We start from the raw sequence: 72089 nt of genomic DNA on the forward strand, positions 1-72089 counted from the left end.
ACCTGGGAGAGCAGATGGGGCCTCGGTTTAACATCTCATCTGAAAGACGGCACCTCCAACAGTGCAGCACTCCCTCAGCACTACACTGGAGTGTCAGCCTAGATTTATGTACTCGAGTCCCCAGAGAGGGATGAGGTAGGATTGTTTTTTTCCTAATTAAATTTGTTTTTCAAATGTTAAGTCTTTTTGTCCTGTAGGTGCACTGGGCATGGAGACCCCGTTTGGACATTGCACAAATGACCACTCTTCATGTCGGAGACTAGGCAACTTGACCATAGGAGTATGGGATTGATGGGAGAGAGGGAATTCAATTCTTACACAACATTTGCACATGTAGGTGTCACTGGATAGTGATCAAGAATAGGATCCCTTGCTGAGTTTTCTCCTTCTTAGCCACAAAACACTGAGGTCAATTATGCCACCCAACTGTTGCACCAGCTCAGACCAGCACAGACATGTGATCAAACCCGGGCCAAAGTTCTGTTTTGTTTCCAAATCATTTATTTTCTTTCCATTTCTACCGTCCCTCGGCTTGAAGGCACTGATTGTTGCTCAGGTGTAATTGCACAGGCACAGCTGTCCTTCAGGCCCTCTCCCTGGTACTTGGATAGGGAGTTTGAGGAAGCTATTGAATCCTCAGCACAAATTCTCTTCTCCCCCATCATTCACTCATGCACACAATCCAGCCTGAGTCAATGGACAGCAATTCCCACTACTATCCTGGATGACAGCATCTAACTTAAAGACAGACGGGGAATCAAACCTGAGGCTTTCTGGCCTGTATGGATCAGTCATTTACTTCTTTTACCAAATGAACCATTAGATTAAAAAAAATATAAACTGTTTGCTGTACTGAAATAGTGAGCAAAGGTCAGTGGGTGTTATTATTCACATCCATTTTTGAAAGGTTCTGTTCGCCTTAACGCCTTATACCCACAGATCAGAGCTCCAGCTCGTATCAATTTGGTTCAGTTGTTAGCCGCTGAATCAGAAGGTTGTGGGTTCAAGTCCCAGGCCAGGACTTGAGCACATAGGCCCAGAAATTCTGGCCTCCCCGGGTCCGTACGGAGTGTTTAGGGACCCGGGGAGGCATTGCAAAAGCCGGTTTTCAGCACACAATGCACATGCACTGAAAAATAGCTTTTCCGATCTCATCCGCATATTGGGAGAGGACATTTGCAAGGGCAAGATTGCGGTATTTACCCATATCTTACCCAGCAAATGTCCTCAAAACTCGCGCCTGATAAAAGCAGGTGCATAGCCTACTTTTACAGGCGTAAGAGTTTTAAAACACACTTAAAACATAAAAAATAAAATTAAAAAAACACAATGGCCCAGAAATTCCCACGTTCCGGGTCCGTACGAAGTTTCTACGGACCCAGGAGGGCATCGGAGAAACCGGTTTTCAGTGCGCAATACGCATGCATTGAAAACCGGCTTTTACGATCTGTCAAGCTAGACAGATCGGGATCAAGGACATTTGTACAGACAAGATTGCGAGATTTATGCGCAAATGTCCTCAAAACTCTTGTGCCTGATAAAAGCAGGCGCTTAGTCTACTTTTACAGGCATAAGAGTTTTAAAACACACTTACAACATAAAAAATTAAATTTTAAAAGCATATTATTTTAAAAACCCTGCCCAATACATTACATTTATTTTTAACCAGAATTAAAACATTTTTAAAAATGGGTAAATTTTTTTTCTTTCAAAAAAAATGTATAAAAACTTTAATTTCTATTAGTGTATTTATGTGAGGTGTTTTAAAAAAAAATGTTTTATGTAGTGTTTGTATGTTTTGGAGTGTTTCTCATTCATAGTGACATGAGTTTCAGACTTGCGAATCTCCTATTACTATGAATGAGAAAATACTTACCTGTGATTGGGTGTCCAGGCCCACATGACTCCTGCGCACGTCCCGACGTGAACGTACTGAGACGCACAGTCACGAGAGGCCTCCGGACCGGGATCTCGAGCGGGCTTAGCAACTTCAGGTAAGTGGGCATTTTCTGTCCATTCTTTAGTGCTTTGCCCGCGGGAAGATGTTGATTTCTGGGCCATTATATTTTTAAAAACCCTGCCCACTATGTTAAATTTATTTTAAACCATAATTAAAATAACTTTTTAAAAACTCTGAAAAAAATGTTTTCTCTAAGATATTTATTAACTTTAATTTCAATTAATTTTAATTATGTGAGATGTGTTTTTTATTTTTTATTTGGTGTTATTGTGCTTGTTTTTTTTTCTCAATTAATAGCAATGAGAACTCGTAGATACGGAGTTCCCATTGTTATTAATTGAGAATACTGTACCTGATTGGTTGAGCAATCACATGTGACTGCACCTTCTGCATGGGAACCTCGAGGACGGGAGCACACTTTGCAGCGAGGGAAGAGAAGGCTTCCCCACCGGAATCCGGGGCACCTCCGGGACCACCAGGTACTTTCGTAAAAATTCTCCGGTCAGAGGCAATTGCCCGCGGGAAGCCTCCGACCAGAATTTCAGGACCATAATCTAGGCTGACAATCCAGTTCCTTACGAAGCATATGCTGCATTGGAGCTCTGCAATTTTTTTTTCCTTCAGGTACTTACCAATTCCCTTTTGAAAGCCACAATTGAATCTGCCTCCACCACCCTTTCAGGCAGTGCATTCCAGATTCTAACCACTCGCTGTGTAAAAAGGTTTATCCTCATGTCGCCTTTGGTTCTTTTGCCAATCACCTTAATACTGTGTCCTCTGGTTCTCGACCCTTCCGCCAATGGGAACAGTTTCTCTCTATCTACTCTGTCTTGATCCCTCATGATTTTGAACATCTCTATCAAATCTCCTCTTAACCTTCTCTGCTCTAAGGAGAACAACCCCAGCTTCTCCAGTCTATCCACGTAAGTGAAATCCCTCATAAGAACATAAGAAATAGGAGCAGAGGTGGGCCATCTGGCCCCTCGAGCCTGCTCCGCCATTCAATAAGATCGTGGCTGATCCGATCCTAGGCTCAACTCCAACTATCTCCAACTTAAATATATTCAATGACCCAGCTTCCACAGCTCTCTGGGATAGATAATTCCAAAGGTTCACGACCCTCTGAGAGAAGAAATTCCTCCTCCTTTCCATTTTAAATGGGCGACCCCTTATTCTGAAACTATGCCCCCTAGTTCTAGATGCCCTGACGAGAGGAAACATCTTCTCTACATCTACCCTGTCAAACCTCCTCAGAATCTTATACGTTTCAATAAGACCTCTCAGTTTTCTAAACTCCAAGGAGCATAGGCCCAACCTGCTCAACTTTTCTTCATATGACAGCCCCTTCATCTCAGGAATCAACCTCGTGAACCTTCTCTGAACTGTCTCCAATGCAAGTAGATCCTTCCTTAAATAAGGTACACAATACTCCAGGTGTGGTCTCACCAATACCCTGTACAGTTGTAGCAGGACTTCCTTACTTTTATTCTCCATCCCCTTTGCAATAAAGGCCATTTGCTTTCCTAATTATTTGCTGTTCCGGCATGCTAACTTTTTGAGTTTCATGTACAAGGACCCCCTGTTCCCTCTGTACCACAACATTTTGTAATCTCTCCCCATTTAAACAATAATTTGCTTTTTTATTTCTCCTACCAAATTGCATAACCTCACATTTTCCCACATTATACTCCATTTGCCAAACTTTTGCCCACTCACTTAGCCTATCTATATCCCTTTGCAGATTCTTTGCATCCTCTTCACAATTTGCTTTCCCACCTATCTTTGTATCATCAGCAAACTTGGCTACATTACACTTGGTCCCTTCATCCAAGTCATTAATACAGATTTTAAATAGTTGAGGCCCCAGTACTGATCCCTGTGGCATCCCACTAGTTTGCCAACCCGAAAATGACCCATTTATCCCAACTCTGTTTTCTGTTAGTCTGCCAATCCTCTATCCACGCCAATATATTACCCTCAACTCCGTGAGCTCTCATCTTGCACAGTAACTTTTTATGTGGCATCTTATCGAGTGCCTTCTGGAAATCCAAATAGATGACATCTACTGGTTCCCCTTTATCCACCCTGCTCATTACATCCTCAAAGCACTCCAGCAAATTTGTCAAACATGATTTCCCCTTCATAAAACCATGGTGACTCGTCGCGATTGTATTATGATTTTCTAAATGTTCTGATACTACTCATCCCTGGAACCATTCTTTTAAATCTTTTCTGCACCTTCTCTAAGGCCTTCACTTCGGAAAGTGCGGTGCCCAGAATTGGACACAATACTCCAGTTGAGGCCGAACCAGTGTTTTATAAAAGTTCATCATAATGTCCTGGCTTTTGTACTCTCCTCCTCTATTTATAAAGCCCAGGATCCTGTAACCTGCCCTGCCACCTTCAAGGATTTGTGCACATATACCCCCAGGTCTCTCTGTTCCTGCACCACATTAGGATTCAGTTTATATTGTCTCTCCTCGTTCTTCCTATCAAAATGTGTTAAATTTCATCTGCCACGTGCCCGCCCATTCCACCAGGCTGTCTGTGTCCACTTGAAGTCTATCACCACCCTCCTCACTGTTCACTATACTTTCAATAATAAACCATCCTGAGGCGCTTCACCAGAGTGTTATAAAAAAAAGCTACATTTGACACCGAGCCACATGAGGAAATATTAGGGCAGATGACCAAAAGCTTGGTCAAAGAGGTAGGCTTTAAGACGTGTCTTAAAAGTAGTACTACAAAAAATATGTGAATAAAATGGAAAAGGAGCAGAAGGAAATTGAAAAAGAAAGTGAGGGGAACAGCAGGGAGCTTAACAGAAAAGAGAAAAACATAAATCATATTTCAAAAGCAGACATGAAAAAGGAAGCGAAAAAAGATGGAAAGACCCTTGATTGGGAAAACTCGAACACAGCAGGCGAAATAAAAGTAAAATGGGGACAAAAACTTAAGAAGTTGGAACATTGAAAGCACAGATTGCAAAATATAAACAGAGTAAAAGGCTTTTGAAGAAACAGATTTTCCACTGGATATCTGAAATCAAAATAGTTCAAGGGCAATCAGAACTTTAAATTCTACAGCATGGATTTCAAATAGGGGATTACCATGGGAGTATAGTCAAAGCATGCATTGTATGTGTCCTTGCCAACTCCTCCACACTCCCTCAAAAAGAGCGCAACCGAGCTGAGGTCAGCAAGAGGTCACGGCATGTCTCACTGTATTCTGAAACCAAACACTGTTGTGTTCCCACTCTTTTTCATTTTCAGACACTAATGGGATTTACTGAATGTTTATTTATTGCCTTATTTTTCTTTTCTTCTAAAGGTTGGTCAGTTGCCAGATCTGAAAGTGAGCACTTCCAAGTGGTCCTCTCATAGTCCTGCCTGACTTCGCTTTATGAATGCAGAGACGAGTGAGTGTGGCCACAATTTACATGGAAACAATTTTCAGATTGCAATACATACCGCACCACATGGACTGCTGAAGCACACAAGTTGAGGCACGTTATAGAGACAAGGAAGAGCTGTGCTACTTTTATAGTATAGCATACTCAGCATGATATCCGAATGTAGCTGTACTTAGCCCGAGAATCATAGAATGATACGGCACAGAAGGAGGCCATTCAGCCCATCATGCTTGTGCCCTGTCCCCTGTTTGGGAGAAGGTCTGTTCAAACTACTGCTGACAATGATGGCAGGAATAATCATTCAAATAAAAATGTTACCTCTTTCCTGAATTTTAAGATCTGTTTGCAAATCTATTAAATGATCTGGCTGCCATTTTGTAATAGTAGTGAGAGTTTCTGTGTCCACAACCTCGTCCTATTGTTCACTCCCAAACTTTCTGTTTCGGTCAGTTCTATAAAGGGTCCCTCCTTCTCCTGACCATGACAGTCTCCTGATGTAGAGACAATAACATGGGTGCCAATTTCTGCAGCGTTCTCCCAATCTCCCGCTGTAATTCAGAAGGAGGCCATTCGGCCCATCGTACATTGGCTGGCGCTTTGAAAGACCTGCCCAAGTAGTCTCACTCCCCTCCTCATCCCCCATGGCACTGCAAAGCTTTCCTTCGGCAGGTAATGAGGTAATGAGAGAGGGTTAATTAGCAATCTCATTGTGCGAGGCCCCTTGGGGAAGAGTGACCATAATATGATGGAATTCTGCATTAGGATGGAGAATGAAACAGTAAATTCAGAGACCATGGAGCAGAACTTAAAGAAGGGTAACTTTGAAGGTATGAGGCGTGAATTGGCTAGGATAGATTGGCGAATGATACTTAGGGGGTTGACTGTGGATGGGCAATGGCAGACATTTAGAGACCGCATGGATGAATTACAACAATTGTACATTCCTGTCTGGCGTAAAAATAAAAAAGGGAAGGTGGCTCAACCGTGGCTATCTAGGGAAATCAGGGATAGTATTAAAGCCAAGGAAGTGGCATACAAATTGGCCAGAAATAGCAGCGAACCTGGGGACTGGGAGAAATTTAGAACTCAGCAGAGGAGGACAAAGGGTTTGATTAGGGCAGGGAAAATGGAGTACGAGAAGAAGCTTGCAGGGAACATTAAGGTGGATTGCAAAAGTTTCTGTAGATATGTAAAGAGAAAAAGGTTAGTAAAGACAAACGTAGGTCCCCTGCAGTCAGAATCAGGGGAAGTCATAACGGGGAACAAAGAAATGGCAGACCAATTGAACAAGTACTTTGGTTCGGTATTCACTAAGGAGGATACAAACAACCTTCCGGACATAAAGGGGGTCAGAGGGTCTAGTAAGGAGGGGGAACTGAGGGAAATCTTTATTAGTCGGGAAATTGTGTTGGGGAAATTGATGGGATTGAAGGCCGATAAATCCCTAGGGCCTGATGGACTGCATCCCAGAGTACTTAAGGAGGTGGCCTTGGAAATAGCGGATGCATTGACAGTCATTTTCCAACATTCCATTGACTCTGGATCAGTTCCTATGGAGTGGAGGGTAGCCAATGTAACCCCACTTTTTAAAAAAGGAGGGAGAGAGAAAACAGGGAATTATAGACCGGTCAGCCTGACCTCAGTAGTGGGTAAAATGATGGAATCAATTATTAAGGATGTCATAGCAGTGCATCTGGAAAATGGTGACATGATAGGTCCAAGTCAGCATGGATTTGTGAAAGGGAAATCATGCTTGACAAATCTTCTGGAATTTTTTGAGGATGTTTCCAGTAAAGTGGACAAAGGAGAACCAGTTGATGTGGTATATTTGGACTTTCAGAAGGCTTTCGACAAGGTCCCACACAAGAGATTAATGTGTAAAGTTAAAGCACATGGGATTGGGGGTAGTGTGCTGACGTGGATTGAGAACTGGTTGTCAGACAGGAAGCAAAGAGTAGGAGTAAACGGGTACTTTTCAGAATGGCAGGCAGTGACTAGTGGGGTGCCGCAAGGTTCTGTGCTGGGGCCCCAGCTGTTTACATTGTACATTAATGATTTAGACGAGGGGATTAAATGCAGTATCTCCAAATTTGCGGATGACACTAAGTTGGGTGGCAGTGTGAGCTGCGAGGAGGATGCTATGAGGCTGCAGAGTGACTTGGATCGGTTAGGTGAGTGGGCAAATGCATGGCAGATGAAGTATAATGTGGATAAATGTGAGGTTATCCACTTTGGTGGTAAAAACAGAGAGACAGACTATTATCTGAATGGTGACAGATTAGGAAAAAGGAAGGTGCAACGAGACCTGGGTGTCATGGTACATCAGTCATTGAAGGTTAGCATGCAGGTACAGCAGGCGGTTAAGAAAGCAAATGGCATGTTGGCCTTCATAGCGAGGGGATTTGAATACAGGGGCAGGGAGGTGTTGCTACAGTTGTACAGGGCCTTGGTGAGGCCACACCTGGAGTATTGTGTACAGTTTTGGTCTCCTAACTTGAGGAAGGACATTCTTGCTATTGAGGGAGTGCAGCGAAGATTCACCAGACTGATTCCCGGGATGGCGGGACTGACCTATCAAGAAAGACTGGATCAACTGGGCTTGTATTCACTGGAGTTCAGAAGAATGAGAGGGGACCTCATAGAAACGTTTAATTTCTGACGGGTTTAGACAGGTTAGATGCAGGAAGAATGTTCCCAATGTTGGGGAAGTCCAGAACCAGGGATCATAGTCTAAGGATAAGGGGTAAGCCATTTAGGACTGAGATGAGGAGAAACTTCTTCATCCAGAGAGTGGTGAACCTGTGGAATTCTCTACCACAGAAAGTAGTTGAGGCCAATTCACTAAATATATTCAAAAGGGAGTTAGATGAAGTCCTTACTACTCGGGGGATCAAGGGTTATGGCGAGAAAGCAAGAAGGGGGTACTGAAGTTGAATGTTCAGCCATGAACTCATTGAATGGCGGTGCAGGCTAGAAGGGCTGAATGGCCTGCTCCTGCACCTATTTTCTATGTTTCTATGTTTCTATGAAACCCTGCAGAAACGACCGCCAACACCGTCTCTCTGGGGTTTTATGTCGAGATTCTGGTGAGGTCCCGGCAGAGCTCCTGCAGAAATTCCAGGCGAATGTCTTTTCACACTCAGATGCTAATGGTTCCGTTGTGTATTTCCAGCATTTTGGGGGCGAAATTGCCCCATTTTGAGAGGCCCATTACCGCCTCCGGGGGGGGGGGGGCGCTGACACTTTTCGCACGGGGAGGCGCTACTGGCTCCCAGGAAATTTCCTGGCTGTTTGCGGAAACAATGTGACAGCAGCGCAGCATCCCGGGCTGCCGCGCAACCGGTGATGACATCATCGCCGTGCGCGGTAACCCCTTTGCACCTCGCGGGAGAAATTGCCCCGCAGCCCACGAGGCTGGTGCGAGCGGGTGCCAATGTCAGCTTCGCGAGTCGCAAGGCTGGCCGACATCTGCTCGCGGGACGGAAGTTAAAGGCCAGATCTTCATCACCCCGCACCGCCATCTTACATTTTTTTGCCGACTCTTGGATCGGCTCACTTAACCTCTTTTTTTTGCGTGGTTCGGGCCGCCATTGTGCAGTCTGGCACTCCTTTAAGCGAAGAGGAGGTACATTGAAGCACAACGGGAATGCTCCGTGTAGCGCTCCTGGTCCCGCCCGTAAAGGAAGTGACGTGCGCGAGATTGCGCTCCACTCCCTTTGAGGGGCCGTAAGCCCAATTCAGCGGCCGGGGCGGTACCTCCGTGCCAGGCGCAGAAAGTCCTGCCCCGAGCAGGTCACCACCCCCAATCAAGGCGCAGGGCAATTTCGCTTCCGTTTGTGTTTTTTTTATTCCCAATTTGCATTTTTTCTTCCAAATAAAGATAAAATTGTGAAGTGACAGGACATCTTTCACACCCATGCGACAAAAGTCTTAAAGATTAAAATTAAACAAAAATATACCAGCTTTGTTTTCCTATCCCTTTGGAGTACCTGTTTGCTTAGCAACGTGGCATTTACGCTTCCTGAAGTAGCAGTCTGATGCATTAAACAAAGCCTTCTATTTGACTAAGACTAAAGGAGAATAAAAGAAAACTGGATTCCACTGGAACAACAAGGAAGTTTATTAAAAAATCTAGGACTGTGAATTTCTTCAGAGCTTCTCCGGCTCCACCAGCGTAACTTTGGCTGTTGTTCGGCACAAATGCCGTTTACTGCGTACTGGAATACTGCATACAGTTTTGGTTTCCATATTTACGAAAGGATATACTTGCTTTGCAGGCAGTTCAGAGAAGGTTCACTCGGTTGATTCTGGAGATGAGGGGGTTGACTTATGAGGAAAGGTGGAGTAGGTTGGGCCTCTACACATTGGAATTCAGAAGAATGAGGTGTGATCTTATCGAAACATATAAGATTATGAGGGGGCTTGACAAGGTGGATGCAGAGAGGATGTTTCCACTGATAGGGGAGACTAGAACTAGAGGGCATAATCTTAGAATAAGGGACTGCCCATTTAAAACTGAGATGAAGAGGAATTTCTTCTCTCAGAGGGTTGTAAATTTTGTGCAATTCGCTGCCTCAGAGGCCGGAACATTGAATAAATTTAAGACAGAGATAGACAGTTTCTTAACCGCTAAGGGAATAAGGGGTTATGGAGAGCGGGTGGGGAAGTGGACCTGACTCCATGATCATATTAAATGACAGAGCAGGCTCGAGGGGCCGTATGGCCAACTCCTGCTCCTATATCTTATGTTCTTATGTTCTTACACCTGTAAAAGGGTTCCCATTGAAGTTCCAACGGAGCGGGAGCAACTCCGAGGAAAGTCAACCCCCACCGGATTAATCTAAGCAGCATCAAGAACCTTTTTACATTGAATACCTTTTGCCCGCTGTGCGCGAGATGGCAGGAGGGAACAGCGTATTTGTGAGGTGTGGACACACACCCGTGGCCACCACCGCACTACCCCCCCCTCCCCCCACTCAGTCACCGAGGCCTGACCATACTGCGGGGGTTCACCAAGGAGGGCTTGGCCGCTTCCCCACAAGAAGCAAGACCAAATTGGACCCAGAGCGACCCCTTTCACAACGGGCCTCATAGCTTTGTACGTTTTCAGCTCATCTCATGTGCCACTGATGTCATAGATTGGCCAGCAGACAGCTCAGAGGGGCATGGGTGAATGGCTGGTTATAGTTTCACCGAAAGGCTCTTTAGTTGATGTATAACGTGTTGAAACCAGGCCAGGTGAGAAAAACAGATGAAGGTCTGCTCTTGCATTTCAAACAGACAGCAGTTCTCCCCTACATCTTCCTACAACAGTCAAAAATCAGTCAGAAAAAGAATTCAAGAATATTTTTCTCAAGAGAAAAAAACCTTAGTATACCAGTTTCCTCAGCCTGGTGTGCGCTCCCCCTTATTCTCTCACTCTCATTCTGGAACATTAGAAATAGGAGCAGGAGTAGGCCATTCAGCCCCTCGAGCCTGCTCCGCCATTTAATAAGATGATGGCTGATCTTCGACCTCAACTTCACCTTCCCGCCCTATCCCCATATCCCCTAATTCCCTTAGTTCCCAAAAATTTATCGACCTCTGTCTTGAATATACTCAACGACTCAGCATCCACAGATCTCTGGGGTAGAGAATTCCAGAGATTCACAACACTTTGAGTGAAAAAATGTCTCCTCATCTCAGTCCTAAATGGCCGACCCCTTAGTCTGTGACCTTGTGTTCGAGATTCCCCAGCCAGGGGAAACATTTTCTCAGCATTAACCTGGCCAAACCCCTTAAGAATTTTATATTCTCTCCCTTATTCTCTCCCTCTCATACACTCCCTTTCATTCTCTCCCTCTCTCATTCTCCCTCTCTCACATTCATTCTCTCTCTCTCATTCCCTCCATCTCCCGCTCTAAATGTACAGGTACTTGCAATGAAGTGTGTTTGCCCACCAGAAGCACTCTCCTGTTTTAACATTTGAAAACATGTCCAGTGGGAACCCAACTTTGAAATTTGCCCCACCTCCAAAATGGAGCGTGGGATTCAGGAGAACCAGGAAATAAGATATGAAAAGGATTTTAATATCAGGCAGAAAAAAAACAGAAAATGCTGGAAACGCTCAGCAGGTCAGGCAGCGTCGAAGAGTTAACATTTCAAGTCGATGACCTTTCGCTAGAATATCAGGCCTTTAGAGAAATTGAGTACAGGAAAGATAGAATTGGTAGGAAAGAGAGATTTCAGTAGCTTTAGTATTGCAGTTCCAGGACTTGTATCATTGTCAGAGTGCATGAGATGAAGACAGTCATTTCCCTGGAGCTGCCAGTAATCTAAAGGTTCAAGGCTTAGTAATAAACTAAGCAAAACACTACGATGGGGCACATTTCTGATGTGCAAAACAGAAATCCAAGTTCATAAACAAAACAACTGACTTGAAGTTGCTAATGGTGACGCAGGCAGGAATGCACCCATCTGTTTAGAATATGTCTTAAAAAAAGCTTTTGCTGTCTTTCGTAACTGTGACCTCTGTGTATAGTTTGTACAGGGCAAGGGCACTTTGAAAACCACAGTACTCAGAGTTGTCATCTGCTAGAATGCAACTTGTGCTCAACCAGGGCAAAATAATTGGGCATGGTCAATGCCAGAATGGCGTGGGTGAGCATGGTATATTAGTGCTCAGCTTGACATATCCAAAGTCAACTACCAGAGGGAGAAATTTGGCTCTTTAGCGACACCATTAGCGCCAGAGAGGGGCGCTAAGGGGCTGCTAAACGCCTACCGCGCTGACAGCTCCGGCCGCGAACTTCAGTGAAGGTTTAGCGGCGCTGTTGACAGTTTGCATTGCGCTCGCTAGCGCCTCCCACTCGGTGACGACACCGTGTGTGCAACGCCCTCGTAGTCCCGCATTTGCTCTTTCGCCTGCCGTAGCGCCTGGCGCTGACACTGGCAGGGGAAAGCAGTCGGTCCAGCATCGATCCCGGGGCGACATTGTCCGCAGTGCAAGGTAAATGCTGAAATTTCAGTTTTGTAACTTCTATTTATTTGTTGCAGTAGTGGGGAAGTGTGGGTGAGGATTATTGTAATTTCCACCAGGATTTTTTTCATGTTCCGGCATGAGGATGCCGGCATCCTAGCGCCAAAACATTGAGTAGGCCTGCTGCACTATCGCTCCATTAGTCCCCTAGGAGGAATATGGAATGCTTCTCTTAGTGCTCCACTCTCCTCTTGGGGGCGATACAACTGAATATCCCACTTTGAGGCGGTAGGCATCGCCCGGCGCTAAAGATAGTGCCCCGGCGGTGTCACCGCCTTAAAGCAGGTGGTACCTAATTTCTATTCCCCAGACTTTACTGTTTTGTTCATAAATGACCCTGTTATGTTGACAGGAATCTTAATGCGCCTTCCTGAGAGTTTTCAATTGGTCCTTAAGCACACGAATAAAATATCATTGACTTCATTTTTTTTTTAAATGAATCCTGATTATTTTTTTATAAATGGGTGCACCAGCAAGTGCAATCTACTTTTATGTTCCTTAAATAAAAAACATAATTTAACGGACTGTCAGTTTCACGCAGATACTAACATAATTCACAAATGTCCCAATTACAGGGGCCTCCAGCTCACTGGTGGAGGAGGTCATCCACTCACAATCAATTGATCACCATTTATTGTTCATTGCGATATCTAGGAAGGACCCCAGCCAGATAGTCATATTAATGGGTGCACTGATTTATATTGACTCTTTTAAAGAGAAGGGTAACTCTCGGGGTTACGTATGAACATAATTACTCTTGGGGCAGGAGGTGGGGAGAAGTAATTCTATGGGTAAATATTATGAGCAGTAATTGCTTAGAGGGGAGATAATTCTGGCAGTAAATAGTACGAACAGTAAATACTCAAATAGGGTAATTAAGAGTATGAATAGTAAGCATTCAGAGCACAAGTAATTCTAGAAGTAATTATTCTGAAGAGCAAGTACTATGCATAGTAAGTATTCAAAGGGCAGAGTAATTGTAGAGATACAATGAACAGGAAGTACTGAGTGGCAGTAACTTCAGGGCTTGGTGTTATGAATGTATCATCAGCCAATAGCCTTTCCTTCATAAAAATGGGCATAAATGTGTTCAGCCATCTTGATATTTTTCCTCAGTCTGTTATTAAAACATGTGCATTGAGAATTTGGTTGAAAAATGCTTTGAGATATAATCTGAATATCTACTTTGTCAGGGCTTCTGGTAACCTCTTATTTACTATTGTGCGTACACGAATAAAACTACACACGTAAAGGATGCAACGATCAAATGTGTGTGAGAATGGCCATCTATCAAATAGCAATAATATCTTAATTCAAATTGAGCTTCATAACTTTAAGCCAGTGAATTATAAGCAGCCTCATAATTTGCAAAGTAAAAGAACTCAAGGAAGGGAAGTACAATTTGAAAATGACAATCTTTATTTACAGCATTCTATTTACAGAAAAAAATAAAAATATATTTTTGTTATGCTCATTGGAAATTCATAATATACATGGTAGTAAATAATTCCGTACTTCACTGCAACAAGTAGGAAATAAAACTTGTAATATCCCGGTATCAATCGTGTGGCGGGACATGATGCCCTTGACTAATAAATGTATTAAAAAGCATACTTTACTGTCACTCTGCAGCGTCTCTTGAAGCCAGGAAGTTGCAGGGCCTAATTCTGCCTCTCCCCAACAACGCCCCCTCCCCCACCCCGCCCCCGCCACTCACATCAACCTCAGTCTAATTTGGGTCTGTTCAAAGCAACTTTCAGCCAAGGTGCAGCAGTTAATAGAAGATTTGGCCCTGCAACGCTCAATGTAAAATGCCTCAACCCACTGGTAGACAATTTTATCACAGCAACAAGGTGAAGGGGGAGACATAAGGAAGTTGGAGCCAATTCCCATAGCATTCCTGCAGAACAGTCTGTTACAAATGTAAAATGCATACACATAGAAGAGGCCCTGACACCAACAAAACGGTCTATCTGCACAAAATGTATTTTAAAACATATTTCGCAACCAAATTCCACCCCATCAGGGCAAGGGTCAAAGAGAACAGCAATTTGCAAGCCCCTTTAAATAATTGGAGGTATAGACAACTTACAATTTGGGCCCTCCACCTGGGAAATGGATGCCAAGGCAGTTAATGTTTCCTCCGTTCCATTTAAGTAACATTTTACACATGCTCTTGTTGGGAGACGGACAAACAGAGCGCAATTGGCACATAAACTTGCACTTTGCAATATACATGATCATTTTAATATTATTTCTGCAAAATCAGACCCTAGAAATTTTTTCAAAAATATAAATTCACATTTGTGCATATTATGAAACAAAATCAATAGCTAGGAGGGAGTTAAATAATTATTGTTCAAATGTTTAGCTCAGAGGCTGAATGCCGATTGCTTTGTACAAACACGCATATGGAAAAATAAAGTTCTGCTACATATTTTCTGTTTCTTTGTTCATGCTCGTTTGCTCCCCTCCCTTTCCTTTTTGGATCCTGGCAAGGTATGGTGACACACGTACCTTGTAGCTTACATAAGTGGCCGATATTCACATTTGAAGTGTTACCAGACTACTTGACTTGGGGGGGGGGTGGAGGGTGGCATCATAGCCAAGCTGGAATCTTCCCTCGCCCAGTGTCTATGTATGTGCAGTGCCAACAGGGGTCGCTGGATAACGATTAGGACCTTGGACCTGGCCAATTTCCCCTCATATCAAGGGTCAGAAAGGCAGGTTTAGTGCTGATATTGCCACCGAGATCAAGTAACCAGGCACGGATAGTGGATCAAACCTGGGACTTTCCGAATGGGTCACCATTCACTTCTTAAGCCATTGGGGGAAGAAGTTCTTGTTACATGCTTTACCAGTCCAATTCAGAGGCTATTTTATTTTGTTTTGAGATTGGAAAATGTTGGAGACGGAGGAAGATAAAGGAGCAGCTTAAAGAAGTGAGTGTAAAATACGAAGTCATTCTGGGGGAAATCAGTGCTGAAAAACTTTAGGTAGCTGTGATTAGAAAGGAGAGGAGCAGCATTATAATCATTTCAGTACACTACAGTCATTCCTAATGATTAATGGTGATGAAGTTTAGGTACTTTTTTGGAGAGAAAGAGCACCTTCATGATGTCAATATTATTATTGAGCAAGTACAGCTGAAGTATAGGTACTTTTTAGAGCGGGTGTGAGTGCCAGCCTTATGATCCCAGTGCTATATAGTCATTGGATCGGGTTGGACTGAAGCCACATTTCAGCAGATTCAACAGCAAAACTACAGGTAGTTTAAAAACACTCGGGTGCATAGAACCTAACTAAGAACACATTGGGTGATTCGATCACGCTGTAGCGGTTTTGACTTTGCAGCATGGGAGAAAGATTTAATCGAGCTGCTCAACCTGCATTTAGCTATAGATAGCGCATCCATCCTGCCTGTAAACTGGCTGTGCTGTGGGTCTCATTATTCAGCACTGTGGCTGGCTATGACAGTTTGACCAGTGCACACTGGTGACATACTGATGTCATGACAACTGCATGGTGTGCACTGTTGTTGCCAGAGTCGTGTGTTTACTGGTCCCTGGTTGATCAGAACACCTAATAACAATGGATCGTCCAAGCTGCTAGTCTTGGAATCAGGCCATTTAATACCAACTACGCAAAGACCATGCATTGGGAACGTGGACACAAGAACAACACAGAAGCAGCTTATCTCTCTTCCCACATACAAACACAAAGCTATACAGAATGGGTAACTATACATGAGCCATGTAAAACTCGTGTCTCCTGGTGGCTGTACATTGGACTCTTCAATTGCAACTAATGTTCAATGTTCTATCTCCTTTACAATGTTCGAAGCAATAATTCCCAAAATGTGTCTCATACATCATTATTGATCCGATTATCAGAGTGCACAGACACAAGAACCTTATACTAGTGCAAGCATTACTGGGAGCATGCAGCAATATTTAAATTGGATTTAGGGTTTGCCAAGTTTAGCGACTCACCGAACCTCAGGTACTTGATGACATCTCTTTAATTCTTTCCAGAACAGACCAGACCAGAAGTGAGTTTGGTTTGTGCTTTTGATTTTAAGGACCATTGGCTTAACCAAATGGTGGATCTAGTTATTGGGTGCTTTTATCTGATGGTTTAAGGGTTGGGATATAATTTCTGACTGACACCGTTCAGGTGCCATAAATATAAGATAATCACTAATAAATCCAATAAGTGGTGAGAATGTGGAACTCACTACCACAGGAGGTGAATAGCACAGATGCATTTAAGTGGAGCTAGGTAAGTGCATGAGAGAGAAAGGAATAGAAGGATATGTTGATAGGGTGAGATGAAGTAAGGTTGGAGGAGGCCCATGTGGAGCATAAATGCTGGCATAGACCTGTTGTGCTAAGTAGCCTGTTCCTGTGCTGTAAATTCTATGTAATACTGTGCTTAATGCATTCATACTAAATGCCTGTGTCTTTTTTGTAGCAGAAGCATTACTAGGCATGTTAAAAACATGCACAAAGGAACATAGTCCAAGTGTATTTCGTGTTCATACAGGGAGAGGAACAGCACTGGTCAGAACATCTACAGCGATACTTTCACGGCATCCTCAATTTAATTCTTTAAATCTATAAAATTAGAGTGAAAATGAACTTAATCCAGCAACAATACCCATCATTGATGAAATTGATATCCAATTAATGTCAGTATGTTAATTATCATAATATTTCAATCCGAGAGTTTCAGAGTAGCTATCATCAATCAATTTAGGAACTGAGGAAAAGGCTTTACAGAATTTAAATGACAGATTTTCTGTGAGGCGATGTACAATGGGGTCTAGTAACAGCACATGAGTTGCGGGAGGAGTGGCACAAAAAAGACTCCAGTGCAGAATTTGTTGTGGAGTTCCTAACAGTTACTGTCTGAACTACCAACAGTTCCTTTGCCAAAACATTTTTTTGTTCCTTGATTTCAGCAGCTAACTTACTTTCTTATTATTTTTACTGCGGCCTTCAGGGGCTCACGAGCAAAATAAATTAAATTTGAAGTATACTCGTGATGGTCTTGGCAGGTGAAACAGAACAGACAAGTTTATCCTGTTTGGTTAAGTAGGCTATGCTCAGTGGGTGATTCACAAACCAGTCTGGTACTAAGGAAGATACCAGTTTGGATACCTGCATGGTGCTGGGGTGGTCAGAGTTGGCCTCATAAGTCAGCTGTGGCTCAGTGGGTAGCATCCTCCCCTCTGAATCAGAAGGTTGTGGGTTCATAGTCCCACTCCAGGGACTTGAGCACAAAAATTGAGGCTGACAATTCAGTACAGTCCTGAGGGAGTGCTGCGCTGTCTGAGTTGCCATCTTTCAGATTTGACGTTAAACCTCCCAGTTGGACATAAAAGATCCCATGGCACTATTTCGAAGAAGAGCTGGGGAGTTCTGTTCTGGTCAATATTTATCCTTCAACCACAATCACTAAACATTAAAATATTGCTGTTTTGGGAGCTTGCTGTGCACAAATAGGTTGCTGCATTTCCTACATTACAACAGTGACTACACTCCAAAATTATTTCATTTGCTGTAAAGCACTTTGGAACGTCGTGGAAGGTGCTATATAAATGCAAGTCTTTCTTTTCAAGTCAAATATCTCTACAGAAATATGCTAGTTTGAGTTCAACTCAAGCTGTATTTCTGCTATCACAGCTAGCGTCTGTAGCCATTGTCGAATATTACAAGGTAACTGAAAGTTACTGTACAATCTGAAATATAAGCAACAGTACGCGGACGACACCTGCGTCTGTGCACATACAGAGGCTGAACTCCAGGACATAGTCGACGTATTTACTGAGGCATATGAAAGCATGGGCCTTACGCTAAACATCCATAAGACAAAGGTCCTCCACCAGCCTGTCCTCACCGCACAGCACTGCCCCCCAGTCATCAAGATCCACAGCGCGGCCCTGGACACCGTGGACTACTTCTCATATCTTGGGAGCCTCCTATCAACAAGAGCAGGCATCGACGACGAGATCCAACACCGCCTCCAGTGCATCAGTGCAACCTTCGGCCGCCTGAGGAAAAGACTGTTTGAAGACCAGGCCCTCAAAACTGCCACCAAGCTGTAGTAATACCTGCCCTCCTGTATGGCTCAGAGACATGGACTATGTACAGCAGACATCTAGAGACATGGACTATGTACAGCAGACATCTCAAGTCGCTGGAGAAATATCACCAACGATGTCTCTGCAAGATCCTACAAATCCCTTGGGAGGACAGGCGCACCAACATCAGCGTCCTCGTCCAGGCCAACATCCCCAGCACTGAAGCACTGACCACACTCAATCAGCTCCGCTGGGCAGGCCACATAGTTCGCATGCCAGACACGATACTTCCAAAGCAAGTGCTCTACTCGGAGCTCCTTCATGGCAAACAAGCCAAAGGTGGGCAGTGGAAACGTTACAAAGACACCCTTAAAGCCTCCCTGATAAAGTGCGACATCCCCACTGACACCTGGGAGTCCCTGGCCCAAGACCGCCCTAAGTGGAAGAAGTGCATCCGAGAGGGCGCTGAGCACCTCGAGCCTCAATGCCGAGAGCATGCAGAAATCAAGCGCAGAGAGCGGAAAGAGCTTGCGGCAAACCAGTGCCACCCACCCCTTCCCTTAGCGACTATCTCTCCCACCTGTGACAGAGTCTGTGGTTCTCGTATTGGACTGTTCAGCCACCAAAGAACTCTTCCTCGATTCGAGGGACTGCCTACGATGATGATGATAAGCTTACTGGTTTAAGGATGCAACTTACACAATACAGCCTCTAGGGTTTTTTTTTAAAAAAACAATCAAAATGGGGGGGGGGGGGCAACTTATGCGCGGGTGCAATTTATAAACTAGATTTATGGTAATTTTTTGAATCTATTAAAATAAATCCAAGCAACTCCCTCTTAGATATCCATTATTCTGTAGATAATAAATATTTCTTACATAGTAAGTGTCATGGCAGTAATGAACAGTATTGTATATGTTCAGTGCCTTTTTTTATAAACTCCTATGGATCACAAATTGGGTTTTCACAGTAAACAATAAACTTGTATAAAATTATATGATTATTTTACAAAATGCAATATTGTTACAAAAAAATATTAACTGCAGTGTAAAGCGGCATTCATCCAACGAAAATGATTGGAGATTCGGAGTCCTTTAGCAACGTTACTGACAGCTAGCAAAGAGCACTTATCTGTTAATGACAACAACTTACACAAGAGTCTTTAGATCGCTGAAGCATGGAGATTTTTTTGTTTGTGACTATTTTCAGCTTATTTGCTGGTTTTCGCTGAAGGCAGGTCTCGGGTAGCTGTAATTGTTCACACAAAGTTCGTGAAGAATCCCGGACAATTTGTCCTCCGCTGTTTCATTGGAAATCTTCTGAAGGTGGATGTTGTTCTGGTAATTCTTTGACTGAAGTACTGATTGCAAAATCTGGTTTATTTTCACCTGCTCAATCTGTAAAATGAAGAGGGGGGGGAAAAAAGAGAATCCATTTTTATTTTGCAAAAACCAAATAAATAATCATACATTGTTAAACATGTTTTGAGATGCACGTTGCATCACACGGTGCAGAAATCTGTCTGCCCACCGCCCCCCCACCCCCCCAATGCTATTCATTTCTTTACCTCCACTATAATTAATTTTTTGTTGATAGGCTTCATGTCAGGAAACTCCTCTCCAAAGCATATAATCACTTTGTTTTCCGGGAAGCCACACTGGGGGTTCTCTGTGTAAAGTTGCAAAGCTGCAAGAAAAGTAGAATATTTTAAGATCACACACCATTGTCACTGCCATACTTCAAATTTAAGCCTAATTGCTTTTTGACTCTTTTGCACAATCGGTTGGATTTATATTCGCTTAAGAAAGGATTCTCCATCCTTCCTAAATGCACACAATTCCAATGTACACTGAAGATCACCAAACCAGGGGATCTTCCTCAGGTGACAATTATTTCGCTTTTTATCTAGCTGCTCAGACAAAAGTAGTTGCCCTCAGTCCAGCTACTTTTTAAGGCTTTATAGACGAGCACATCCGTCATTTCTGGCGCTACCTGTTGGTCTTCTATAGGCGTCTGTACTGGTCGTTTTCCTGGTTGTTTTATTTGATGTGAATCATTTGGCTTATCTCAAAGTTGATAGGACCTCAATAGGTGGCCATTGATAAAGAAGATATGGATTGTGAAGTACTTTTGCTTTAAGCACTGAATTTGGCTCTTGGAATTAATTTAAGAATGAGGAGGAATTCATTTCCAATTTGAATCACAATTGTGACAATCTTTAGGAACCCAATACACTCCTGCTGGGCCAGCTAGGCCTGAAATGAATAACTTCATCCTTTATTGATCCAGTTGGGCAGCACCGTGGTATTCCAACACTGTGCCATGAAATACTTGGCCATTATTTATCTCCTCCCATCCAATTCCTCACAAAGATACTTCCCAATCTTGGCCTTGGGAGATGCAAAGTGTGGTACTTCGAGAGGAAGGGGAGGGAAATCAGACAGCGTGTCACCCTAAGCAATTCTCATGCAGCCTCAAGAACAACACTGGCAGAGACCAGTGAGCAGGTCAACTGTCCACCCTCTGAGCCCAGGTGCATAGACTGGAGACATCGAGAGAAAGGGGAGAAAATTAAAATCTATAGGAGGGAATGTGTGTAATATATATATATACATACATCTATTAAAATTGTTAATAGTAAACTATCAACAATGCATTTGATGCTAGAGAGCAGTATACATAGGAATGAAGGTACTTGAAATAACCAATAATGAAATTCTTCCTAAATACACAATCACAGAAACCACACCATTGGGTTCATCAAAACTTTGCCAGTGTTTTTCTCCATATGCCTAATCCCATCCTCTTTCGCAGTCCCGAAGACCTCTACGAGTTCACCATTTACAACCTTCTCGGCTCTTCAGAAAAAGCCTAATTTTTGAGATTTTCTTCATAACTAGAACCCGTTATCTTGGTGAATCTACACTGCAATTTTTTCATTGCTTTTATATTCTTACTATATTGGGTGCCCAAAACTACCAATATTTGTTTTCAATTATTTTACTGACGCTTTTTCAGTCGACTACTGTTCTATATGTCACCTTTCTCGCTGCCACACTAATGTTTGTTGCGGTTTCTAAAAGTGAGATTTCATACTCAGGAGAATCTGTACATAGGGCTAGAAATTCACCCGAGATCGCTGGCGCCGGATCCTTAGCAGAATCCCGGCAGTTGCGTCTTTTGAACCGCCGGTGCGCGCTCCCACGGTTTTCGGTTCTTCAATCTCGGCGGTGGCAAAGCGTTGCGATAGCGGACGCCAGCGGAGGCCTAAAACTCAGCGATCTGCTTGCCTTACTAAAGGCTCACAGCACCACCGCAAAAACGGGCGGTTTGGCTTCACTGCGCCTTGCCTGGTCATGTTTTGGAGGCTGTTTCTTTGGCCAGCCAGATTGAGACAGTCCTCTAATAAGCATTTCATGGACACTTCCAATATCTGCTCCCGTTCTTTCTCCTTGTTTTATCTGGAGAATATTTAAATTTGAGTTCTATGTGAAATGAGCCAGCGCAGCTCCGGCAGGTGAGTGCGAGTAAAGACTTCACGGAACGTTGCTATGTAATATTATGGTTCAAAGGAGCCGGTAATGGTTGTGTACGAGGGGATTTGGGACAGGGACGAGGGACGGGAGGGGGTATTGTTGGGGGGGTGGGTCTGCTTTGGAGCCGGACTGTTAAAAATAACGAAGCCCAGAGCTAAAGGAATGAGGGAAGCAAGTGCAGAGCAAAGTAAAGGTCCCGAGGGATTAGAAGGGCAGGCGTATGAGATTACAACATGCTTCAGCTATGCGCCTGTCCCAGACAGTTTGTATATTTTGGGGGAAAATTTTCAAGTTTTCCACAGACACTTCCCTGCACGACTGGCTGATTACATTGTGGCTTGAGTTCTGCCATATTTGGGTCAATATGAGGTTTTTTATTGTAAAATTTTAATTTATTTTTTATTTTATTTTATCACCAAGTAAATATGGCATTATTGCAGACTGATCGGCAGTTAGCTTTTACTTATGTCTAACAGATATGGAGGTTTTGTTGATTATCAACGATCTTCCGGGCCGCTGTAAATACCTTCAATGCTAAAACAAAATGGAGGGAGGCATAACGCTGGGCCCAAGTCAGGTAAGTACATAAAAAAAATGGGTGCTTTTGATCGGAGCGATAACTGGCGGTAAAAAAATATTTTTGTGCAAATTATTGCTGGGGGGGGGGGGGGATTTTACTGCAACACTGGCGGTAATCCTAGGCTGAAATTACCTCCGGCAATAATCGGGAGATGAAATGGGCGGTACAGGGTGGTAATTTACATTTTTGCCCAAAACAGTCGGTAACTGGGCATTAAATGGGCGATCCCAGGGGAAATTCTAGCCCATGGAGCTTTGCAAGGCATGAACACCCTCGATGCATGGTGCCTCACAGAGGTTAATGGTCAGTGCTCTTCATGCACAGGCAAGCACAGCAAAAGGTGAGGAGTGCCTTTTAATGCATTCCCCCCAACTCCAACTATGTACAATATAAAGATGGCGGCTACCGATCTTCCCTTCTTCTTAAATGACGGGCAGCGTGTCAGAATGAGTCGAGCCTGCAGGTCAAACAGGCAGGCTGTTCACAAAAAGTGACACAGTTCATTTCTGACAGTGTGAAGTAGAAAAATAGAAGTTATTGTCCGACATAAAATGTTTAGGATATAGTTTTATACAAATATGGGCCTAGGCTGGAGTTACTGCAGCAGAATGAGCCAGAGACACCGTTGAGAGTTTCTGTGCCGGTTCCCCACCCGTCCCAGCAGAAGTGGCGTTGTGTCTGTGTATCCTTTTGCTAACAGGAATTGGCATATTATAATTACACAGGACGGGAGCGCATCACAGGGTGGATTCCCCTACCATTTGCGCCTTAGCAACTCTGAGCACAAACAGCTGGGCGGTTTCTTTGTGGCATCCAGCAGCGCTACACATGCCATTTAAATTTTTAAAAGAGCCAAATTTTCTCCACGATCAGTTGCAGGACAAAATGGACTGCAGAGCCTAAGGTGTTTTTTCCAACAAAAACAAAACGGAAATGAAAACAAATGTGCCCTTTGCACTCAGTTGCAGGTGGCAGATGCCCACGCCCGGTCACAGCTATTCCCTGGCACTCCCAGGCGGACTCCCAGAATGATCCGAATTACCCCGTCCCGGAAGTTCGACCAGTACATCCTCATGAAAGGCGGAACTCCAACCCTGGCTTAACAACAGTGTGGAAAATCGAGGCCATTTTATAAAACAAATATGAAATGCCCATGCCGCATGCTTTATTTCTGAACCCCAGAACAATCAGAAAAAAAATGTTGCACGAATGATAGCTCTAACCAGCAAAGGATCTCGTATTCTTGCTCGTTTTAAAGAGCCTCCGAGATCTCTGCGCTTCTCCAATTCTGGCCTCAAGCGCAGCCCCGATTCTCATCGCTCCACCACTGGCAGCCGTGCCTTCAGCTGCCTCGGTCCTAAGCTCTGGAATTTCTACCTTAAACCTCTCTAACTCGCCACCTCCTTCAAGACGCTTCTTAAAACCTACCTCTTTGACCAAGCCTGTCCTACTATCTGCTTTCATGCCTCGGTGTCAAATTTTGTTTGGTAACGGTCCTGTGAAGCGCCTTGGGACGTTTGACGACGTTAAAAGCGCTATATAAATGCAACTGGTTGTTGTTACAGTAACAGCTGTAGTACAAACCTTGCAAGTACTGCTTCGTGTCAAAAAGCTTCACGATCGCATCTCTCTCCAGCTTGTTCGGCCGGTCAGCAAAAAGTGCACAGGGGCCGCTCCAGAAGACCCTGCCTTGGCACAGCCTTTTGATGTAGATGCCCTCGTTGTTGCTTAGCAGCAGCACCCCACGTTCAAGGTGAGTCAAGAGTTTATTTGTAACTTGCTGCTGCCGAGGGTTTAGAATCTTGTTGGTAGGTGGGAACAGAACCTGTTCCATGCTTTCCGACCCAAATACAGCCTCATTGGTGATGGGAGCATGGCGCACAGTGATTCGACAGCCATCGGACCGCCGAATGGGAACCCGGGACATTGGAAGGCCTCCATAGTAAAACGTGACAATCATTTGGCAGAACCCTAGAGAAAGACGACATTTTCAAAAAAGCAGGTTACAGATTCAAAATACATGAGTTCGGAGGACAACAAAGCAGATTTGATTACCCGTAGTTGTTTAATACTAGTGCATAATAATAATAATAATAATAATCAATAATAGGAGCATAAATAATCAAAAGATAGGAATAGTAATGATCGTGCTTTTGGTACCTGAATTGGGTTGCATGGCTCCACAGTTATTGGCATAATACAGCATTGAAGAATCTGTAAGCGAGGAAATGAGAAGGTTATGGACACTCTTCTAACTTTGATGCACACGGAACGAACACAGATAGAAAGAATTTGCATTTATATAGCAGCTTTCGCGTCCTCAGGACGTCCCAAAGCCTATTAATGAATTTTGAAGTATAGTTATGGTTATTATTTGGCACATACATGTGCCAATTTGCACATAATCAAGGTCCCAGCAATAAGATAAATGCCCAGTTAATCTATTTTAGTCGTGTTGGGAGTTCACAGTAACCAGAAGATTTTATATTGAGATATACATCAAAAAGCTGAATAAAACACAGTGGGGTAGATTTTTACTTTGGTTTTACATGATTGCGCAGTCAGTAGCCCGTTCTACATCTCTCCCGATTTTTATTAATTGACTTCAGTTGGCAATTAAAATCAGAAGAGATGTAAAACGAGCTGCTGACTCCCAATCACCCGTTTTACACTCCTCCACAAAGTCAAGAACTACACCAGTGAGAGCGATTGATATAATCACTGCAATCTAGCAGCTTTTATATTATACAACATGCAATGTACTGCTGGGTGAAGCATTAGAGGCAAAAACCCCAGAATCGGTTTAAGGAACAGTTGGCTGCAGTGATGGGGGTTTGTTGGTACACTCCTGATGAATTAGCTAAATTGGGCTAACTGGCCTTCCTCTTCCGTAAGGATCACATAAATGAGACCAGAGTATCATTCCAACTTTCCTCATTCTTCTTTATCTCGTACAATCTACAGGCCCTGAAATTACACTTTGGGATTACACTGTGTGACATTAGCGTGTTCCATCTTTTTTTTATTCATTCATGGGATGTGGGCATCGCTGGCAAGGCCAGCATTCATTGCCCTTCCCTAATTGCCCTCGAGAAGATGGTGCTAAGCCTGGTGGTGAATCTGCAAACCCTCCCTGCATTATCTCGATACAGGTATTAATTTGTTTAAAATTTCTCCTCTTCAACAGCAGAGAAAGGAATTTTAAGCAAACGCACTAAGAAAGAAAGACTTGCATTTATATAGCGCCTTTCACGACCACCAGACGTCCCAAAGTGCTTTACAGCCAATGAAGTACTTTTGAAGTGCAGTCACTGTTGTAATGTGAGAAACGCGGCAGCCAATTTGTGCACAGCAAGCTCCCACAAAAAGCAGTGTGATAATGACCAGATAATCTGTTTCCATGATGTTGATTGAGGGATTAAATATTGGCCAGGACACCAAGGATAACTCCCCTGCTCTTCTTCAAAATAGGATCTTTTACGTCCACGAGAGAGCAGACGAAGCCTCGGATTAACATCTCAGCCAAAGACGGCACCTCCAACAATGCAGAACTCCCTCAGTATTGCACTGGAGTGTCAGCCTAGATTTTTGTGCTCAAATCTCTGAATCCACAACCTTCTGACTCAGAGGTGAGGCTGCTAACCACTGAGGCACAGCTCAGGGGTGGAGGTGAGGCTACAGTTGACACTAAGCATTCAGGACCGATAATCCCACAGTGTAATTTTAAGATCACAGGTTGTTAATAACCAAACTTTCCATTTCCTAACCAGTGCTTCTTGACTTCTCCCTTCTAAATCCATCCAACTCAGATGGCCTCCGACATTTGGTCTTGCACCAAGGGTTCTCAGCTCTGGCTCCCCTATGTTAGTCTAGAATCTGCTGGATCGTTTTCGGCACCCATGAGTGGAAGGTTCAGAACCAGTTATTTTCAGATATTAAATGCAATTTTCCATCACTGGCTCAGAATGGGGGATGGCAGAGAGTTCCCAATTATAATCTCCACGTTTTTGGTTGACTTTTCTTGCAGAACTACGTGTTGTTTACCTCCTCATTTATGAAGTTCTCATCCTTATTTACAAATCGCTCAATGGCCTCGCCCCTTCCCTATCACTGTAATCTCCTCCAGCCCCACAACCCCTCCCCCGAGATATCAGCACTCCTCTAATTCTGCCCTCTTGAGCATCCCTGATTATAATCGCTCAACTATTGGTGGCCTGCCTTCTGTTGCCTAGGCCCTAAGCTCTGGAATTCATAAACTTAATGGAAGTCTTTCTTTCTTAGTGCATTCCCTCCCTAAACCTCTCTTTCCTCCTTTAAGACGGCCTTTAAAGCCTACCTCTTTGACCAAGATTTTATTCATCTGCCCTAATTTCTCCTTATGTGGCTCGGTGTCAAATTTTTTGTCTTATGACACTCCTGTGAAGCACCTTGGGAGGTTTTACTATGTTAAAGGCGCTATATAAATACAAGCTGTTGTTGTTGCACCCAATTTTATTTCACCGAAAGGAGATTCCGACCCACTAGCGAGTCTGTCAGAAGCCCACGGATAGGAATAGCGTAGGATATGGCCCTTTAAAAAAGCGAAGTAAATCAAGAAACAAAAATCTGAATACAATTTACTAGTCCAATAATAAAAAGGGAAAGAAATGTCTTGTTTTACCCTCAATGGTTTGTCGTCCCCACCAGTCATGCTGTGGTTGACTTGTACAATCCTCCTGTGGTGGAGAATGACTTCTCTTTATTATACCATTATAATCCACAACAACCTACAAAATGTATAAAAATATATCATTATCATACCAAACTTCTTGATGGGTTCATCAGTCCATACACACAACAGCCTGTACTATGTTCCAACCAACTCTACTCCTGATTCCCAAATTGATGTAAAGTTTTGATATTTAACTATGAACAATACCAAATTAAAGTATTAGCACGGAATGCATGACTTTGAAGTGGAGAATATAGTACATCCACACACTCTGATCTAGTCTGTTGGAGGAGACATTAAACCGAAGCCCTGTCTGCTCTCTCAGGTGGATGGAAGAGATCCCATAGCACTATTTCGAAGAAGAGCAGGGACGTTCTCCTCGGTGTCCTGGCCAATATTTATCCCTCAATCAACATCACAAAAACAAATTATCTGGTCACTATCACAGTGCTGTTTGTGGGAGCTTGCAGTACGCAAATTGGCTGCCACGTTTCCCACATTACAACAGTGACTACACTCCAAAAGTACTTCATCAGTTCTAAAGCACTTTGCGACATCCAGAGATCGTGAAAGGCGCTATATAAATGCAAGTCTTTCTTTTAGTTATCCCCTGCGCTCTAACCCTGCTTCACCTGAAGACTAGACTTGGTTTTAACTCCATGTGTAATGCCATAGGAGATTGACTCGAAAAAAGGAAAAATAATGACTTGCATTTATAAAGTTACTTATCACAGCTTAAAAAGCTTCAGATACAATTAACTACTTTATGGGCAAGTACAGCAGCCATTGCGTGAGATGAATAACCAGGTAATCCACTTTTTTGGCTGTACTGGTTGAGAGAATAATGTTGGGCAGGACATCACTAACTGAAGAACTCCATGCTCTTCTTTGAATATCATCATGGAATCTTTAGTGTCCATCTGAACAGGTAGACAGGACCTCAGTTTAACATCACATCCAAAGGATGACAATTCGAACAATGGTGCACTCCCTCAGTGTCAACCTAGATTACATTCTCAAATCCTTGAATGGACCTGGAACCGTCAAATGGAGTGCTACCATCTGAGCCAAACTGACACATATCTGGAATCCTAATCCAAAATTCTCTGTAAATGTGCTTCCTTAACATTTTATTATGTATCATATATTTTTACATTATCAGAAAACCTCAGTGTGAAATTAAAAATGAACAAATCTGATTTTAAAACATTAATCTTGCACTGCATTGTCTGTAAGTAATCTGAGCTTGACATCACATCCATCTAGAACATAAGAATTAGGAGCAGGAGGAGACCATTCGGCCCCTCGAGCCTGCTCCACCATTCAATAAGGCCCTGGCTGATTTTTGACCTCAACTCCACTTTCCTGCACTGTCCCCGTATCCACTGATTCCCTTAATATCCAAAAATCTATCGATCCCAGTCTTGAATATACTCAAAGACTGAGGCTCCACAGCCCTCTGGAGTAGAGAATTCCAAAGATTCATCGCCCTCTGAGTGAAGAAATTTCTCCTCATTGCAGTCCTAAATGGCCGACCCTTTATTCTGAGACTGTGACCTCTGGTTCTAGATTCTAGAACATAACATGCACTGTGAGCAACAATTGTTAAAATGTTTTAGACTTAAGGTCCAAAATTGAGACTCTGCTCCTAATGCACAATCCCACCCAAATGAACAGGCCGATCAGAAAACTGGGCATTCAAGAAAATAGCTGGAAAAACCAAGCAAATGGAGGACACTGACCTTGCAATTTTAAGGCTGTAGCCTTCTTCCCTATTTACGTTACAGACAGTGGAAACAGGTTTTTGCTGTTTGCAGTTTCTCCCTCCTTTTGGTAAAGATGTCTCATTTATATTTAAATGCCACATCACCAGCAAGAGGGAGGAAGATCACATGCTGGATTGTCAAAATAATAGTCACTGCTGGCCAGCCATTCTCCTTCACTTCAGTCCTAGCTGCCTTTCAACTAGTTACAATGGGATCTACACTTCGGCACAGCTCGAGTGAGGGGCACAAGAAAGGGGGAGATTAAAGAACAGAAATACACAAGTTTTATGCAGGCACGTGAGGAGTTTGGTCTTCGTTCCTTATTTGAACCCAAAATGGGGATTGGGAAAAAACCTAAGTAAAACCGCTTGACGGTTAGCTAGGGATACAAGCAGGATGCAGGAGGGGTGGCAGCAGCCATGTTAAAGGGGAAGGGTTCATCTTCATGAAAAAGGTTCTGGCAAACCTTTTTCTCAGTGGTGAAATCCATGGTTAAGTCAATCCCACATGGTGTCAGACTATTGTCTTTCTACAAACAGTCTTCCAAGTGCTTTTTCACAAAACCAGTGCCCTTAAGATTTGCTACCGCAGTGAATAGGATGGTGGGAACTCTGACTTCACACACTTCAGGTGCAACAAGAGGCACAATAAAAGGGCCTTGTGAATGGTCTGTATTTACTATGAGTTTCAGTGTTTCAAATCCTGGCTGCTGCACATAATGCAAACTCCCATTGCTCTACATAATGATGCAGTTTCAATTGGTTCCATTATTTATATAGAAGTCTTGCCAAGATTGCTCCAGTGGCTCATTGCTGATTGTCTAGTCGAGAACCAAGCCAGAACAATCAGCACAGCCCCAGGTTGGATTCCAGATCTGTGCTAAGTTAGCTGTTCTGAGCTGGGAGTTCAGTAGAGATGCCACAATTGATCCTGGTCTAGAGAAGGAAAATTAAATCAGCCAGATTTCCAGGTCCCATGACTCTTGGTGGAAGTAGCTGAGGTAGGGACAGGATCGGACTCGGTTGTGATGCTCTCCCATGATCATCAAACGAAGAATGACCATTTAGATGAGGAAGCACAGATTGGCCATAGTTTGGGGAATTGGACCCGGGCATCAGTCAGTACCTTCAAGCGATAAGGAGAGAAAATTAGACAGGAAAAAAAAAACCTTTTAATCAGAAAACTAAAATGTTTTATGTAAAGATCCCTGATGTTGTCGTTCACCGTACAACATTTATTTTACCTCAGGAAAAAAAACGTTCAATACTTGTGTATGAGCTTAGAGCGCATCCATTCTTTGGATACAATATTAAATCATCTGCCTATTCTGGTGGTTCAGCGAGGCACCTTTCGAAGAACAGCGAGGTGTCCCAGTATGTTGGCCAACATACTTCCCTCAACCAACACAACCAAACCTAACTGATCATTCATCTCATTTGCTGTTTATGCTACCCCATAGCATTTCTGACTGAGGTTCAAAAAGTTATTCATTGAAGAGTGAAGTGACTTGGGACATCCTGAGAGCCATGATAAGGCCCTACATGCCTTGTGCAAGTTGTTAACAACAAATAGAATGGTCTAATAAAGGGAGCAATTGAACTGTTCATATTACTGTATACATTTGGATAGCATTTTAAATCAAAAAAACAGCCAAGTAACTAAGTGACATTATCCAGTTCACCAAGTGCCTTTCAATCTGACTAAAGCCTTCATAGATTCATAGAAATTTACAGCATGGAAGGAGGCCATTTTGGCCCATTGTGTCTGCACCAGCCGAACAAGAGCTCTCCAGCCGAATCCCATTGTCCAGCTCTTGGTCTGTAGCCCTCCCCTGTAGGTTACGGCACTTTAAGTGCACATTCAAGTATTTTTTAAATGTGGTGAGGGTTCCTGACTCTACCACCCTTTCACACAGTGCGTTCCAGATCCCCACCACCCTCTGGGTAAATAAGTTTCCCCTCATATCTCCTCTATACCTCCCCCCAATTACTTTAAATCTATGTCCCCTGGTTGTTGACCCCTCTGCCAAGAGAAACAGATCCTTCCTAGCCACTCTATTCAGGCCCCTCTTAATTTTATACAGCTCAATCAGGTCTCCCCTCAGCCTCCTCTGCTCCAAAAGAAAACAGACCCTGCATCCCCAATCTTTCCTCGAAGCCAAAATTCTCCAGTCCAGGCAATATTCTTGTAAATCTTCTCTGAACCCTTTCCAGTGCAATCACATCTTTCCTGTAATGTGGTGACCAGAACCGCAAACAGTACTCCAGCTGCGGTCTAACCATTGTTTTATGCAGTTCAAGCATAGCCTCCTTGCTCTTGTATTCCATGCCTCGACTAATAAAGGCAAGTATTCCATATGCCTTCTTTTCTACCTGGCCTGCTAGCTTCAGGGATCTGTGGACCTGCACTCCAAGATCCCTTTGTTCCTCTATACTTTTCAGTGTCGAACCATTTAATGTGTATTCCTTTGCCTTATTAGGCCTCCACACATGCAAAATTAAATTATAAGAAATGGGTAAAAGAAATGCAGTCACTTACCTCCTTCATAAGTTCATCTGAGTCGGGTGGGCTGCAATCCATATCAGTGATATCACCTTGTTCATTGGAATGGCTGCCGAATTTACCTGTTTCAGAAATGTTAAAATCCATTTAGTTGATGGAATGAATAAGGTACAGGATTCAGTTACTTTGAAAAGAATATGCTAATCAATGGAAGTTATGATTCTAAGTGATAACAGCAGTAATAGTACCAGATTACTGAGTCTGCCACAGAAAACTGACTCAGCTCTGTCACCTTGGAGCCCCCACACCCCCTGCAACAAAAAAACACGGTACAGTATAAGGGGAAGACCACGCATTGTACCTAAATTTGTAACCACGTCGTAATTTAGTTTTTATTTTAAGATATTTTTAGTGCATATACCTTAATGCAAGAGTAGTTATTCCAAAATTATTTAGTGTGTTTTTTTCCCCATTATTCAAAAGAACAGAACTTCATAAACCAAAACTTAAATGTTTCGCTTCCAGTAAAATTTTATATGACCGTGTTAAATATTCATACGATGAAAATGCTGAAAATATGATCAACCTAAATAAAAGCGACAGCAAATTATTTTCACATATCTTACCCAAACTGCTACAGTAAAGTTCAAAAGATTTCTATACAGCTTAATCCCCTAGTGGATAGATAAGGCTAAATAAATGTCAATTATCTTTTATTCAGGGAAGGCTTCAAGTTAATTCCACATGACAACATTTATATCTTTATCTCATATAAATATCATATAGTCTTGAAGAAGAATGACTTTTAAACAACTTTATTTTTACTTATCGGCCACTCCATGCTCTAGTAGCCAAACCTTAAAAAAAAGGTGTCGTCTAGGATAAAGAACAAACACCAAGTGCTGGAAGTGCACAGGGTGGTCAGCAGGTCAGTCAGTAACTGAAAGAGAAAGAAAACATAACACTTTGGGTGGCGCAGTTCATCAGAACTTTAGGTCCCATGTGAAATGTTAATCTATCTTTCTCCTTCAGATACTGAATGGTTTTAGTTTTCCAGCAGTCACGGTTTTTCTGTTAATCTAAATTTACAAGATCATATGTATGAATCAGATTGCGGAATAGAGTGAGAGTGCATTTTATATAATGTACCCAACCCACTGTATGATTTACACTTACATTTCTGCTGTCCTTCAGGCACGATCCGATAAACCTTATACGGTTCTGAGATGTCGAGCTGTGAACGGTCTGTCACTTCTTCAAAATCTGGACTTTTGTTCAGCGCACAACGAAGTCTTGTCTTCCATGTGGCAGGCTCTGCCTTGTCACCTTCTTTATATTTTCCTTTGAAGACAGCCCAAGCCTATCAATACAATGCAGTACATAACCCATGATTTAGAAGAGGAACTCAATAAACTAATTGGTACAGCATGACCTTTTCATGTACTTGAAGCTATTAAAGTGGTGACCTCCCACATCTGTGCTTTGCTGAAGCTAATGATTTCTACTCCACACAAGTGTGACTAGCTTTTCAACTTGCTTCAAGCTGTTTTAGTCTGGTGTGTTATACACTAGGGGATAAAATTATGAGATGCTTTCTCATCCACGCCTTCATTTGGAGGACATGGTGCTGCAACCATTTAAGTTATTGCCCTTATGGTTATCGGGGCTGAACAGCAAATGAACAGATCTGTCCAAGTGCTCTCCTTAAGTTTTACAGCAGTCCCAAGTGGCAGTCTAGATGAGTTGACCCACACAGTGGCAAAGGGAACTTGTTATCTCAAGTGTCTCGTATACTGCACAAGTCTTGAGTTCAATCTTTCAGTACATGAAACAACAGAAATTCTCTCAGCATATTTATCCACTTTTTAAATACATATTTTTCACAACTTTAAATATTTCACCAGATAATTGTACCGAGTTAAAAAGTTTTGAAAAGTAAAGTAAATACACTAACAGGAACAAAAATAAAATCTAGTCATAAACTCCATGCTAAAGAGTTATAGTGCCCTTGATCTAGAGATACTACCTGAATGCAACTAGATTTACAATTTGAACTTTGGTCCCAAGACCTTTATTCAGCTATTAATACTTTGGGCTCATTGCCATTTAATAATGTTCAGCATTGTATCATAGAATCATAGACATTTACAGCACAGAAAGAGGCCAGTCGGCCCATACTGTCTGTTCCAGCCGACAAAGAGCTATTCCACTTTCCAGCTCTTGGTCCGTAGCCTTGTACATTACGGCAATTCAAATACATATCCAAGTACTTTTTAAATGCTGTGAGGTTTTCTGTCTCCACCACACTCTCAAGCGGTGAGTTCCAGACCCCTACCACCTTCCGAGTGGAAAATATTTCTCCTCAAATCCCCTCTGAAGCTTCAACAATTACTTTAAATCTATGCTCCCTGATTATTGACCCTTCTGCTAAGGGAAATAGGTCCTTCCTATTCACTTTATCTTGGCCCCTCATAATTTTATACACCTCAATTAGGTTTCCAGAGAAAACAACCCAATCTATCCAATCTTTCCTCATAGCCAAAATTCTCCAGTCTAGGCAACATCCTCATAAATTTTCTCTGTAACCTCTCTGGAGCAATCACATCTTTCCTGTAATGTGGTAACCAGAACTGCACTCGGTATTCTTGCTGTGGATTAATTGGTGTTTTATACAGTTCAAGGATAACCTCCCTGCTCTTATATTCTATGCCTCTTGCATTTTTTTTTATATGGCACTTTTCACATCCACCGGATGTCTCAAAGCCCTTTACAGCCAATTAAGTACTTTTGCAGTGTAGAAACTGTTGTAATGACACCCAGCTAATAAAGGCAAGTATTTCGAATGCCTTGTACTGGAAGTGTGTGAGGTCTTTGAACTGATCACTGGGAGAAATCTCCCAACGCCCCCACAGTCCTGTTGGAAGACGTGTGAGGAACACAGATAAGCCATCTAAAGCCAGATCTGTCCCTCAGACATGATACTGCATTTAGGAACATGCCAGACTTATACAAATAATTCCTTCCTTTAAACCTCAAGCCAAACGCACATTTTCAGAGATCATTTCATTAAAGGCTTATAATAGATCTTCGCTGGTACTAAATATATTATATAGTTTCTTAATCATATTAACTATTTTTTAATAAAAGCTCTTTCATTGTACCAGCTAAGTTCCTAAACTGCAACTGAACCATCTACTATATTTTCACAATTTAACCACATAAACCACTGAAATGATAAGACATCTTGTATCAGCATATGAGAGCAGAGTAGATGTACAAGCAAAAATTACCATTATTTTCTATATAATTTAGAAGTTAAGCTTCATTAATAGTAATGTGAGATACTCCCTCGTCAATGTAATATTAGGTGTAGAGGTTAGTTATTTCTCAACTTTCAGAAAACATATTCCTTTACAATTTACAGTTTGAATGTTAATTATGCAAATTATTTCCCTACAACTCTGTACCTCAGCCCATCTTTCATTCATCGAAATACATCTGAAAAGTGCTTGGCCGTGAACTCAATGTGCCCTGATACAACCCGGCCTCAAAGTTAATGAAGCGAATAAAAAAAAAGTATGTTTGTGTGTGTGTATCATTCTACACACTAAAACGTTATCATTGGGGGGGGGGGGGGCTTACAGAGAGTCAGACATATAAAAAGTTTCAACTTTGGCTTTGAAGTTTGACTAATTTCGCACATACAACTTGATACCATTGCAACACTTTTAATCTGCCCCCAACCCAACCAGTCTGCGTTGCACAACATGATCCTACCCTACACTGCAGCCAAGTGCTGTGACCCTAATACTATAAGCAGGTACAATACATTTTTAAAGGGCGTAGGGGGCGGTCAAGCAGGCTCTGCTTTTGCAGCATCACAAATCTGTACCAAAATCCTCGTACTTTGAAGATCGAAGCGTCCACCTCCTGATTGTAGTCCTGTTTTCCGGCGTGCTTCCAGGGAATCCGAAAGGTGACTTTCTGCTCATCATCCCACACCAAGCCCGGGTACTGGTCGCTGTCAATCTGATCGATTAACCATTGCTTGAGCCGGCGCATCCCGGTGTTGTTTTTATCGACCATGCTGATCCTGCAATCATGAACATTCAAACCGCATCAACATCGGCGACAAGATGCAATGGAAGATAGCAAATTAACAGCAAAAGTCGAAAACTAGCTCTGGATAATAGGAAGTGCTCGTAATACACGTTACTTAGAAGCAACATTTAATTTTAAAACAATTCATATATATATATATATATCAAAAGGTTTGTAAAGTTATTCCACAAGTTGCACTGAAAGTGTCTGCTCACCCTTGCATGATTCCACAGCAGTTCTGTGCCAGATATTGAGACAGTTACTCAGCTGAGCAATGTTGGCCTCGTTTTCTCTTCTGCTTTCGTGACTTGTTTTAATTGTCCAAAATGCTTTGGCAAACAACACGTTTAATCTGGTCTTGGAACGGACTTGGTGGGTTTATTTACTCTCAGGAAAGGTGGGGCTTCGCTTGGCGTCCCCGCGGTAACTGACACTGAAACTCACCAAACGTCTCGCAGAAGTCCAGGTTGCCGAGCCAATGGGACGAGAAGGCGGGAGGGATTTCCTCCAAATGCCACCTTTTACAAGAAATCAGATGGGGTTGATAGAACTCTAGTGACGCTCTCCCGTGTCTTATATAGTTTGCTGTGGGGTGTCGGGATGCTGTTCCAACTTTGTGACTTTTAAGTTCAGGAAACAAACGCACTTTATGCCACTCGGTGTACATTTTATGACACATGAGAGTGAGGAGGGGGAGATTTACTGAGAGGGGTGTTAGGCTATCTGATAGGGGAATTTCCTGGCGCCCTTACGCCTCCTCCTGTCCCATTGTGGTAACAGTATCGGGAGACTTGAGAATTTGTCTTTTTCAATTCCAACAGACAGTTGCATTATGTTTCATGAATCGCCAATAAAATGTTTCCGCGATTGTGCAGTTAACTGAAAGCATCGGACAGTTTCCCCAGACGGGTGTAGGAACATTTTTTTTCTGACGTACAGAGCAGTCACCCAAAGCAATGACACGAAGGTCGGCCCATTTTGTAAATAAGGTGATGAGAAAGGGCCGTTCAACCCATCCCTCTAGTGCATCAACTCTCCCATCATGGTATCCAATTGTACTTTAAATATCCCACTATTTTTGCCTTCATTGCCTTGTTTGATACATCATTCCAAACAAGTTTTTCCTGATATCTGTCCTAAATTTATATTTTACTAATTTCCCTGTATAGGCTCTTGCACTATATAAAGCTTGCCACGGTCTTAACATTTTTTAAAAAGTCACTTGGGGTTCGTGCTCCTGATCACTAACTAATTAGCCTGGCTGAAACGTGTGCTTATGTGGGCCGAAGCATTATCAAAATCATGAGGGGTCGAGACAGAGTAGATAGAGCAAAACTGTTCCCACTGGTGGAAGGGTCGAGAACCAGAGGACATAGATTTAAGGTGATTGGCAGAAGAACCAAAGGTGACGTGAGGAAAAACCTTTTTACGCAGCGAGTGATTAGGATTGGGAATGCACTGCCTGAAATGAAGGTGGAAGCAGATTCAATCATGGTTTTCAAAAGGGAATTGGATAAGTAGAAACATAGAAAATAGGTGCAGGAGTAGACCATTCGGCCCTTTGAGCCTGCACCACCATTCAATATGATCATGGCTGATCATGCACTTCTGTACCCCATTCCTGCTTTCTCTCCATATCCCTTGATCCCCTTAGTCGTAAGGGCCACATCTAACTCTCTTTTGAATATATCGAACGAACTGGCCTCAACAACTTTCTGTGGTAGAGAATTCCATATGCTCACAACTCTCTGAGTGAAGAAGTTTCTCCTCATCTCAGTCCTAAATGGCTTATACCTTATCCTTAGACTGTGGCCCCTGGTTCTGGACTTCCCTAACATCGGGAATATTCTTACTTCATCTAACCTGTCCAATCCTGTCAGAATTTTATATGCTTCTATGAGATCTCCTCTCATTCTTCTAAATTCCATTGAATGTAAGCCTAGTCAATCCAGTCTTTTTTCATATGTCAGTCCTGTCATTCCGGAATCAGTCTGGTGAACCTTCCTCAGATTAGGAGACCAAAACTGTACACAGTATTCAAGGTTGGCCTCACCAAGGCCCTGTACAACTGTAGTAAGACCTCCCTGCTCCTATACTCAAATCCTCTCGCTAAGAAAGCCAACATGCCATTTGCCTTCTTCACCGCCTGTTGTACCTGTATAACAACTTTCAATGACTGATGTACCATGACACCCAGGTCTCGTTGCACCTCCCCTTTTCCTAATCTGTCACCATTCAGATAATAATCTGCCTTCCTGTTTTTACCACCAAAGTGGATAACCTCACATTTATCTACATTATACTGCATCTGCCATATATTTGCCCACTCACCTAACCTGTCCAAGTCACCCTGCAGCCTCTTAGCATCCTCTTCACAGCTCACACTGCCACCCAGCTTAGTGTCATCTGCAAACTTGGAGATATTACATTCAATTCCTTCGTCTAAATCATGAATGTATATTGTAACTAGCTGGGGTCCCAGCACTGAACCTTGCAGTACCCCACTAGTCACTGCCTGCCATTCTGAAAAGGACCTGTTTATTCCTATTCTTTGCTTCCTGTCTACCAACCAGTTCTCTATCCACGTCAGTACATTACCTCCAATACCATGTGCTTTAATTTTGCACACTAATCTCTTGTGTGGGACCTTGTCAAAAGCCTTTTAAAAGTCGAAATACACCACATCCACTGGCTCCCCCTTGTCCACTCTACTAGTTACATCCTCAAAATATTCTAGAAGATTTGTCAAGCATGATTTCCCTTTCATAAATCCATGCTGACTTGGACCGAACCTGTCACTGCTTTCCGAATGCGCTGCTATTACATCTTTAATAACTGATTCCAACATTTTCCCCACCACCGATGTCAGGCTGTTTTCTCTCTCCCTCCTTTTTTAAAAAGTGGGGTTACATTAGCTACTCTCCAATCCATAGGAACTGATCCAGCGTCTATAGAATGTTGGAAAATAACCACCAATGCATCCAGTATTTCTAGGGCCACTTCCTTAAGTACTCTGGGATGCAGACTATTAGGCCCTGGGGATTTATCGGCCTTCAATCTCATCAAATTTCCTAACACAATTTGCTGACTAATAAGAATTTCCTTTAGTTCCTCCTTCTCGCTCGATCCTCGGTCTCCTAGTATTTCCAGAAGGTTATTTGTGTCTTCCTTTGTGAAGACAGAACCAAAGTATTTATTCAATTGGTCTGCCATTTCTTTGTTCACCATTATAAATTCATCTAATTCTGACTTTAAGGGCCTACGTTTGTCTTCGCTAATCTTTTTCTCTTCACATATCTGTAGAAGCTTTTGCAGTCAGTTTTTATGTTCCCTGCAAGCTTACTCTCATATTCTATTTTCCCCTTCCTAATTAAACCTTTAGTCCGCCTCTGCTGAATTCTAAATTTCTCCCAGTCCTCAGGTTTGCTGCTTTTTTTGACCAATTTATATGCCTCTTCCTTGGATTTAACACGATCTCTAATTTCCCTTGTAAGCCACGGTTGAGCCACCTTCCCCTTTATTTTTACTCCAGACAGGGATGTACAATTGTTGAAGTTCATCCATGCGATCTTTAAATGTCTGCTATTGCCTATCCACCGTCAACCTTTTAAGTATCATTCTCCAGTCTATTCTAGTAATTTCACATCTCATTCCGTCGAAGATCTCTTCCTTTAAGTTCAGGACTCTAGTCTCTGAATTACTCTCCATCTTAGTGAAGAATTCTACCATATTATGGTCACCTGAAGGAAAGGCTACATGGAAAGGACGGGGGAGTGGGACTAGCTGAAATGTTCTTGCACGGGATCAACGGGCTGAATGGCCTCCTTCTGTGCTGTAACATTCTACGATTGTATGAATCTGGCTGAGTTGTCATCCTCCGTTCTTGGAAAACAATCAGCAAGCAGACGTAGTTTTAATATCGCAGGCAGTGACTCAAACCCAGCAACTTCTGTTGACTTTTACTTAGTTTGCAAGGAAGTCTGTCCAGATCTAATTGAGGAACAGTTTTCAATTTAAAATATCATCCTAGTATGATACAGCACAGAAAAAGGCCATTCAGCCCATTGCTCCTGCACGAGCCCATTAGTCCCACTCCCCCTGCTTTTTTGCCATAACCCTGCATAGTTTTCCCCTTTAAATATTTATTCAATCCCCTTTTGAAAGTTACTATTGAATCTGCTTTCACCACACTTTCAGCCAATGCATTCCAGATCACAAAACTCGCTGCATAAAAAATATTCCTTGTGTCGCCTCTGGTTCTTTTGCCAATCATCTGAAATGGGTCCTCTGGTTCCCAATCCTTCTGCTACTGGAAACAATTTTTCCTTATTTACTCTATCAAAACCCTTTATTACTTTGAACACCTCTATTAAATCTTCCCTTAAACTTAGAAACATAGGAACATAGAAAATAGGTGCAGGAGTAGGCCATTCGGCCCTTCGAGCCTGCACCACCATTCAATAAGGTCATGGCTGATCATTCCCTCAGTACCCCTTTCCTGCTTTCTCTCCATACCCCTTAATCCCTTTAGCCGTAAGGGTCATATCTAACTCCCTCTTGAATATATCCAATGAACTGGCATCAACAACTCTCTGCAGCAGGGAATTCCACAGGTGAACAACTCTCTGAGAGAAGAAGTTTCTCCTCATCTCGGTCCTAAATGGCCTACCCCTTATCTAAGACTGCGTCCCCTGATTCTGGAATTCCCCAACATCAGGAACATTCTTCCTGCACCTAACCTGTCCAGTCCCATCAGAATCTTATACGTTTCTATGAGATCCTCTCTCATCCTTCTAAACTCCAGTATATAAAGGCCCAGTTGATCCAGTCTCTCCTCATATGTCAGTCCAGCCATCCCTGGAATCAGTCTGGTGAACCTTCGCTGCACTTCTTCAACAGCAAGAACATCCTTCCTCAGATTAGGAGACCAAAATTGAACACAATATTCCAGGTGTGGCCTCACCAAGGCCCTGTACAACTGCAGTAAGACCTCCAATACTCAAAACCCCTAGCTATGAAGGCCAATATACCATTTGCCTTCTTCACCGCCTGCTGTACCTGCATGCCAACTTCTCTTCTCCAAGGAGAACAATCCCAGCTTCTCCAGTCTATCAACTGATGTCCCTCATTCCTGGTAACATTCTACTAAATCTCTTCTGCACCCTCTCTAAGATCTTAACACCCTTCCTAAAGTGTGGTGCTCAGAATTGAACACAATACCCCAACTGTGGCCTAACCAGTGTTTTATAAAGATTTAGCATAACTTCCTTACTTTTGAACTCTATGCCTCTATAGGTTGAACCTCTCTTATCCGGGATTCCCTTATCCGGCACCATCCCTCATCTGCATCATTCCCGGATGCCGCGTGGCGCAAGCGCAGAACATGGCTGGACAAAATTCTACTCACCAATATAATCTTTGTCCTCGATTGGCTGCCTCCTCGTCATCGCCCTGCTGGAACCCCTGCAGCCACAAACCTCGGGCTGGCCGCTCCTCCCCACAGCGCTCCCTCCGGGGGGGGGGGTCGGGCTGATTTTTCTGAGCCCACTGACTCTTGGGGGCCTGCCGACTCATTGGGGCCCACTCGAGCCACCGACCTCCTCCACACCACCGCCCCCCCCCTCCCCCACGACCTCTGGCAACCTCCTCTCCCACCCCCGACCTTGGGCGACCTCCCCCCAACCCTCCGACCTTGGGCGACCTTCCCCCCTCCCCCCCACAAACCCCCCGTGCCGATGACCTCCCTTCATCCGGCAAAATCCCTCATCTGGCACAGGCCAGATCCCAAGGGTGTCGGATAAGGGAAATTCAACCTGTATTAATAAAGCTAAGGATCCCATATGCTTTTTTTTAAGCAGCCTATGCCCACATGCAGCAAGACCTGGACAACATTCAGGCTTGGGCTGATAAGTGGCAAGTAACATTTGCGCCACGCAAGTGCCAGGCAATGACCATCTCCAACAAGAGTACGTCTACCCAACTGCTCTTGACATTCAAAGACATTACCATCGCCGAATCGCCCCACCATCAATATCCTGGGGATCACCCTTGACCAGAAACTTAACTGGACTAACCACATAATACTGTAGCTACAAGAGCAGGTCGAAGGCTGGATTTTATGTGGCAAGTGACTCACCCATGACTCCACAAAGCCTTTTCACCATCTACAAGGCACAGGTCATGCATGTGATGGAATACTTTCCACTTGCCAGGATGAGTGCAGCTCCAACAACACTGAAGAAGCTCAACACCATCCAGGACAAAGCAGCTGTTTGATTGGCACCTCATCCACCACCTTAAACATTCACTTCCTCCACCAATGGCGCACAGTAGCTGCAGTGTATACCATCAACAAGACGCACTGCAATAACTCCCCAAGGCTTCTTCGACAACATCTCCCAAACCCACGACCTATACCACCTAGAAGGACAAGGGCAGCAGGCGCATGGGAGCACCATTACCTTCAAGTTCCCCTCCAAGTCAGACACCATCCTGACTTGGAAATATATTGCCATTCCTTCATCATCGCTAGATCAAATCCAGGAACTCCCTCCCTAACTACACTGTGGAAGTAGCTTCACCACAAGGACTGCAGCGGTTCAAGAAGGCGGCTCACCACCACCTTCTCAAGGATAATTAGGGATGGGCGATAAATGGTGACCTTGCCATCAACACCCACATCCCAGGAACAAATATTTTTAAAACAATCGTCTCAGCGTGTCCTGACATCGTCAATTGTTTATGTATATATACCCCTACGTCTCTCTGTTCCTGCTCCCCCTTTAAAACTGTACCATTTTGTTTATATTGCCTCTCCTCATTCTTCCTACCAAAATGTATCACTGCACACTGTGTTAAATTTTATCTGTCATGTGTCTGCCTATTTCACCTCTCTGTCTATGCCCTCCTGAAGACTATTACGATGCTCTTCATTGTTTACTACAATTCTGAGTTTCGTGTCATCTGCAAACTTTAAAATGATGCCCTGTACATCCAAGTCCAGGTCATTAATATATCAATGAGCAGTGCTGCTAATACTGACCCCTGGGGAACACCATTGTATACTTCTCTCTAGCCTGAAAATCAATTGTTCAGCACTACTCTCTGCTTTCTGTCCCTTAGCCAATTTTGTATCCTTTAATTCCATGGGCTCCAATTTTGCTAACATTTCTATTATGTGGTACTTCATCAAATGCCTTTTGAAAATCCATATACACAACAGTAACTGCACTACCATCATCCACCCACTCCGTTACTTCATCAAAGAATTCAATCAAATTAGTCAAACACAATTTGCCTTTAACAAATCCGTGCTTACTTTCATTTATTAACCTATATTTTTCCAAATGACAATTAATTTTGTCCAAGATTAATGTCTCTAAAAGTTTCCCCGCCACCAACGTTAGACTCCCTGACCTGTAATTGTTGCGTTTACCCCTCTTCTCTTTTTTAAACAGCCATCCTCCAGTCCTCTAGCACCACCCCCATATCTAAGGAATTTTGCAAGATTGTAGCCAGAGCCTCTGCAATTTCCACCTTTACTTCCCTCAGTAACCTAGGATTCATTTCATCCAGATGACTTTTCTACTTTGAGGACTGGAAACCTTTTAAGTACCTCCTCTTTATCTATTTTTATCTTAATCAATATCACGACTGCACCCTTGTTTACTACCTGTACTACATTGGCAGCACCTTCTTCTCTAGTGAAGACAGATGCAAAATACTCATTTAGTAGCTCAGCCAGACCCTCTGCCTCCACAAGAAGATCTCCTTTTTGGTCCCTAATCGGCCCCACCCTTCCTTTGATTACACTTTTACTATTTATATTTTTATAAAAGACATCTGTAGTGGGGAAAATGCTTGAAGCTATCATTAAGGAAGAAATAGCGGGACATCTAGATAGGAATAGTGCAATCAAGCAGACACAACATGGATTCATGAAGGGGAAATCATGTTTAACTAATTTACTGGAATTCTTTGAGGATATAACGAGCATGGTGGATAGAGGTGTACCGATGGATGTGGCGTATTTAGATTTCCAAAAGGCATTCGATAAGGTGCCACACAAAAGGTTACTGCAGAAGATAAAGGTACGCGGAGTCAGAGGAAATGTATTAGCATGGATAGAGAATTGGCTGGCTAACAGAAAGCAGAGAGTCGGGATAAATGGGTCCTTTTCGGGTTGGAAATCGGTGGTTAGTGGTGTGCCACAGGGATCGGTGCTGGGACCACAACTGTTTACAATATACATAGATGACCTGGAAGAGGGGACAGAGTGCAGTGTAACAACATTTTCAGATGACACAAAGATTAATGGGAAAGCGGGTTGTGTAGAAGACACAGAGAGGCTGCAAAGAGATTTAGATAGGTTAAGCGAATGGGCTAAGGTTTGGCAGATGGAATATAATGTCGGAAAATCTGAGGTCATCCACCTTGGGAAAAAAAACAGTAGAAGGGAATATTATTTGAATGGGGAGAAATTACAACATGCTGCGGTGCAGAGGGACCTGGGGGTCCTTGTGCGTGAATCCCAAAAAGTTAGTTTGCAGATGCAGCAGGTAATCAGGAAGGCGAATGGAATGTTGGCCTTCATTGCGAGAGGGATGGAGTACAAAAGCTGGGAGGTCCTGCTGCAACTGTACCGGGTAATGGTGAGGCCGCACCTGGAGTACTGCGTGCAGTTTTGGTCACCTTACTTAAGGAAGGATATACCAGCTTTGGAGGGGGTACAGAGATGATTCACTAGGAGATGAGGGGGTTACCTTCTGATGATAGATTGAGTAGACTGGGTCTTTACTCGTTGGAGTTCAGAAGGCTGAGGAGTGATCTTATAGAAACATTTAAAATAATGAAAGGGATAGACAAGATAGAGGCAGAGAGGTTGCTTCCACTGGTCGGGGAGACTAGAACTAGGGAGCACAGCATCAAAATACTGGGGAGCCAATTTAAAACTGAGTTAAGAAGGAATTTCTTCTCCCAGAGGGTTGTGAATCTGTGGAATTCTCTGCCCAGGGAAGCAGCTGAGGCTAGCTCATTGAATATATTCAAATCACAGATGGATAGATTTTTAACCAATAAGGGAATTAAGCGTTATGGGGAGCAGGCGGGTAAGTGGAGCTAAGTCCTCAGCCAGATCAGCCATGATCTTGTTGAATGGCAGAGCAGGCTTGAGGGGCTAGATGGCCTACTCCTGTTCCTAATTCTTATTTTCTTATGTTCTTATGTGGGCTCCCTTTTATGTTAGCCGTTAATCTATTCTCATACTCTCTCTTTGCCCCTCTTATTTTTAGATCTCCTCTGTACTTTCTGTATTCAGCTTGGTTCACAACTGTATTATCAAGTGTACATTTGTTGTAAGCCTCCTTTTTCAGTTTCATTTTATCTTTAGTCATCCAGAGAGCCCTATCTTTGGATGCCTTTCCTTTCCCGCTTATGGGAATGTATCTACTCATCTACTCTGTACCCGAACTATTGCCTCTTTGAAAGCCTCCCTTTGTTCAATTACTATATTGCCTACCAATTTTTTATTCCAATCCACCTAAGCCAGTTCCCCCTTTAACTCACTGAAATTAGCCCTCTTCTACTTAAATATTTTTAGGCTTGATTGTTCCTTGTCCTCTTACATAATTATTCTAAACCTGACGATATTATGATCACTGTTCCTCAAAAGCAACTCACTGTAGCCGATCCACTTGTTCCACTTTGTCCCCATTACGACAACTAGTTCCCTACATGTACCCTAAAAAAACACAACTATCATAATTTGTCCTATGGATATGTAGTTCAAACATCAGACAACCCCTATAAATGGAAAATAGATAGATAGATAGATAGATAGATAGATAGATAGATAGATAGATAGATAGATAGATAGATAGATAGATAGATAGATAGATAGATAGATAGATAGAGAGTCTCAATGCGAGAAGCATTCGTAATAAAGTGAATGAATTAACTGCGCAGATAGCTGTTAACGGATATGAAGCAATTGGGATTACGGAGACATGGCTCCAAGGTAACCAAGGCTGGGAACGCAACATCCAGGGCTATTCAATATTCAGGAAGGACAGACAGGAAGGAAAAGAAGGTGGGGTAGTGTTGGTTAAAGAGGAGATTAATGCAATAGTAAGGAAGGGACATTAGCGTGGATGATGTGGAATCTATATAGGTAGAGCTGTGAAACACCAAAGGGCAGAAAACGTTAGTGGGAGTTGTGTACAGACCACCAAACAGTAATAGGGAGGTTGGGGAAAGCATCAAACAGGAAATTCGGGGCATGTGCAATAAGGGTACAGCAGTTATCATGGGTGACTTTAATCTACATATTGATTGGGCTAACCAAACTGGTAGCAATACTGTGGAGGAAGATTTCCTGGAGTGTGTAAGGGATGGTTTTCTGGACCAATATGTTGAGGAACCAACTATAGAGCAGGCCATCCTAGACTGGATCTTGTGTAACAAGAGAGGATTAATTGGCAATCTGGTTGTGCAGGGCCCCTTGGGGAAGAGTGATTATAATATGGTAGAATTCTTCATTAAGGTGGAGAGTGACAGTGTTAATTCAGAGACTAGGGTCCTGAACTTAAAGAAAAGGAAACTTCAACGGTTTGAGACGTGAATTGGCTAGGATAGACTAGAGAATGATACATAAAGGGTTGACCGTGAATAGGCAATGACAGATATTTAAATATCACATGGATGAACTTCAACAATTGTACATCTCTGTCTGGAGTAAAAATAAAACGGGGAAGGTGGCACAACTGTGGCTAACAAGGGAAATTAGGGAAAGTGTTAAATCCAAGGAAGAGGAATATAAATTGGCCAGAAAAAGCAACAAACCTGAGGACTGGGAGAAATTTAGAATTCAGCAGAGGAGGACTAAGGGTTTAATTAGGAGGGGGAAAATAGAGTATGAGAGTAAGCTTGCAGAGAACATAAAAACTGACTGCAAAAGATTCTATAAGATATGTGAAGAGAGAAAGATTAGTGAAGACTAAGGTAGGTCCCTTGCAGTCAGAATCAGGTGAATTCATAATGGGGAACAAGGAAATGGCAGACCAATTGGACAAATACTTTGGTTCTGCCTTCACTAAGGAAGACACGAATAACCTCCCGAAAATACTAGGGGACCGAGGGCCAAGCGAAAAGGGGAAACTGAGGGAAATCCTTATTAGCCAGGAAATGGTGTTAGGGAAATTGAAGGGACTGAAGACCGATAAATCCCCAGGACCTTATAATCTGCATCCCAGAGTACTTAAGGAAGTGTCCCTAGAAATAGTACATGCATTGGTGGTCATTTTCCAACATTCCATGGACTCTGGTTCAGTTCCTAAGGATTGGAGAGTAGCTAATGCAACCCCACTTTTTAAGAAAGGAGGGAGAGAGAAAACAGCGAATTATAGACCAGTTAGTCTGACATCGGTGGTGGGGAAAATGCTGGAATCAATTATTAAAGATGGAATAGCAGCACATTTGGAAAGCAGTGACAGGATCGGTACAAGTCAGCATGGATTTATGAAAGGGAACTCATGCTTGACAAATCTTGTAGAGTTTTTTGAGGATGTAACTAGTAGAGTGGATAAGGGAGAACCAGTGGATGTGGTGTATTTGGACTTTCAAAAGGCTTTTGACAAGGTCCCACACAGATTAGTGTGCAAAAGTAAGATACATGGTATTGGAGGTAATGTATTGACGTGGCTAGAGAACTGGTTGGCAGAAAGGAAGCAAAGAGTGGGAATAAACGGGCCCTTTTCAGAATGGCAGGCAGTGATTAGTGGGGTGCCGCAGGGCTCAGTGCTGGGACCCCAGCTATTTACAATATACATTAATGATTTAGACGAAGGAATTGAATGTAATATCTCCAAGTTTGCAGATGACACTAAGCTAGGTGGCAGTGCGAGCTGCGAGGAGGATGCTAGGAGGCTGCAGGGGGACTTGGACAGATTAGGTGAATGGGCAAATGCATGGCAGATGCAGTATAATGTGGATAAGTGTGAGGTTATCCACTTTGGTGGTAAAAACAGGAAGGCAAAATATTATCTGAATGGTGACAAATTAGCAAAAGGAGAGATGCAATGAGACATGGGTGTCATGGTACATTAGTCATTGACGGTAGGCATTCAGGTACAGCAGGCAATAAAGAAAGCAAATGGCATGCTGGCCTTCATAGCGAGGGGAATTAAGTATAGGAGTAGGAAGGTCTTATTGCAGTTGTACAGGGCCTTGGTGAGACCACACCTTGAGTATTGTGCGCAGTTTTGGTCTCCTAATCTGAGGAAGGACATTCTTGCTATTGAAGGAGTGCAGCGAAGGTTCACCAAACTGATTCCCGGGATGGCAGATTTGACATCTGAAGAAAGACTGGATCGACTAGGCTTATATTCAATGGAATTTAGAAGAATGAGAGGGAATCTCAAAGAAAAATATAAAATTCTGACGGGATTGGACAGGTGAGATGCAGGAAGAATGTTCCCGATGTTGGGGAAGTCCAGAACCAGGGGTCACAGTCTAAGGATAAGGTATAAGCCATTTAGGACCGAGATGAGGAGAAACTTCTTCACTCTGTGAATCTGTGGAATTCTCTAACACAGAAAGTTGGTGAGGCCAGTTCGTTAGATATATTCAAAAGGGAGTTAGATGTGGCCCTTACAGCTAAAGGGACCAAGGTGTATGGAGAGAAAGCAGGAATGGGGTACTGAAGTTGCATGATCAGCCATGATCATATTGAATGGTGGTGCAGGCTCAAAGAGCCGAATGGCCTACTCCTGCACCTATTTTCTATGTTTCTATGTTTAGATAGATCACAAGAACAGAAGATGTGTGGTCGTGGAGAAGGCAGTAGATTATTAATATGAATGATAAAAAAAAGTTGGGCATATGACACATAATTAAACCAGAATTATCACTCAAGATGTTTTAATGCTTGAAGCATGTTGCAGAATGCATTTTACATTAATATCAGAAAGTGTGAAATGCCTGGATTATTCTATTAGGGAGCTGAGCAAGTCAATTTTGCATGAGTGGAATTAACTGGATCTTTCACCATTTCAAAAAAACAATATCACTTTAGCTCAAATCAATTGGTATAAAATCACTCAAGTTCAAATCGCATGATTCAGCTGCATCATCATTATCCTCTATGACAGGGGTCTCCAAACTGTGACCATAAATCCCTGACCTTAGCCTCACTTCTCTTTGTGCTTATATTTCTGGTTTGCCCTGGTTAAAATTTGAATGTAGACATTTGTTGTCTCATTGTTAAATGAACCCTCAATTAGAAACCAGTATTGATTAGTATTGACAACTTGAGATATACACATATTAATAGTAGCATGAATTTAAACCTTGCAATTGGTTCCCTGGTATACACCTATGCAGACAAGCAAATAGAGAGCTTGGACCACACTGTGTTATGACAAAATACTGACAAAAACAGTCCTCATGAAAAACAAACTATAACCAGTCCTACAAACTCCAATGGCACGTATTATATAGATTGGAGTGTGTTTCAGGTCTGTAACAGATTCCAACCTACATTTTATATCTTATGTAGCATATCATGTCCGTTGTGCCCCGGGGGTGACGAAATCCACACTGCGACACCGGGAGGAGCTCCTCGGCAACGGGGAGAAGACGGTTGAGGAGGACGCTAGCGACGACTTTCCCAGTGGTTAATAGCAGGGAGATTCCTCTGTAGTTGCCGCAGTTGGACTTGTCCCCTTTTTTAAAGATGGTCACAATCACTGCATCTCTAAGATCTCCCGGCCTGCTCTGCTCCCTCCAGATGAAAGAGATGAGGTCGTGTATTCGTGCCAGTAGTGCCGCTCCGCCATACTTTTTGCAGAGCGACAGCTGCAGGAAAAATGCAGGGAACAGTGCCAGCCTTTATGCATGGCCTTCTTCGACCTTACAAAGGCCTTTGACTCTGTCAACCGTGAGGGTCTATGGGGCATCCTCCTCCGTTTCGGATGCACCCAAAACTACGTCACCATCCTCTGCCTGCTCCACGACGACATGCAAGCCGTGATCCTTACCAACAGATCCATCGCAGACCCAATTCACGTCTGGACCAGGGTCAAGCAGGGCTGCGCCATCGCCCCAACCCTCTTCTCAAACTTCCTCGCTGCCATGCTCCACCTCACAGTTGATAAGCTCCCCGCTGGAGAGGAACTAAACTACAGAACCAGTGGGAAGCTGTTCAACCTTCGCCGTCTCCAGGCCAGGTCCAAGACCACTCCAACCTCTGTCGTCGAGCTACAGTACACGGATGACGCCTGCATCTGCGCACACACAGAGGCTGAACTCCAGGACATAGTCGACGTATTTACCGAGGCGTATGAAAGCATCGGCCTTACGCTAAACATTCGTAAGACAAAGGTCCTCCACCAGCCTGTCCTCGCTGCACAGCACTACCCCCCCAAACATCAAGATCCACAGCATGGCCCTGGACAACATGGACCACTTCTCCTATCTCGGGAGTCTTATATCAACAGGAGCAGGCATTGACGATGAGATCCAACATCGCCTCCAGTGCCCCAGTGCAGCCTTCGGCCGCCTGAGGAAAAGAGTGTTTGAAGACCAATCTCTCAAGACTTTCACCAAGCTCATGGTCTACAGGGCCTAACCCTAATACCCGCCCTCCTGTATGGCTCAGAGACGTAGACCAGGTACAGTAGACACCTCAAGTTGCTGGAGAAATACCACCGACGATGACTCCGCAAGATCCTGCAAATCCCCTGAGAGGACAGACGCACAAACATTAGCGTCCTCGTCCAGGCCAACATCCCAGCACTGACCACACTTAATCAGCTCTGCTGGGTAGGCCACATAGTTCACATACCAGATACAAGACTCCCAAAACAAGTGCTCTACTTGGAACTTGTCCATGGCAAACGAGCCAAAGGCGGGCAGAGGAAACTTTACAAGGACACCCTCAAAGCCTCCCTGATAAAGTGCGACATCCCCACTGACATCTGGGAGTCCCTGGCCATAGACTGCCCTAAGTGGAGGAAGTGCATTCGGGAGGGCGCTGAGCTCCTCGAGTATCGTCGCCAAGAGCATGCAGAAATCAAGCGCAGGCAGCGGAAGGAGCGTGCGGCAAACCAGGCTCCCTGCCCACCCTTTCCCTCAACGACTATATGTCCCACCTGTGACAGAGACTGTGGTTCTCGTATTGGACTATACAGCCACCTAAGAACTAATGCTATGAATAAAAGCAAGTCTTCCTCGATTCTGAGGGACTGCCTATGATGATGATGTAGCATAGCGACGTATTTCTTGTATAAATAGACTACAGCATGTATGTAAAGCAAAATGTTCCTATCATTCTTTATTACTCTTGTAAAAGTGGTTTATAACATGTTCTGCTGAGTTACAGGTCTAACTCTACACGGAGCAACACTTCCATGAAAAGGCGTTTGGCAAAACCATTTCTAGCTTTGGAGAGAGAACAGTTATGTGTCATTGCGATTATGGTGATGATATGCAGAAGCAACACAATCATATTTCAGCATGATTTTCAGAATTCCTTTCTGTGTTTATCAAACACTTTATCATGAAGGTGCGAGGGTTCATTCCATGATCACACCCTCCCGGCAGTAGAGTTATCCTGGAGTCTCCTGGAAACAAAGATTATTTTCTGAGAACATTATCGTTTATTGGTTATAAAATATTGGAGATGGGGGAAGAAAATAGAGGTTTTCAAAATCATGAGGGGTTCTAGACAGATTAGATAGAGAGAAACTGTTCCTGTTGGCAGAAAGGTCAACAACCAGAGGACACAAATTTAAGGTGATTGGCAGAAGAACCAAAGGCAACATGAGGAAAACTTTTTTACACAACGACTGGTTAGGATCTGGAATGCACTGCCTGAAAGGATGTTGGAGGCAGACTCAATCGTGACTTTCAAAAGGGAATTGGATAAATACCTGAAGGAAAAAAATTGCAGGAATACGGGGAAAGGGTGGAGAAGTGGGACTAGCTGAAGTGCTCTTGCAGAGACCGGCACAGGCTTGATGGACCGAATGGCCTCCCTCTGTGCTGTAACCATTCTATGATCCTATTCTATAAAAGACAGTTTGACTGACAATCAAGAAGCATCCAATATAGTAATAAAGAGACGCTTTCTGATTGTCGTGAAAAGGCAGTGCATTGCGCGGATGGACATGCCTGGCCACCAATGGTGCGAGTGTGAGGGCGGGGCAGTCAGATGGAGGTGATCATGTGATGAAACCTGGAATATGATAAAGCAGTGTTGGTGACCCATTCCTAGACCCATCTGACTCGGCACCTGGTGTTGTCAACTGTTATGCAAATAAGCTTATGCTAGAGAATTGAGTGTTATTTGCATTGAACCTTTCGGAACAGAGTTTGCACTAGTCCAAAACCATTTAGAGCTGACTTAGGCCTGAAGACAAAAGTCAGCCCCCAATCAGTTAGATAAAATGTGTAAGTGAGCAGCACAGTGGAAGGTGAAATTTAATAAGGAAATACATGTAAGTTGTTGTGTCAGCTGTGGCTGTGGGTAGCACACTCGTCTCTGGGTCAGAAGGTTGTGGGTTCAAGTCCCACTCCAGGGACTTGAGCACATAAATCTAGGCTGACATTTTAGTGGAGTGCTGCACTGTCGGAGGTGCTGTCTTTCGGACTGAGGCCCCGCCTGCTCTCTCAGGTGGATGTAAAAGATCCCATGGCACTATTTTGAAGAAGAGCAGTTCTCCCTGGTGGCCTGGCCAATATTTATCTCCCAATCAACATAACAAAAACAGATTATCTGGTCATGATCACATTGCTGTTTGTGGGAGCTTGCTGTGCACAAATTGGCTGCCACATTTCCCACATTACAACAGTGACTACACACCAACAGTTCTTCATTGAACGTCAGGTGGTCGTGAAAGGCGCTATATAAATATAATTTTTTCTTTCTTTCTGTTGCACAAGAAGAAATGGGTGTCATACGTATATCTGTATCTATTTGTGACCCGTCTGGAACAAGGGAGAAAAGGGTGCAGTAACAGTCATCCCAAGCTGCTCTTGAGAACCTGCAAGAGTTGCATTGGTGGAGCTGTGATAACAGATCACCAGTTCACGTGATAACGATGAGATTTTATGCAGCTTGCTGACTATCTCAGACACATATTCTCTCCCAGCATCAACTTTGTCAGGATTTAATGTTACAGAAATCTAAAAAGGAAAACATTAGTCTGATATAAATTAGGATTGTAAAAAGACTAGGTTAACACATACTGAAACTTTACAAAAATATTTCATCATCGGCAGTAGCCCCGACTGTAAGAGCTTCTGACGTAGTACGCTTTGATTAAAGCTCCTGCGTTTATCCATGCTGGGAGGGAGAGAGAACTCACACTGACATAAGACACTTAAGCCATAAACCTAAAAGGAAACTCTCTGATTAATGAAGAAACCATGCAAAAGACCCTCTCTGTGGCACGTGCCGTAATAATACTTGCTGTGTGGTGCCAAAGTAAGCATTGTCATCATCATAGGCAGTCCCTCGGAATCGAGGAAGACTTGCTTCCACTCTTAATATGAGTCCTTAGGTGGCTGAACAGTCCAATACGAGAACCACAGTCCCTATCACAGGAGGGACAGATAGTCGTTGAGGGAAAGGATGGGTGGGACAGGTTTGCTGCACGCTCTTTCCACTGCCTGCGCTTGTTTTCTGCATGCTCTCGGCGATGAGACTCGAAGTGCTCAGCGCCCTCCCGGATGCACTTCCTCCACTTAGGGCGGTCTTTGGCCAGGGACTCCCAGGTGTCAGTGGGGATGTTGCACTTTATCAGGGAGGCTTTGAGGGTGTCCTGGTAACGTTTCCTCTGCCCACCTTTGGCTCGTTTGCCGTGAAGGAGTTCCGAGTAGAGCGCTTGCTTTGGGAGTCTCGTGTCTGGCATGCAAACAATTGTAGAGAGGTGATATATAAAGAGTTGAGCAATTATGTTTTGATAGCCTCTGCTAATTAAGAGAATACCTATGAAAGAAGCTGTCTAGAGCTCATTGCCACTAAGGGTACTATAATTTTGTCTGAGTGCTTCATTTTCAGTTTATATCAACTTCCTTTCTAAAGGCACGTGGAATTTACAATAATTAGATTTTTTTCATCCAAATATCTATAGTATTTTTCCACTATTAATCTTGCACATCGGCTGCTTACAGAGAAGGTTTCTGGTTTTCCCCCTTTGTAATTTAATATCAACTGGTAGGTTATATCCGTAATAATTGCAAATAATTGTCACTGAGATTACAATGTATCTGCCGCCTGTCTGATGGACCATTGCCAATATTAGACTCCTGGTCCCACTATTCTCATCCCTCTTTGCCCCAGTTTCTCTCCATTTGTCCTGGTCTCGGATTTATATCCCCTCAACTCCTCAGTCTTCCAACTTCTTTGTGTCTCGGCTGTATCCAATAGTTGCTGTGTCCAAAGATACTCTGTGCACCAATTCAGTCTAACTCAAAGCAGTTGCTGCTGAGATCAGTTGGAGCCCAATGAATGAACATTGTCTTTGCCGGTCCTTTATAGTAGAGAAACTTTGGAAGAAGATTGGCGGATAGCTCCGTTTACACGTCTATCCAGGGTTTCCACGAATCTTCCACCAAAGTATTGGCAGCCAATCGGGAGAGCCCTTGAGAAAATTCCTGGCATATGTTCCAAAGGATATTGGCCCATATCAGGGGTTTGGAGGGTGGGGGTATGTCTAATAATGTATCATGGGTATCCATGGTCTTCTGGAGCCCACTTTATTGCGTAAGGGAGTTGGGGAGCAATTTCCTTATTCCAAAAATTGGAAACCGGTTTTACTCTCTGTGTTATTTAAACCGTCAGCATTAATAAGGATTGGGGTTGGTGGTGTATAATGTTGCACTGCCTGAAGCATCAAGTGAGCATAGTTGAGCTGATTGTCTCTGTTGATCCTTTTTATATGTTTGTGTGTAACATCACCGACACGAGGAGTAAAAAAGAAAAAAGGCTATGGGCCCGAAATTGATGAAGGCCTCCACCCGCCCAAGTGTCGCCCAAAGGACGGCCAATGACCGCCGAGGTACCTGATGGTTCTTTGGGTGGGATTTTCATCACCAAGGTCCCTCGACGGTCGGCAGGCGGCCAATGAGGGACTTACGCCACCAACCTGGGTGGCAGCCGGCGGGAGCTCTCATTCTCGGCGGCAGAGGCGCTGGCCGCCCAGGTGCCGCCGAGGATGGGGTCGGGCCGACGGAGGGTCAAAGACCTAAAAATAAAAATCATTAGCAAAAAACAAAAAAACTATCGGAAGACCTTCAGGGAACCCCATCCAGCTAAGTCGCTGTGGAAAAAACAAATAAAAAAATGTTTACCAACCTTTTTTCCATGATCTTCCTACTAACCGGCAGGGACAGAACAGCCTCCAGCCGGCGGTCCACCCCCGTTCTGCCGCCGATTCCCCGCCGACTCTCGCCCGCATGAATATCGTATCTCAGCGGGCTGGAGTCCACTTACGCTACTCGGCCGTCCGCTGACAGCGGCGGGCGCTTCCCAGAGGCTCTCCCCTCCCGCCTGCTCCAGGCCACGTCGAAGGTGGGACTGGGCAGATGTTGCAGAGGAATGTCAGCGGCAGTGGCTGTTAAGTTCACCAGTTTCGGGGCCTGATATTTTAAAGTAGACATGAGTAATAAAAAGTCAAAGAATAAGGAGAAGGCAATAGAGCAGGGTAGCACTGGGGGAAATGAAAACCAGAGCATGCCAGGAAGGGATAAAATGTATAAACATAAAGGTGAATCAGAAAGTGGGGTCAAAGCAGGATAAAATGGTAAAAAAAAACAAATTTAAAAGCTCTTTATCTGAAAACACGTAGTATTCGTAATAAAATAGATGAGTTGACGGCACAAATAGATACAAATGGGTATGATCTGATAGCCATTGCAGAGACGTGGTTGCAAGGTGACCAGGACTGGGAACTAAATATTATGGGCTATTTGACAATTCGGAAGAACAGACAGAAAAGAAAGGGAGGTGTTAATAAAGGATGGGATCAGTGTATTAGTGAGAAACGATATTGGCTCAGAAGATCAAGATGTTGAATTTGTTTGGGTGGAGATAAGGAATAATAAGGGGAAAAAGTCGCTGGTGGGCGTAATCTATAGGCCCCTTAAAAGTAGCTATACTGTTGGATGGAGTATAAATCAAGAAATAATGGAGGCTTGTAAAAAAGAAATGGCAATAATCATGGACGATTTTAACCTTCATATTGATTAGACAAAGCAAATTGGCCAGGGTAGCCGTGAGGAAGAGTTCATAGAGTGTATCAGGGATAGTTTCCTTGAACAGTACATTGCGGAACCAACCAGGGAGCAGGCTATCTTAGACCTGGTACTGTGTACTGAGGCAGGATTAATAAATGATCTCCTAGTAAAGGATCCTCCAGGAATGAGTGTCCATAACATTGTTGAATTTCAAATTCAGTTGGAGGGTGAGAAATTGGATCTCAAACCAGTGTCCTAAGCAATAATAAAGGAGATTACAAAGGTATGAAGGCAAAGTTGGCTAAAGTGGACTGGGAAAAGGATTAAAGTATGGGACGGTTGATGAGCACTGGCCGACATTTAAGGAGATATTTCATAACTCGCAACAAAAATATATCCCAATGAGAAGGAATGACTGTAAGAGAAGGGATAACTGAGGAAATAAGGGATGGTATCAAATTGAAAACAAGCACATAATGGCCGCAAGTTTCCACATGATTTGCTCCTGATTTTTAGGAGCAACTGGTGGAGAACGGAGTATCTTAGAAATCGCAATTCTCCACATTTAAGTTTTCTGCAGTTCTAGTCAGTTAGAACAGTTTCACTTTTGAACAGAATTTTTTTTGCAAAAGGGGGCGTGTCCGGCCACTGACGCCTGATTTGAAAGTTTCCACAGTGAAAACGTACTCCAAACTAACTTAGAATGGAGCAAGTGAAGATTTTTGTAGGCCTGAAAAAACCTTGTCTACACATTAAAAAATCAGGCGCAGGTTACAAATTAGGCGTCCAGAATGAGGTGGGGGGGAGGGGGGGGGGGAAGGGAAGTCATTAAGTTCTATAATAAATCCTTAGTTATACTTATACAAATATTATACAAATAATTCCAACCTGAATAAAAATTTATAAGCAAAGAAAAGATTAAATAAACCATGTTCCTACCTGTGTGAAAGTGCTTCAGGCAGGGAGAAGGCTGCAGGAAGCCTCACAAGTTGAGGCAGCCGTTCCCGACGGCAGCGGGGGGGAGGCAGGGAAGAGGCAGCCGTTCCCGACGGCAGCGGGGGGGAGGCAGTGAGAAGGCTGCAGGAAGCCTCAGAAGTTGAGGCAGCCATTCCCGACGGCGGGGGGCGGGTGGGGAGGCCCCCCTGCCATCGGTCGGGCCCGACTAGTGGGAGGCCAGAGGATTGGGAATCATTTAAAAGCCAGCAAAGAATGACTAAAAAAATGATAAAGGAAGGGAAGATAGATTATGAAAGTAAACTAGCACAAAATATAAAAACAGATAGTAAGAGTTTCTACAGGTACATAAAAAGGAAAAGAGTGGCTAACGTAAATGTTGGTCTCCTAGAGGATAAGACTGGGGAATTAATAATGAAGAACAAAGAAATGGCGGACATGTAGAACAAATATTTTGTATCAGTCATCAAAGTAGAAGACACTAAAAACATCCCAGTAGTGGATAATGCAGAGGCTATAGCGAGGGAGGAACTTAATACAATCACTATCACTAAATAAGTAGTACTCGGTAAAATAATGGGACTAAAAGCAGAGAAGTCCCCTGGACCTAATGGCTTACATCCTAGGGTCTTAAAATAAGTGGCTGCAGAGATAGTGGATGCATTGGTTGTAGTCTACCAGAATTCCCTGGGTTCTGGGGTGGTCCCAGTGGATTGGAAAACCACAAATGTAATGCCCTATTTAAAAAAGGAGGCAGGAAACTATAGACCAGTTAGCCTAACATCAGTTGTTGGGAAAATGCTGGAGTCCATTATTAAGGAAGCAGTAGTGGGACAATTGGAAAAGCATAATTCAATCAAGCAGAGTCAGCATAGTTTTATGAAAGGGAAATCATGTCTGACAAATTTACTGGAGTTCTTTGAGGATGGAACCAGTGGACGTGGTGTATTTGGATTTCCAGAAGGCATTCGATGAGGTGCCACTTAAGAGTTTACTGCACAAGATAAAAGCTCACCGGGTTGGGGGTAATATATTAGCATGGATAGAGGATGGGCTAACTAACAGAAAACAGAGAGTCGGGATAAATGGATCATTTTCCGGTTGGCAAACAGTAACTAGATGGGTGCCACAGGGATCGGTGCTGGGACCTCAACTATTTACAATCTATATTAATGAATTGGATGAAGGGACTGAGTGTAATGTAGCCAAGTTTGCTGATGATAGTAAGATGGGTGGGAAGCAAATTGTGAGGAGGGCACAAACTATCTGCAAAGGGATATAGACAGACTAAGCGAGTGGGCAAACATTTGGCAGATGGAGTATAATGTGGGAAAATGTGAGGTTATCCACTTTGGCAGAGAAAATAGAAAAGCAAATTATAATTTAAATGGAGAAAAATTGCAAAGTGCTGCAGTACAGAGGGACCTGGGGATTCTTGTGCATGAAACACAAAAAGTTAGTATGCGGGTACAGCAAGTAATCAGGAAGGCAAATGAAATGTTGGCCTTTATTGCAAGGGGGATAGATTATAAAAGTAGAGAAGTCCTGCTCCAACTGTATAGCGTATTGGTAAGGCCATACCTAGAGTACTGCATACAGTTTTGGTCTCCATATTTAAGGAAGGGTATACTTGCATTGGAAGCTGTTCAGAGAAGGTTCACTAGGTTGATTCCGGAGATGAGGGGGTTGATTTATGAAGATAGGTTGAGTAGTTTGGGCCTATACTCATTGGAGTATGAAAGGTGATCTTATGAAAACGTATAAGATAATGAGGGGGCTCGACAAGGTGGTTTCAGAATGGATATTTCCACTCATAGGGGAAACTAAAACTAGGGAGCATAGTCTCATAGTCACCCATTTAAAACTGAGATAAGGAGGAATTTCTTCTCTCAGAGGGTTGTAAATCTGTGGAATTCTCTGCCCCAGAGAGTTGTGAAGGCTGGGTCATTGAATATATTTAAGACGGAGAAAGACAGATTTTTGAGCGAGAAGGGAATAAAGGGTTATGGGGAGTGGGTAGGGAAATGGAGCTGAGTCCATGATCAGATCAGCCATGAATGATGGAGCAGGCTCGAGGGGCCAAATGGTCTACTCCTGCTCCTATTTCTTATGTTCTTACTAAGTCGGGACAACACTAGCATTAATGACTGGAGTAAAATATGCCCCATAATTATTAAGTATTGAACTTCTTCTCTGTATTCCTACCTGAAAATATGATTTTATAAAAAGTGATTTTCATTTGCATTTCATTTTTTTTTAGGAAAATTCCCTGAGATTTTTAAAGAATAAAAACTGAAGATAAAGCACCCTAGTTATGTGTCACCTTGAAACTTGTGGTTATCCAGTTTCAGCCCTGGGTATCAGTTAGGGTGTTGACTTAGGTTGGTAGCCACATAAAACTTACAAGTCTATATATCATGCAAAAATTAAACAATAGGGGGGGGTTTTAATTCACAGGAAGGAAACGGCAAGTAAAATGTTGTATTGTACACAGTCTGAAAGAGTAAGAACTTGCATTTATATTGGGCCTTATCACTTCTCTTAGGACTTCCCATGTGAGAACTGGCAGGAAGCTTCTCTCAATGCACGCGGTGCAAACAGCTGATTGAAGCTGCCCGACTTCTCCACTCTCCATCTGCGTCCTGTAGTTGTTAACAGTGTGAACACCTGATGGAGACTATGGGCAGCGTCAGTCAGCTGTTTGCACTGTTGCTAACTACGGGAAGCATTTAGAAAGCGGAGATTTAGAGAAGCTTCAATCAGCTGGGTGTACCATCCACCTCATGTAGCATGCAAATCGCGCTACCAGGAATGCATCCTCTGCCTCAGCCCAGCTGCTGCTGAAACCCTCATCCATGTCTTTGTTACGTCCAGACTCGACAATGCCATTGCTCTCCTGACCGGCCTTCCACCTCCCACCCTCCATAAATTTAAGCTCATCCAAAATTATGCTGTTCGTGTCCTAACTCGTACCAAATCCTATTCACCTCTCACCCCTGTGCTCGCTGATCTACATTGGCTCCCGGTCCAGCAACGCCTCGATTTTAAAATTCTCATCCTTGTGTTCAAATCCCTCCATGGCCTCACCCTTCCCTATCTCTGTAACCCTCTCCATTGGTTGGAACCAAAGTTCCCTCTAAGCTGCGTGCGCGGCCGCAGAGCAATCTGCAAGGTACTACGCAAGCCGCTCACCGGTTTTTCCATTGGAAATATTGCACATGCGCAGAGATTTAAAGGAAACGTGCATTGAAATAAACAGGCCCAGTACAACAAAGACAGTTTAGAGGAAACATAGAAACACAGGAACATAGGAACATAGAAAATAGGTGCAGGAGTAGGCCATTCGGCCCTTCAAGCCTGCACCGCCATTCGATAAGATCATGGCTGATCATTCCTTCAGTACCTCTTTCCTGCTTTCTCTCCATACCCCTTGATCCCCTTAACCGTAAGGGCCATATCTAACTCTCTCTTGAATATATCCAATGAACTGGCATCAACAACTCTCTGCGGCAGGGAATTCCACAGGTTAACAACTCTCTGAGTGAAGGAGTTTCTCCTCATCTCACTCCTAAACGGCCTGCCCCTTATCCTAAGACTGTGTCCCCTGGTTCTGGACTTCCCCAACATCGGGAACATTCTTCCCACATCTAGCCTGTCTAGTCCAGTCAGAATCTTATATGTTTCTATGAGATCCCCTCTCATCCTTCTAAACTCCAGTGAATAAAGGCCCAGTTGATCCAGTCTCTTCTCATATGTCATTCCAGCCATCCCTGGAATCAGCCTGGTGAACCTTCGCTGCGCTCCCTCAATAGCCAGAACGTCCTTCCTCAGATTAGGAGACCAAAACTGAACACAATATTCCAGGTGGGGCCTCACCAAGGCCCTGTACAACTGCAGTAAGACCTCCCTGCTCCTATACTCAAATCCCCTTGCTATGAAGGCCAACATACCATTTGTCTTCTTCACCGCCTGCTGTACCTGCATGCCAACTTTCAATGACTGATGAACCATGACACCCAGGTCTCGCTGCACCTCCCCTTTTCCTAATCTTCCGCCATTCAGATAATATTCTGCCTTCGTGTTTTTGCCCCCAAAGTGGATAACCTCACATTTATCCACATTATACTGCATCTGCCATGTATTTGCCCACTCGCCTAACCTGTCCAAGTCACCCTGCAGCCTCTTAGTGTCCTCCTCACAGCTCACACCGCCACCAAGTTTAGTGTCATCTGCAAACTTGGAGATATTACACTCAATTCCATCATCTAAAACATTAATATATATTGTAAAGAGCTGGGGTCCCAGCATTGAGCCCTGCGGCATTCCACTCGTCACTGCCTGCCATTCTGAAAAGGACCCGTTAATCCTGACTCTCTGCTTCCTGTCTGCCAACCAGTTCTCTATCCACATCAGTACATTACCCCCAATACCATGTGCTTTGATTTTGCACACCAATCTCTTGTGTGGGACCTTGTCAAAAGCCTTCTGAAAGTCCAAATACACCACATCCACTGGTTCTCCCTTGTTCACTCTACTAGTTACATCCTCAAAAAATTCCAGAAGATTTGTCAAGCATGATTTCCCTTTCATAAATCCATGCTGACTTGGACCAATCCTATCACTGCTCTCCAAATGCGCTGCTATTTCATCCTTAATGATCGATTCCAACATTTTCCCCACCACTGATGTCAGGCTAACTGGTCTATAATTACCCGTTTTCTCTCCCTCCTTTTTTAAAAAGTGGTGTTACATTAGCAACCCTCCAGTCCATAGGAACTGATCCAGAGTCGATAGACTGTTGGAAAATTATCACCAATGCATCCACTATTTCTAGGGGCACTTCCTTAAGTACCCTGGGATGTAGACTGGGATGTAGACTATCAGGCCCTGCGGATTTATCGGCCTTCAACCCCGTCAATTTCCCTAACACAATTTCCCGCCTAATAAGGATATCCTTCAGTTCCTCCTTCGGACCCTTAGTACATTGGGAAGGTTATTTGTGTCTTCCTTTGTGAAGCAAAGTACTTGTTCAGTTGGTCTGCCATTTCTTTGTTCCCCATTATAAATTGTCCCGAATCCGACTGCAAGGGACCAACGCTTGCCTTCACGAATCTTTTTCTCTTCACATACCTATAGAAGCTTTTGCAGTCATTTTTTATGTTTCCGGCAAGCTTCCTCTCGTACTCTATTTTCCCCCTCTTAATTAAACCCTTTGTCCTCCTCTGCTGTATTCTAAATTTCTCCCAGTCCTCCGGTTTGCTACTTTTTCTGGCAAATTTGTATGCCTCTTCCTTGGATTTAACACTATCCTTAATTTCCCTTGTTAGCCACGGTTCAGCCACCTTCCCAGTTTTATTTTTACCCCAGACAGGGATGTACAATTGTTGAAGTTCGTCCATGTGATCTTTAAAGGTTTGCCATTGCCGATCCACCGTCAACCTTTTAAGTATCATTTGCCAGTCTAATCTAGCCAATTCGCGCCTCATCCATCAAAGTTACCTTTCCTTAAGTTCAGGACCTTAGTTTCTGAATTAACTTTGTTACTCTCCATCTTAATAAAGCATTATACCATATTATGGTCACTCTTCCCCAAGGGGCCTCGCACAACAAGATTGCTAATTAGTCCCTTCTCATTACACATCACCCAGTCTAGGATGGCTAGCTCTCTGGTTGGTTCCTCGACATATTGGTCTCAAAATCCATCCCTAATACACTCTAGGAAATCCTCCTCCAGCGCATTGCTACCAGTTAGGTTAGCCAAATCAATATGTAGATTAAAGAAACATTGCCTACAACCCCTCAAGGTCGCTGCACTTCTCCAATTCTGGGCTCTTGCCCATCCCCAATTTCCTTCGCTCCACCATTTGTGTCCATGCCTTCAGCTGCCTGGGCCCTAAGTTCTGGAATTCCCTGCCTAAAACTCTCCATCTCTCTCCCTCTCGCTCCTCCTTTAAATCGATTTGTAAAACCTGCCTCTCTGTCCAAGCTTTGATCACCTGTCCTAATATCACTTTATGTGGCTCGGTGTCACATTCTTTCTGATAACGCTCCTGCGCCTTTGGATGTTTTACTACATTAAAGGCACTATATAAATGCAAGTTGTTGTTATATGCATTGGGAATGGTACTACACTTAGGCGAGAAATTGGTCTTTTGGTGATAGCGGATATTTTTCGGCAATTTTCGCCATAAATGCCATTAAAAATACCGCTATTTTTGAAAAGGGTAAAATTGGCAACAAAATGCGCCCGACGGTAAAGATCGGTGTTGCACGAGGATTCGCGGTGGAAACCACGGTTTTCATCAACTTTAGCCCGAGGCGGATTACCGCTAAAAGGACAGGTCCTGGGAAGAGGGAAAGCACACAAAAAAATTGCAAAAAACAAAAAGTAAAAAGTCACAAAACATTCACACGACACTTATCTAGCTAATCACTCAAAAAGAATTAAAACATTAAAACTTTAACTTACTTTTTTGGCAGGTCTTCATACTTACCGCTGTTTCAGGGGCTGCAATGCAGGGTATTCTTGGGCGTTTTTTCCCCCTAACTACGGGTGCGCTGAACGGCCAATTTTAAGCAGTCGCATTTTTTTTTGGTGTTGCTCGATGGCGGTTGCTTTTCAGCAGTATTTCAAAACCGCTGGCGCACAACTTTGGACAATTTAGGTGAGTACCTTTTACCGTCAAAAAATAGGAAATATCGCCACAAAAGTGGGCCAAGGCTGGTCAATTTCTAGCTCTTAAGTTTTAAAAGCCCATAGATTATAATTGGAAGACTAAATGAGGTAATTATTTGTACTGCTTTGACCTCTTTTGAAAGAATTAGAGTAAGAAACAGTGCAATGAGTCTTGATTTCAACAGTGTAGATGCAGAGAGGGACAGCATGTACAATGGTTTATTTTGAGTTAAGGAGCAGAAAGATAGGAAAGTTCACAGGGGCAATGGCCAGAGTAGTAAGAGAAAACAGAGACAAGAAAGTTTGCGGCAGAGAGAGCAGAGAGAAGAATGATCTATGGGACCATGGACATTTTATAAAACACATTCATTGAAAATCAAAGAAACAAAATAAATTCTATCAAATGTTTTATGGGAGTTAAAATACATAGGACTAGAAATTTGGGTCGTTTGCGCCTCCCATTAGCGCCCCGGGAGGGGGGGAGGAGGTACTAACAGGGCGCAAATGACTTTTCACCCGGGCGCAGTGTCGCTAACGACGTCTGCTAAATTCCGCAGGAGTTTAGCGGCAGCGGTAACCCGTAACGTTCCGCTGCGCCCCGTTATAGCCCCGGACCCTAAATTGGGAATCCTGCCCTGAAGCTGCACCAGGCAATGCCAGCGAAGGCTTTCGCGGAGGTGAACCGGGTTTCGGCTGCTCGTGGGGTGATAGTTAAAGGGGAGGTGTCGGTCATTGAAAAAATAAATTCTGCCGATTGTGCTGAGCGTTGCCGCTTTGAACCGGGGGTCCGTGCCGCGATCCGACAGCCTGGCGCTCTGCTTGATTGGTGGGCTGTTGCCATGGCACCCCCGTTCCCCAGTGGTCCAGGGAAGCCCATTTTTATACTGCATAGTTCGCAGCTTGGGCCCTTCCCTTTAATGAAGGGAAGAGCTCATCCTACACGGCAACGCTACGAGGCCCAGTGCGTAACGCTGTGCCCCACTCCCTACGCGTCCGCCCTGCTAGCGCCCCAGAAAGGAAGTGGAGTGCGTTATTTTTGCGTTCCACTTCCTTTCGGGGGCGGCGCCCCGAAGTTAACGTGCGGGGCGGGACTTCCACGCCTGGCCCAAAAATGTCCCACCTCCCAGATGTTACTGTCCCCAACCAGGGCAGTATGGAAGTTTTCCCCCTTAGGCTTTCAGAATCGTGTGTGCTCCATTGGTGGCATGAGCGGCAATGGAGGTTTTCTTTCTCCTTCCCCAGGTGAAATGTTTCTGTTGATGTGCCGTTCAGAGCAGCACGATTTACATGATGGTTTTCAGTTACTCATCTACCTTAATAAATATGACCTTTTATTACTTTGATTACTTTACTTGCATCGTAGGATAAAGTGCAGGAGGTGAATAGACTTTGGCCCGAATTTAGCGGTGAGTAATGACGGCTCACTGTCAGCGTTCATCATCATTACCCCTCTGAAACTGACCGTAACTTCAGGATTTAGCGCATGCGCATCTAAACGCAGAAATCCTGAAGTTGTGGTCAGTCATTCACTGCTCCGACATGGGCTGCACGGTGGACCCCCCCTGCCCCCCTCCCATGCCCCCGCTCCCCGCCTTCCCCACCCTCCATAGTTGATAATCAGTGAAATCAGTGGAACTGGTGGAAACTTGAGCTTTTCCAATCGAATTATGCTATTAAGCCCATTAAATGTGAAGCCTTTTTGGAATAGGTACAACTGAGGTTTTAGCAGCATATTGACTGTCAAACAACCGTTATGGCCCTGAAAACTAAATTTTTATATTTGTGGAATGTCAAATTTTTCATTTTGATAAAAATTATAATTTTTTAAAATTTATTTTTTCTTAAGTTTTTCATTATATTTTAGCTTTTACCTTAACGCATGTGTACATCTCAATCTTTATTTAGCTCTCTGTAATTTTTTTTAAAATTACAGATAATCAGTGCTTTTTATTTCCTTGTTTGCTGTCTGTGAGCATTCTTCAACGTGATTGGCTGCTTAGGCAGCTTGATGATGTCACCACTGTGTTCCACTAGGAACCCCTATTGACACACTAGAATCAATTACACAGCGAGAAACCTAGAGTTTTTGCCACAGAGATCATCTCCTGCACTACTATGCAAGTGAAGTAATCAAACATGCTGCTATGAACGGCACATCAACATAAACATTTCATCTGGGGAAGGAGAACGAAAACCTCCATTGCCGCTCATGCACCAATGGAGCACACATGATTCTGAAAGCCTAAGGGGATCGCAAGATCTCTATGGACAGCTTTCTTTGAGTTCAATAGTGATCACTATCGCTTCGCCGCTGACCGCAAATTACAAGCCAATGTTTATATTTTCAGAAATATCTTAAAAATTCAGATATCCTATCCTGTGCAAAACTATATTCGTTATAAAAACAGAAAATGCTGGAAACACTTAGCAGATCAGGCAACATCTGCGGAGAGAGAAACAGAGTTAACAGATGTAATTTTAACTTAACTCGCCTGGCGGGAAACCCACGGGACCAGGTAGAACGCTAGTTTTACACCCCACCCAATATTGCTCTCCATTGATATAATGGAGAGTAAAATTAGGTTAAAATTTACCTCAACATCTTTTATCAAACCTATATCCATTTTGTCATTTTGAAGTATATGTTCATTCAATCATTAAGGGTAACATCTGCTCTAGTTAGACTCAATTTATACATGTCATGATTACTAATTAGGAAAGAGGCTTTTCCCAATATGACTATATGTCATATCTGAGTCAGAAGGTTGTGGGTTCAAGTCCCACTCCAGGGATTTGAATACAAAGAATCTAGGCTGACATTCCAATGCAGTGTGGAAGGAGAGCTGCACTGTCGGAAGTGTCGTCTTTCGGATGAGACGTTAAACCGAGGTCCCTTCTGCTCTCTCAAGTGGATTCCATGGCAATATTTCGAAGAAGAGCAAGCGAGTTATCCCTGGTGTCGGGGCCAATATTTATCCCTCAATCCACATAATAAAAAAACAGATTTTCTGGTCATTATCACATTGCTGTTTGTGGGAGCTATCTTGTGCTCAAATTGGCTGCTGGGTTTCCTACATTACAACAGTGACTACACTTCAAAAGTACTTCATTGGCTGTAAAGTGCTTTGAGATGGTCATGAAAGGCACTATATAAATCCAAGGGCCCGAAATTGGTGAATGCTAAGTTCTGCCCAAGTACCGTCCAGAGGACCGCTGAGATCCTGACGGTACTTTGGGCGGAAGTTTCATGGAAAAATCTGGGAAAGATCGTCTGCTGACAAAAATGGGACTTACGCACCGATTCTGGGCGGCAGCGGACGGTAGCTCCCATTCTTGCCGGCAAATGCAATCCTCGACAAAGTACCACCGAGGATTGAGTTGGATCCAGGGAGGGGGGAACTGATGAAATAAAAAAATTCAATACATAAATAATAACCCTAGAAATCCTTCAGGGGACCCCATCCACCTGAATCCCTGCAAAAAAAAACAAAGAAAAGTGGATTAACCTTTTTTTGCAGGTCTTCATACTTACCGTTGAGGTCAGTCCTGCCTCCATGCGGGGGTCTTTTCCCCTGCTGGAGCGGAGGACCGCCCGGACCAAACTGGCAACGCAGCAGGTGGGAGGACTCTTGTGGGCGTTGCTAGCAGTCTTCTCTCCCCGCCGGTGGGAGGACTCCACCAAACATGCTCGGAGGGGAGACCACCCAGAAACCATTCGAGAAACCTCGGCGGCAGCTAACAGTAAGTCCACCAATTTCAGGCCCCAAGTCTTTCTTTCTTTTGCATTGTGGCCCTTAGTCCTGCACCGAGACGTCTCGATAAAAAATAAATAAACCATGCAGGGAGTTTGGAACGTGAACCCCCAGTTAACTTTTAATTCCAAAAATACAAGTAAATGTACAAATTGCTAAACTTTATAACTGAGCAACTTGCTGAAGCATGTGGAGAAATAGCAATAGCATAATGTTTAAAAAAGTACCAAAAAGCATCCATGTAGAAATGAAAGAGAATTGTAAACCACAGCACATGAGGAGTTGGTGCACGCTCCACACATTCCTGTATCACACACTCGTGTTAATCTCTTCATTTTTTCCCACAGATGTAACTAATGAGCCAAGGTTTAAATAAGATAGAAAATCTGGGGAATATATTTTCTGCTCAAAGTACTCCGCTATTGCCTATTCACTCATACCGGCCATGCCACCACTAATGAAGAGGCCCCTCCTCCCCGCTCCCGCTCCCGCTCCCGGCTTGTGTCCTGGAACAATTCTGTTCTTTTTAATGGAAATGTAACCATAGACAGGTCTGGGAACCAATCTAGGGCCATCCCACTCCAGGAAAGTACACACCAGAAAACATACCTGGAATAACATCAAGGAATTCTTTTTAAGCAGAAGTTTGCCTTTCAATAAACAATGGTAAAACAAATTGACTTCCCCAGTCTTCACTTCCCACTGAAGGAAAAGGAAATGGGTTTGCTAGTTTGTTTATTTTTCAAGTAAATATTGTTAAGAAAAACAAGGTAGGCTACAGTGTCAACTGTGGCTCAGTGGGTAGCACACATGCCTCAGAAGGTTGTGGGTTCAAGTCCCACTCCAGAAATTTGAGCAGATAAACCTAGGCTGATACTCCAGTGCAGTGCTGAGGGAGTGCTGCACTGTTGGAGGTGCCATCTTTTGGATGAGATGTTAAACCGAAGTCCTTTCTGCTCTCTCAGGTGGATGTAAAAGATCCCATGGCATTATTTCGAAGAAGAGCAGGGGAGTTATCTCTGGTGTCCTGGCCAATATTTATCCCTCAATCAACACAACAAAAAAAACAGATGATCACATTGGGAGGTTGCTGTGCACAAATTGGCTGCCCTGTTTCCCACATTCCACCAATGACTACACTCCAAAAGTACTTCATTGGCTGTAAAGCATTTTGAGATGTCTGGTGGTCGTGAAAGGCGCTATATAAATACAAGTCTTTCTTTTTCTTTTACTGATTTGGAGTATTTTATTTGTAGGAAAAGAATACTCAAGTCTCCTGTTTTTGAAGAATGCCTCAAGATCACTAGGACCAAAGACCAAGACACTGGTAGGGTCCCTTCCAGGGTAGAGTATAATCACTGAGGCATGTGAAAGAAAGAAAGAAAGGAAGAAACGAAGAAAGAAAGGAGAAGGATGCCCACTCCCTACTCCTCTCGTTCCCTCATGCTCTGTGAATCATCCAATGCCACATACTCACGACCACTATCTAAATCCCCCCAGGTGCAAGTATCTGAGCTAGTGCAAGGAGGTGCAAAACAAAACCCGCATGTAATTCGCTCTGAAGTCCACTGGTAGGAATTTTTTTTTAAAAAGGGCACCAGCCTCTCATTTCAAGAAAAGTCTAGGCCAGCTAGTGCAATCATTATCTGAGGAAAATTAAACAATGTTATAGTCAGTAAAAAATACATGAAACAGCAACTTGGTGAGCTGAAGTTCTGATCCGTGGCCAGGACAAAGAGCAGGCAGATCATCTGACAGGGACCAGAATTTGGGGCTTGAACCTAGTTTATCCAGGATTCCACCTTGTTCCAACTGCTGCTTTAAATTTTGTTTGCAATTGCACTCCACCCAGCCAAAGTTAATTGATGCCAAAGAGGATTGATTACCTTTATTTCACCTCATAGGCAGTTCCTCGGAATCGAGGAAGACTTGCTTCCACTCCTGAAGTGAGTTTTTTGGTGACTGAACAGTCCAATACGAGAACCACAGACTCTGTCACAGGTGGGATAGACAGTCGTTGAGGGTAAGGGAGGGTGAGACTGGTTTGCTGCACGCTCTTTCCATGGTCTGCGCTTGATTTCTGCATGCTCTCGGCGTTGAGATTCGAGGTGCTCAGCGCCCTCTCGGATGCACTTCCTCCACTTAGGGCGGTCTTGGGCCAGGGACTCCCAGGTGTCAGTGGAGATGTTGCACTTTATCAGGGCGGCTTTGAGGGTGTCCTTTTAGCATTTTCGCTGCCCACCTTTGGCTCATTTGCTGTGAAGGAGCTCCAAGTAGGGCACTTGCTTTGGGAGTCTCGTGTCTGGTATGCGAACTATGTGGCTTGCCCAGCGGAGCTGATTGAGTGTGGTCAGTGCTTCAATGCTGGGGATGTTAGCCTGGATGAGGACGCTGATGTTGGTGCGCCTGTCCTCCCAGGGGATTTGTAGGATCTTGCAGAGACATCGTTGGTGATATTTCTCCAGCAACTTGTTGTGTCTACTGTATATGGTCCATCTCTCTGAGCCATACAGGAGGGCAGGTATTACTACAGCCCTGTAGACCATGATCTTGGTGGCAGTTTTGAGGGCCTGGTCTTCCTCAGGCGGCCGAAGGCTGCACTCGCACACTGGAGGCGGTGTTGGATCTCGTCGTCGATGCCTGCTCTTGTTGATAGGAGGCTCCCAAGATATGGGAAGTGGTCCACGGTGTCCAGGGCCGCACCGTGGATCTTGATGACTGGGGGGCAGTGCTGTGCGGTGAGGACAGGCTGGTGGAGGACCTTTGTCTTACGGATGTTTAGCGTAAGGCCCATGCTTTCGTATGCCTAGGTAAATACGTCGACTATGTCCTGTAGTGCATCCTCTGTATGTGCTCAGACGCAGGCGTCATCCGCGTATTGTAGCTCGACGACAGAGGTTGGGGTGGTCTTGAATCTGGCCTGGAGACGATGCAGGTTGAACAGGTTTCCCACTGGTTTTGTAGTTTAGTTCCACTATAGTGGGGAGCTTGTTGACTGTGAGGTGGAGCATGGCAGCGAGGAAGATTGAGAAGAGGGTTGGGGCGATGACGCAGCCCTGTTTGACCTTGGTCCGGACGTTGATTGGGTCTGTAATGGATCCGTTGGTAAGGATCACGGCCTACATGTCGTCGTGGAGCATGGTGACGTACTTTTGGGGGCATCCGAAATGGAGGAGGACGCTCCATAGACCGTTGCAGTTGACAGTGTCAAAGGCCTTTGTAAGGTCGAAGAAGGCCATGTATAAGGGCTGGCGCTGCTCCCTGCATTTTTCCTGTAGCTGTCGCACTGCAAAAATCATGTCCGCTGTGCCCCGTAGGGGATGAAATCCGCACTGTGACTCCGGGAGGAGCTCCTCGGCCACAGGGAGAAGATAGTTGAGGAGGACTCTAGCGACAACTTTCCCAGTGGCTGATAGCAGGGAGATTCCCCTGTAGTTGCCACAGTCAGACTTGTTCCCTTTTTTAAAGATGGTCACGATTACTGCATCTCTGAGATCCCCTGCCATGCTCTCCTCCCTCCAGATGAGGGAAATGAGGTTGTGTATGCGTGCCAGCAGTGCCTCTCCACCATACTTCAATGCCTCAGCAGGGATTCCGTCCGCACCTGTAGCCTTGTTGTTTTTAAGCTGTCTTATGGCTTTTTCTGCCTCGTGCAGTGTTGGGGTCTCACTGAGGTTGTGGCAGGTAGCATGCTGCGGGGTGGAGTCGAGAGCACTCGAGTCAAAGGCAGAGTCTCGATTGAGGAGATCTTCGAAGTGCTCATTCCAGCGGGCCCTTACAGCCTCGGTGTCCTTGATGAGTGTTTCCCCGTTCTTGGCCAGCAACGGGGTGGGGCCTTGGGTGTTTGGACCATAGGTGGCCTTGACTGCGATGAAGAATCTTCGCACATCATGGTTGTCAGCCAGCTGCTCTATCTCCTGTGCTTTCTCCATCCACCACCTGTTCTTTAGGTCCCGGGCTTTTTGTTGGACCTCAGCCTTGAGCCATCTGTAATGCTGCTTTGCTGCTCCCGCGTTGGGTTGTTGTTTAAGGCTCAGAAATACCCTGCGCTTGTGATCTATTAGCTTTTGGATCTCCTGATCATTAAGGATTCCTGATTATTTACAGCATTTATGGCTCCCTTAGGAGCTTAAGATTGAAATGCTGCCGATGTTTCTTCAGCCACGTGAAGGGACTCAGGGAATCTCCAGTGAAGGAGTTATGAGCTACTCCACCTTATCCCAACGGATCAGCACTTTATCACTTCTCACTTGAAGTGAATTGACTGTATTATGTAGGCAAATGCAGCAGCGATTTTTCATGCAATGAGATTCTATAAAAAGCAACGGGATGAATGACCAGTTAATGTGGTGCTGGTCTTGTCACTAGAAGAGCTTCCTGTTCAAATAACTTCATAGGATCTGAAATCACTTAAGCCAACAGAACGGGCAGGTAGGACCTTGGTTTAATGTCCATGTTTGAATTGTGTCTTTGTGAAGCACCGTGGAACATTTTTCTACATTGATGGTTCTATATAAATGCAGGTTATTGTACTTGTTGTGGCCATCATTGTCTTCTCCAAAGGATGGCACCTCCAACAATACAGCATTCCCTCATCACTGTACTAGAATGTCAGCTTAAATTATTTGCTCAAGTCTTGGAGTGAAATTTGAACCCAAAGCTTTGCGTTAATTTTTGTAAGATATATAAGTAGCATCACATTATAAAACAGCTGGATTTATCGTAATCGAGTCAATGAATTCTTGAGTAGCTTTCTGCATTCCTGGGCAAAAGAATAAAATACTATCATATATTGATAGAT

At 43.7% G+C, this 72089-nt stretch overlaps 1 protein-coding gene across 1 annotated transcript; it reads right to left on the reverse strand.

The window, feature by feature from the left end:
- Positions 1 to 19424: 19424 nt before the first annotated feature.
- Positions 19425 to 35998, reverse strand: irf8 (interferon regulatory factor 8). Its single transcript, XM_070898259.1, has 9 exons — positions 35887 to 35998; positions 35477 to 35663; positions 32747 to 32930; positions 31607 to 31692; positions 27252 to 27357; positions 24752 to 24805; positions 24176 to 24562; positions 20043 to 20161; positions 19425 to 19872 (listed from the first exon to the last, which is right to left on the reverse strand). Exons 1-9 carry the CDS (start codon positions 35892 to 35894, stop codon positions 19681 to 19683), a joined length of 1323 nt encoding a protein of 440 aa, XP_070754360.1. The 5' UTR covers positions 35895 to 35998; the 3' UTR covers positions 19425 to 19680.
- Positions 35999 to 72089: the final 36091 nt, after the last annotated feature.

Source organism: Pristiophorus japonicus, chromosome 13 (genome assembly GCF_044704955.1).
Source record: "Pristiophorus japonicus isolate sPriJap1 chromosome 13, sPriJap1.hap1, whole genome shotgun sequence".
In the NCBI taxonomy this organism is placed as follows: Eukaryota; Metazoa; Chordata; class Chondrichthyes; family Pristiophoridae; genus Pristiophorus; species Pristiophorus japonicus.

Excerpts from the sequence above, each read along its gene's own strand:
- irf8 (XM_070898259.1), bottom strand. Across the intron at positions 20,162-24,175 it reads CACGAAGCAGTACTTGCAAG|CTTTGCAACTTTACACAGAG; the intron begins GTTTGTACTACA and ends CTTTTCTTGCAG. Across the intron at positions 19,873-20,042 it reads AAAAATTAATTATAGTGGAG|ATTGAGCAGGTGAAAATAAA; the intron begins GTAAAGAAATGA and ends TTCATTTTACAG.